The following is a 72,089-nucleotide window of genomic DNA, read 5'->3' on the forward strand; positions in this document are numbered from 1 at the left end:
AATACACATTCATGGCTAAAGAGACCAGAAGGATGAAACATATCCTCCTTTGTAAGGGTAAATTTAGGGGTTGAGACTGAATATAAATTTATTTTGTCACCAGAGATTAATTCAAATCCCAAATAAAATATTCAAGTCAGTTTGGAAATTTTATGGTGGTTTAATTAATATAGAGGGAAGAAATTAAGAAGAGAGAGGGAAAAGGGTACAGGATTTCTCTAGCCTACCCTGTGTCAAGGGAAGTTCAAAGACCTCTGCCAGGAGGCTTCCTCAGAAGTTGTTTCCTAAGAGGATAGTGTTTTGGAAGGCAAAGGAAAAAGGAATCAGCCTAAACTCCAAGAGAGCTCAGAGAAAACGTCTCACCTGACCTACGATATTAAGCTTCTATCAGTTACTGTATCAAGGATGCTCACTGCCAAACCCGGACAATAGTTGAGATTCCAAAACGCTCAGCACACTACCACCAGCCACCTTTCTGCCACAAGAGCCAGAGCCACCTCTCTGCGAAAAAAGCCTGGAGAGAGGAAGTAATGAGAAATATATAGACTGTTTTTTTTTATCACTTCCTGCATTTCACATGTACCAATGGTAGCTTAACTTTGACTTAGGACAGCTCAGGGGGTCTGTCAGTTGTTTCTGATTTGTCATTTATTAGCACATGTCTGTCATAGGCCATCCTTCTCAACACTTAATCCTTAAGTAGGGGTGTAGACATTCTTGTTTTGTTAGACTAAGCAGGGTGGAGTAAATCTAAAATTCACACCTTCTTTATAGAAAGGTGGGGGATTTCAGGAGTGGAATTTTGCTTTTACTTTTAGATATGGAGACTAACTGATGCTACTGATAGGTTTTGTTCACCAATTTTTCTTTATGACAAAAAAGAGTTTGATGGAGTGAAGTCCATCAGAAATGAAGATATGTGTGTTTATATATGTTTAAAGCATAAAACCCTAAAATAATAGGTGTTTAACCAAAAGGGGGATAGCCAGGAGTTTTCTTCATCCTTAAAAGACTCAGCTATATAAACTTTCAGCATTTATTGATAGTGTAAATGAAATCGATTCCATAGTTGATATTTTATTAACCTAACTGTTTATGGTAGCACTGAGGACTCTTGGAAAAGCAAAATAAGCCAAAACATTATGTCCCCAGTGTTATGTGAAGGTATAAACCAAAGAGATTTTGTGATAGAAAGCACTTTATAGTTTTTACTGATTCATGTAAGGAAGTATGCTTCAGCATCTGGGATAATATATATACTATAGTATGGTTTTCCTTCACTGGAAAATAGTCACTTATATTAATAAGAAATTTCAAACTATTACCAAACCTGTACCATAGGGGACCCATTGAGATGGAAAAGATACTAAGAATAATTAAAATGTGAATTATTGATTTGCTAGTTCTCTGAAATAACACTTCCCTTTTTATAATTTTCAGGATCAAATTAGGATACTTTATTTTATAATTATGAGAAATCACATAAATGAATTTCCCAAGAAAGTGTGTTGAACTTTGATATTAGTAATTGGCTAATACCATTCAAAAAGGCTAAGCCATTTTGACAGGCATAGAAATAAATCATTCTGTTCCATTAAAATTTTAGGCTTCAAGTTAAAGAAACCTAAATTATAGAACATCAGATTTAGAAGAAATCTTAGATTCCACCTCTTCCTGTAGACCCCTGAACTGCTCTATTCCTAATCTCCACTTGAAGACCACCCATTACCTCCTAAGAAAACTCATTCTATTTGGACAACTATCTTTGCTCCTTCTACCTGCCTTTCAGCTAATTTGAGCTATTATGACCAAGCAGAGCAAGGTCCCATAAGAATAATTCAACATAAGCTGAAGTTGGTGAGGGAAACTAAGGCTATCATAAAATTATTTCTTAGCCAAATAGGGGAGGAAGAAAGAAAGGTTAGCATTGCTGCTTGGGATGGATTGGACAATGGTGATAACAAAGGAGGGAAGGCAGACCTGGTCAATTCTACTTCTGTTTTCTCTGATAATAATCCATGTAAAAGGAGGGGGAAATTGCAGATAGTATATCTTTGTACTAGGTAGTAAAGAACAAATATAGCTGCTAGGGATGTGATATCCCCCATATAAGTAAGATAATAATTATAGAGCAGCTAGATGTCCTCAATTCCTTCAAATCACCTGAGTTACAACCTAAGATAGGGGAGTAGGGGAGAAGCCTGGCAGATGGGATTGCTGAGACACCACTGTTAGCTTTTATGAATGGAAATAATGAGAGGTTCTACAGGGAAGGAGAAAGGTAAATGTCCTGATAGAACAGAAAGACACTCCTGATTGATGAAAAAAGAAAAACCAACCCTAAAACATTGGGGACTTTTTACCTCTCCTGTGATGAATAGATTTGTTGCAAGAAGTAGAGATCACCAAGATTCAATCTGGTTTCATCAAGAACAGGTCATGCAAAACTAAATTAATTTTGGTGTTTTTTGACAGAATTATGAGTCAGGTAGGTCACAGGAATGATATTGCAAGGTTCTTAATTTTTTTTTATATTATGAACCCCTTTGTTAGTATACAAAGACAATGGATTTCTTCTAAGTATAATTATTTTGAATGTATAAAATGAAATACAAGGAACTAAATAGAAATTATTTATATTGAAATATAATTATCAAAAAAATATTTTAAACTAGCTCATGGATCTGTGGATTAAGAACCTCTAGTAATGATACATTGAAGTTTATATATTAGCAAGGTACTTGTTAGGATCTCTCATTTTTTTTTAAACCCTTACCTTCCATCTTGGAATCAATAATGTGTGTTGTTCCAAGGCAGAAGAGTGGTAAGGACTAGGCAATGGGGGTTAAGTTACTTGCCTAGAGTCACACAGCTAGGAAATATCTTAATCCAGATTTGAACCCAGGACTCCTGTCTCTGGCCCTGACTCTCAATCCACTGAGCTACCTAGCTGCCCCATCTCTCATGTTTTTTTGAGAAAAATATGGAAAGATTTAACAGGTTAAAAATCAAACAATTATATTTGGAACTAGTTGAATGTCAGGACCAATGTCATCTTAGAAGGAGATAGTCAATGGAATGATCATTTTATATTTAGCTCTTTGCTATTTAATATTTGTAGCAATGACTTGAATAAAGCCATAGATGGCATAAATTTGCAGGTGACATTGAGCAGGAAAGGAAAGCTTATATAGTGTATAATAGTCAGTATGGACCCTTTTATCTTCTCTCACCCCTACACCAAAACTTGGCAATCTGGAATGATAGGATAAATGAGTTAAAGTTTAATAGAGATAAATGTGAAGTTATCCATTTGAGTTTCAAAAATCAATTTCAAATTTTCAAGGTGGGGGAGACATGGTTAGATAACAGCTTCTTTGAGATGATTTAGAAATTTTAATTAAATGCAAGTTTAATACAAATTAACAATGTGACATGACAGCTAAAAAAAGGCTAGTGCAATCTTAGACTCTGTCATCATGTGAATAAGGGAGGTAATGATGATAAGTTTTCACTCTGCTTTTTTCAGAACGTATGGAATACAGAGTTCAGTTCTGAGAACCACAGATTAAGGAGAGCACTGGAAACCTGAAATGACTATAGAAGAGAGCAGCTAGGATGGTAAAAGGACTCAAGAGTCAGTCATATAGAACTGAAAAATCTCAGAGCTAAAAAAGACCTGTGAGGCCAGATAACCCATCTCATAACTGAACAGAAATCCTTACCATAATATGCCATAATAATATTGTCCCTCTTCTCAGCTGTGTTCAAGTCCATGATTCCCAAAAGGAATTAAAAACCAGACTATTCAAAACAGCTCATGAGCTCCAACCAAGGCTTCTTTTACAAAATCAAATCAGATGACCAAGAATTCCAAGCAAAGACTTTGAATGAAATAAAATAACTAGACAAAGCAAGAGGCACGAAATAGCTCAGTGGATAGAACAAAGGCCTGGGGTTTGGAAGACCTGAGTTTACATCCAACCTTAGACACTTGATAGTTGTGTAACCCTGAGCAAATCACTTAAACACCTTGGAGACAGAGTCATTGGATTAGAGCACTGGACCTGGAGAAAGTAGGACCTAAGTTCAAATCCAATCTTAGTTGTATGATTCTGGGCAAGTCATTTAAATAACTAATCCCCTGGAGAAGGAAATGGCACATCAATCCAGTATCTTTGACAAGAAAATCCCATAGAAGGTCATGAAGAGTCAAACATGACTAAAAAACAACAAGGCAAAGAACAGAGAATTTAATCAGGTATTAAATACTTGTGCACACATACCCAGATAACTGTTGCCCCTACACATATCTCTAGAGAGCATTTATCTAAGTTTCCAGTTATCAATTCTACCTTCTCAACACAATAGCAAGGGGATAAATCAGTCTCTCAGAGAACTGCTAAAAAAAACTTACTGCACTTCTAAGGAAGGCTGGCCTTCTCTACAAAGAAATGAGTGATCTCTGAAATGTCAGACAGATCTAGAGATAGTTTCTCCTTGGTAATGGTCTCATGAGAAGTGGCACAGTATTGGCCAAAGCTTCCATTTTATTTCCAACTCTCTCCAGATGACACTCATGTTTAGCCAATTCTACTCTTTCCAAATCTTCCTGGACATCCCCTTATTATAGCAATTGATTATTCAGCTTTTTTTCATAATGACTTCTAGTAATGAGGATTCCTTTAAATTATGGGCTTCTCTAGGTGGCCTTCAAATTTTGTTAATCAATGCCTCCTAAGATATCCTAGTCTGCTCTAGTTAGTTCTAATTATTAGGAATTTTCTTTGCATCGAGTATAAATTTGCCTCTTTGTATTCTCCATCCATAAAACCAGGAACAAATATAATCTCTCTTCTCTTTGAATCTTTGAATACGACAGCTATTCAAATGCTTGATGATAATGATTGATTACTCCCATAAGTCTTTTCCTTTCCAAGACAAATGTCCCCAAATGCTTTAACCAATCTTTACCTGGTTTCATCCCAATTCCCTTCACTATCCTGGTTGTCCTCCACTGGATTTACAGTTTACCAACATTATTCATAAGTTGTAGCATGTAGAAATTCAAGAAAGTGATGTCTACCCTGCTTTTAGCAAGGGAGAGAGCATCAGCAGATATCAGGATGATTAAAGTCCCTATTAGATACCTAATGTTTCAGTTTAAAAATAGTATCAGTTTAAAAAATTGAGATTTTCACACATGGAGAAGGGTACACTTTGAGTCAAAGGAAATGAGACATAATTGCTTTCTTCAATTATTTTAAGAATTGTCATGTGAAGTAAGCATTAGATTTGGATCTTCTTTGCTCCAGAGAAGAAAATTGGATGCAAGAGGTGGAATTACAAAGAAATGGATTTATGTTTTATATTTTTTTAAATCCCTAACAATTAGAGCTATGCAAAAGTGGGATGGGTTAAAATATTTCTCTGATCAATAAGCATTTAAGAGTTTGAGCACATATTGGAGAGATACTTTGGTTCCACTCAGAACCTTGGTTTCAACTCATATATGTAGAAGTGTTCTGGTAAATGTTTAACAACTGGATCTCTGGAGAAAATATGCAGGACATACCTTTAATTTTAATCTTCATTATTAACATTTTTGACATTACTTCCTTTCCATATAGCTGAGAAAATAGCAAGTCAAGACCTGTTTTTTAGTACTTGCTGATTTCTGAGTTATGAATGCTCAAAACTCAAAATTTAACCATTGGCTCTCCAAAGTCAGTCTGAGCAGCTTCCAGCACACCTCTGGTTAAAGATGCCATCAAGTGATTGACTAACTGTGCCTCAATAGAAACTGTGGTGTAATGAAAAAAACAACAAAATTGGATTAAGAAGGGTTTTTTCTTTTGTTTAATTTTAAGTAAGTCTGAATACAAAATCTACTACTCATCAATGTCTCTGAGATTACACAATTTACATCAGCTCATTCATCATCTATTTCCTAATCTGTGAAAGAGGAAATTGAATTCGATGATTTCCAAAGTCCTTTCCAGCTCTTTAATATTATTCATGTTTCATATACTCTCAAGTGTATCTCTGAGGTACCTTTTACATCAGCAGTATATAGCATCATTCCATCTGTTCTTAGTTGATCTTAATTTATCACTCAGACTCTGCCCTCTTATATTTAAGTAGCACAGGGTGACAGCATTTTAAAAGCTAACTTGTAAAAGAAATCAAATAATTTTCCTATTTGTTCAAATGTGTAATAAATAAAGCTAAACCATCAGAGAAAAAGCATTATCCACAAATGTTAAAGAGCCAACAAGATGTCTTCACTTCCCTTAATTATGTAGCTCAACTTACAATTTAAGAGGTGGCCTCAATGGTTCACAATGTCAGTTATAAATTTTCATTTTATCCATACAAGTTTGAATACTGTCATTTTCTTTTCAGAGGCGATAAAGAGGTATGGACTTACTTTAAACAAGGTTATTTTGGGGCTCTCCTCCATATTGATAGAATGAGAGAAGTAAAATTCTATCCCCTTGACAAAAAGCAACAGGATGCTTTTTGCAGACAGAGCAAAGTAAAATATTTAAGCTCAATAATTCACTTTGGGGGGACAGATTAAAAGAGATGACTTTGACAAAAATGCATTTAGTCTATCTTTCACTTGGCCACAGAAAAGGATGAAGTGTTTAACCCAATTCAATCTGTTGACACAATGAGATAATGGGTTTAATTAATTTCATTTTATTTCCTGTACCAAGTAAGGCTGTGCCAGGCTGCATTCTGTCTACAAAATGAATTTCTGTTTTCTTATATCCACACTAATTAGCACCAGTGGTCTTTGCTCTAGGGTCAGAAGTTCCATCTAAAAACTAGCCCAGTTGGTTAAATGGGAGGTGGTTCAGATATTTTCTGTTTTCCTCCAACCCTATTGAATCAATTAACACAGGCTGTTTTTTGGCGTAAGCACAGCTGTGTCTATAAACATAAGTTGTAAATAATATCACCAGATGACATGAATGTCTTATATCTCACTGACAGTCACTTTTCTGCTTCCTGATGTAAAAACATAGGTTAGCACATAATTGAAAAGCAAGTTTATCTTTTTGTAATTATATAAACACAGAAGAGGAGGAATGTAGCATCACAGGTAGAGGCACAACCTTGGAGTAAGGGAAGACTATAATTGGATTATGTTACTGCCATACACTAGCCATGAGATCATTGGCAAGTAGTTCAACCAATCTCCCCATCCCCGCAGACAACTCTCTAAAAACAAAATAAGTTGCCAGTCTTCATGCTGGGAGTTCCCTGTACTTAAATTCTGAAATTTCAGACTGAGCACTTCGCCAGGTACCTTCCTATAAATTCCTAAGATAAAAATCCCCTCAATCAGGCATATTTGTATTAGGGACAGCAGTAAACTGATTCATTCAAATGCATATTATAAACCTCTGTTCACAAAGGTAATAACTTACATTAATATTGAATTTTGACAAGGCCCTTTCTTCATAGCTGAATGAGGTATGTATGTATGTATGTATGTATGTATGTATGTATGTATATTATCCTCACTTTAAAAGTGAGGGAGCTAAGACTCTGATTAGCTAATGTATTTAGCCGAGATCCATCCAATGTGATGCAATTCGGTAAGAATTTATTTATGGGATAGAAGTCTGGCTTCAAAGCCAAAAAGACCTAGGTTCAAATCTTATCCATGACATATATTATTGATTGTGTGGCCTTGGACTAGTCACTTAACTTGTTTCAATTCTAGACAGAGATGTCAAAACTCAGGTAGAATATAATTGAGGCAGATTCAAATATAATTAGTAAGCATGTAACAAAATAAATAAAAATTAGTTGCAACATAGATGATGTTCATTTGTGGTTTTGTAAGTCAATGTGTGGCCAGCACCTGGCTACATTTATAGCTTGACTTTTATACCACTGCTTCAGGCAACTCTCTAATACTCTAAGTTTTAGAGGACATGCCAACCTTTAATGATATTTGGGGTTTTCTCATCCACGAGTTCAATATATGAATGAAATCACCAATCCAGCCATTATCTCAATAAGCCAGGGCATGTTTGAAAGAGATAGAAATACAAAAGAGATTTTAGGAAAATACAAAATCAGTTCTAGATCTGGGGAAGCTGAGTTTAAAAAGTCCTCATCCCCTTCCCCTCTGGCTTCATCTAACTTTTTATCCATATTTTCACTTCAGTCCTTGAACTTGACATTGAAGGAAGCTCAATGTTCCAAAAGTGTGTAGTAAAGATCTTAGGTACCATAGAGGTCCTCTAATATGATTTCCTCATTTTAGAGATGAAGAAACTGAGGCTTAAAGGGATTCAATGACTCACTTATATTATGGAAGTAGAGCCAGGATTCAAACATAGATCTTCTATTGCTATATCCAATATTTTTTCCATCAAACTATGATTCGTCTGGTCATTTTTGTTGTTCAGTTGTTTTTCAGGTATGTTTGACTCTTCATAACTATATTTGGGGTTTTCTTAGATGGAGTTCTTTGCCGTTTCCTTCTCCAGCTCATTTTACAGATGAGAAAACTGAGGCAAACAGGGTTAAGTGATTTTCTCAGAGTCACACAGAGTATCTGAGGCTACATTTGAATTCGTAAAGATAAAGTCTTTCTGACTTTAGGACCAGATTCTATCCACTGTCCCTTCTTCTATATGTAGCAGATGAGCAGTGGGAGATATAATATTATGTTCATAGCCATCCTTTCAACAAATATTTCCAGAATCCTATATGCAAAGCCCTGTTATAGATTGCTCTGTGGCAAAGACTGAGATGAATAGGATATAGTTCCTGCCCTTGGAGCTCAGAGTCCAAAAGAGGGATAGATTTATGCAATCATTTTTCCTCAGGCACTCAGTTATATGCATGCAACTCGTGCAATATGCCTGGAGTTATACTGAAGCCATGGAATAGAGGGAAATCAAATGAGTCTCTCAGAATTAAGTCCAAGGCTTTATCCTCCTCAGACTTTCAGGACTATAAAAATGGCAAGATAGCATTCTCACCCAATGTAAGATTAACATACTTTGGCAAGGACAAATTTTGGCTAAAACATTTTGAGGAGGTCTTCTGAATCCAAAATCAGAATTTTTCCCCTTACTCTATAAGAATAGGAGAGAAACTCATTTCTTTAAGCCTGGGGTTATGTTATTGTTCAAAAGTATTACATTCAATCAATACAGGTGGTTTTGATTAGTGGGAAAAACTGCTTTCATGGAGAAATCACAGGCAAGTGAAAAATAAGATCAGACTCTCATTACATGTACCAGGATTATTGTAATAGCCTCTTTATTGATCTCCTCATGTCAGTCTCTCTTCTCACTATTGTTTTTATATCCTCAGTGCCTAGAACAGGCCCTACTATATAGTAGGTGCTTAATGCCTGATTGTTGATTGATTCATTTATACGGAGATCAATAGATCTTTGACCTCATCAATGTTGGCATTCCCCTTCACGAATACAGCTCACACTCCAGCTATGACTTATTATCCTATATGGTTCTTGTCCATGTTTTCCTATAGCTGCTTTGCAGATGTTCCTTCTAAATGTTCAGTGGACCTTACTAAGTCCTTGTTTGTGGGTTCAAGGTTCAGGTGCAGTATATCTTGTATCATTCACTCACATTTTGTGACTTGCCAATTTCCTTTTCCAACTTCCATTTCCTCAATAATATCTAACTATTCCTAGAACAGATGTCATCACTGGAAACATCCTAAGGATAAATTGTGTCTACCACATGTCTTTCTACTGTCCTTTGGCTAATCCACAAATTTTGAGTCTTCTTTGATTGTTCCCTGCCATCATTCACAACTGTAGAGAACTTCAGGGAGAATATTTTCATTAAAAGGTTTGGTTTTCTGCCAAAATCATGGTCCAGAGACCATGCACAATTTCCCAAGTGCAATCCATCTAGATCTTATTTTCCACTCAATTATGGACCTAGTTCCTTGAACTTTTGTACTTTCAATCCCAGATACATAATCTGATCTACTACTAAATCAAAGGGCCTGCCATCTAGCTATATGCCATAGTCTGGATGCGATAGGCTTGTTTCTTTAATTTAATTTTTCCTGCATGGATTATTGGACCTGGTCTCTTTTAAATAATTATAGATTCAATGAGGAAGGCTCTTAAATATTCTGGGACTTGATACAATCCCCACAAAAGCATATGCAAAATAAGGCACCCTGGAGGATCTCATCATCTCCATCTTCCATTTGGATTTTGAAAAGGACAACCTTCAGGACAATGAAAAACATTTTTGATAAGGAATATATCACCTTATTTTCTGTATGACTTAATATCAATAATCAGGGGTTGTGGTATGGAACAGAAATATCTGTCTTTGCATTTACCAAAGAATCAAATATGATATCATCAAATATACACGAGAAGTCCTTGTTGGAAAGATCCTTGGAGGTTACATTTTACTCTATCAGGTCAGGTTTTTTATAATCATTTAAAAAAAGCCCCATTCAGTTAATTACAAGACTATAAAAATATGATCTATTTCAGAGATTTACTAGAAGAAAATGTCTCTTCTCATATTTTTTCAGCAATATACCTGGATTTATATGTAAATTATTTATGATTTAATAAATATGAAAAATAATGCATATGAATCAATTGGTACTAATTTTCCTTTGATTGCCTTTTGGAAATAATGTGATTTGTCATTTTCTCCTCTTCTTTTGATATTTTCCCTTTTCTGTGAATTTTTTGACAGTATGATTCAATACTTTTAAGATCATGTAACTCCAGCTTGAATTGTCTTTGTGTACTTGGTCAGGTCAAGAAGTTTCCCTAACTTTATCTTTTTAAATGCCATTTCTAAATTATCACAGAGCCCAATAGGATCTGGGGTAATAGGGTACAAATTTAATAATTCAACTGTCCGATTTTCCATGTTGTTCTCTTGCTAATTTCATCTTAATATGCTCATGGAATATATTATCTCAAATGGGTCTCATGCTAAACTCTCCATAGGCTTGTTTTTACTTCCACTGTTTTTTTCTTTTCTTTTCTTTATTTATTTAGGTTATAATATGAATCTTTATTTGAGGCATACACATTAAAATTCAAGAAGTTTCACTAAACCATAGTATTAGGATTTCCTGTTTTTCCCTGCAGGAAACACTACCCATACATTTTACATCATAGTATTTTTACCAATATTCCTACTGGTGTTGCCTTGACTAACATAATAACAAGATCAAGTATATGCTAGTTAAGATGGTTCTGAGGTCCATTGTGCCTCTTTATTTTAATGAATTCTCTACATTGACCAAGATATAACAAAAATGGACTAATCAAAGTCAATCTTTGCCTGTTTCCTTCTATTTCCCATTTGGGGGCACATATTGGCACCCCAAAATGAAATTGCTTATATTTTAACATTTTAATATGCTTTAATATAGAGGTTATATAAGAATTAGTTGACTGTGCAATCAGATTTCCTAGTTAGGGAAAAAGTAAGAATTATTATCAAATCAGAAGAAAGGATAAAATTTTAAAAAGAGTTGAAAAACAGTTTCAATCCAAACTATTCAAATGGACCATAAATGGTGAAAAAAAAAATCCCTTCCCATCAGTGCCAAAGAATATCCCTAATTTCCAGATCCTTTACACTAGGCCCCTGTTCAGAATCTTTTACCTGCTCCCCATTTCCTCATAAATCATATCCTTAGTTTGGCATTCTATTATCTCTACAACCTGATAAACCCTACATGTCCAAACTAGTTTCACTTAACTCTCTCCCTTTCACCATATGTTCCAATAAAGCAGCACTACTAATTATTCCTTGAAAACTCTCTTTGCTTTCCAACATCCATGCTTTAGCTCATATCATTGTTGCCAAAATGTGGAAATCTCCATCTCCACTCACCAATATCATTATCTGTTGAAAATTAGTCCACCCTTCAAGACTCATCTCCAATTTTACCTTCTCTTTCCATAATCTGGAAATGCTGTGTCTCTCATTTAATGGCATCATATAGTTTTGAATTTTTCTTGATATTGATTTATGTTGGTAAATGTCTTACCACACCTGATTAAATAATATGCTCCATAGTGAGTACCTGCTACTCAAATAAGGCATCTAGTTTTAATCCAATTCTGACACAAGCAATGTGACCTTGGGCAAATCTCTTAACCTCACTGAGACTCAATTTATTCATTTATAAATTGGAAATCAGAATAATCATGACAAGTGTCAGCTCTAGGAGGAAAGAGGAAAGAGGGGAGGGAAAGAACATGAATCTTGCAACCATGGAAAAATATTCTAAATAATTTTTTTAAAAATCATGACAGTTAAAATGCCTCATGTGGTTATTATATTTTAAGTGGAGGAAATCTTTTTAAAATTATTTTAACATATTTTTTTAATTTTCAGTTTCAAATTATTTCCTTCCCTCTGTCTCTTCCCCCACCCATTGAGAAGGCAAAAAAATATGATACTCGTTATACATGTAAAGTCATAAAAAACTTATTCAATATTAGCCTTGTGGGATAAAAATGAGAATAATAAGGAAAGTGGGAAAAGATACTTCAATCTGCATTCAGAGTTCATTGGTTCTCTATCTAGAAACAGATGGCATTTTTCATCATAGGTCCTTCAGAATTATCTTGGATCATTGATTTGAGAAGCTGTCTTTCACAGATGATCATAATTACAGTATTGCTGTTACTGAATAATGTCCTCCTAGTTCTATTTACTTCCCTTTGCTTCAGTTCACATAATTCTTCCCAGGTTTTTTGGATACCATCCTGCTCATCATATCTTATAACTTACAATATTTCATCACAATCATATACCACAACTTGTTTAGTCATTCCACAATTGATGGGTATCCCCTTAATTTTCAATTCTTTGCAACCACAAAAAGAAATGTTTTAAGTATTTGGGGAGGTATAGATCCTTGGTCTTTTTTCTTTTTCTTTGATCTCTCAGGATACAGACCTAATAGCAATAATATTGACTTGAAAGATAGATACAGTTTTATATAGTTCTTTGTATCTAATTCCAAATTGCTTTCCGGAATGGCTGAACCAGTTACAGATCCACCAACAGTTCATTAGGACCTATTTTTCCACATCCACTCCAGCATTTGTCATTTTCTTTTTCTTTATCACATAGTTAATAATAATAATAGCTATTTATATGTGGATTATGAATGGGTATATTTACATACATATACACACACTCAAAAAATACATATATTGCTTTCAGGCTTGCAAAGCATTTTACATTTATTATCTCATTGGACCCACATAATTACTCTATGAGGTAAGTTTTATTATTATTTTCATTTTACAGATGAGAAAATTGAGGCATGCATGGGGTTATGTGACTCATCCAAGTTCACAGAGTCAGTAAGTGACTGAAGCAGGTTTTGGACTCAGATCTCCCTAATTCCAAATTCCTGTACTCTATCCACTGTTTCACCTGACTTCCATAATCATTATGAACCTTAAATTATATAAGGAAAGTAAAATATTTTGAAAATTTTAAGGAATTTTATAAATGTCTTAATTTTATGAAGTTGTTTCTTCTTCTCCGAACACATCTATAACATGTTTATTTAATAAAGTTTTGTTGGGTTAAATGTATATATTTAATTGAAATTCTATAAATGCTGTCTTCTAGATCCAGTTTTATATGGAGGTCTTTTTTAGTACTTTGGTAATTATGATGATCCCAAATGGACTTTAGTCATGATCAGTTCTGCCATAAAGCAGATATTTCTATAAGAAAGTTCCCAGGTGGATTAACTCATATGCCTGACATATTGAGGTATTTCAAATAAAAGTAAGATTCTGGAAAACTGGGGATGGAGTGAAGAGGAGAAATAATAAGTCACTTAAATGATATTCAGATTCCTGCTACATTATTAGATTAAATGACAGTTTTTGGCAGATTGTCTAATAGGAGAAAACTTTCTATTTAATAGTCACTATACAATAAGAATGGGATCTTAAAAACCTCTCTAACAGTCAATTGGAATGCAGCCTGTGATGAGTTTACAAACATGCATTTTATAGCCTATTTTGCAGATTATTTAAAAAGAAACAAGTCTGGCTTTATCAGGTAATGACTTAATGAGTACAAATAGAGAATCTTAAGAGTGAAGCCTCTTCTACAGATGGTGCCAATGTTTGGGGTTGTTTTTCCACAGACTTCAGGACTTCTCAGAGCAGCTGACAACTTGGTGACTCAGATGAGATCTGATGAATGTCAACTTTGCAGAAATCTAGAATAAGAAGCCAAAGTTTAGCTGCCTGAAGTCTAGACTCCATCTCCCTCATATAGAGCATTCCCTTCAGAAGAGCTTAATACCTCCAAAGCCCCACATTAAATAGCATTTTTATAAATTTATATCCTAAGTTGTTAATTGGTAAAATAAAAATGGCATAGTTATAATGGTTTAATTTATTTTTGCTTTCATTCAGCAAATACTAATTAAGCACCTGCTGTGTCCAGAGCACCATGACAAACACTGAAGAAGGTAAAGAATTTTGATAAGTAACAATTCCTGCCTTTAGGGAGCTTACAGTCTAATTGAGTAGAAGACACAAATACAAATAACTATACTAGGCAATATTGCCTGTTATCCTATTTAGTGGTATAATGCTGTGCTGGTCATCAATGTTGTCAAGCCTTCAACCCTTACCTTTTGGTAAGCCTGGTCTCACTTGGGACACAAGATTTCTCCACCCACTCTCTTGACTCTTCTTTCCCAAATCAATTCCCAGGAAAAAATAATGGAGGCTCTGTCTTAGTACTTGCCCAGTCACTGATGAGTCATTTGTTACCCAAAAGAATTTCAGGATAAATATTCTCTCTCTGCCATGAGATGTTGTAAAAATGAATTAATAATTTTCCTCTTTCGAAGTCTTCAACCAATATATTGCTAATAAAAGTACCACATTTTAAGACTTTAGAAAACTCATAGAAATTTGTTATTAAAATAAGTACATAAATATGCGTATATATTTAAAGTACCACATTTTATGGCAATGAGAGACTCAGTGCATTGAAAGTCAGGTCTGGAGATGGGAGGTTCTGGGTTCAAAATTGGCCTCAGATACTTCCTATTGATGTGACCCTGAGTAAATCATTCTATCCCAGTTTCCTAACCTTTATTGTTCTTCTCCCTTGGAACTAATACTTAATATTGATTCCAAGAAAGAGTTTTAAAAATAAGTAGTACCTCTTCAAAATCCTCCTCTCCCTACCTGGGTGCTTCCCAATTGCCACACTTCACTTATTTCAAGCAATGACACACAAAATAGAAATGCTAAGGCTATCAGAATTTGTCACAATGAGGATAAAGATGTCCCTACAACCCCTCAGAAATTCGCATAGGTCTCATCTTTTCTGAGGAATAAGAAAAGAGGGCAAGAGAGGAAAGGAGAGAGAAGTGATAGCACCAAGAGTCTGGCACTGACACACTTGCGGTGATTGTTTTCCCATTGTTTCCATTCTCCCTCTATATATAATTGTGTTCTTCCCTCCACCTCCAGAAATTATTTTTATATGCTTTCAAATATATAGTCATGGAGGCAGGGGGAAATAACTCAGTATAATTTAATGTCCTCAAAGGCAGGGATAGTTTCATTGTTGCCTTTATATATCCCCAGATCCTTGAACAACATCTGGTACCTAGTGGTTACTCAATAAATGTTTGTTAAAATAAATTAAGATGTAAATGCAGAAGTAAGTGTAAAGAAGAAGTAAAGGTAAAATGCTATGAGATATTTTAGGAGAAAGATTTCATTTTCCTTTGGGATGATCAAGAATGATTTCATGTAAAATGTAGCACCAGAATTTGACCTTAGAGGAAAGGAGAGACTTCAATAAATGGAGACATTTTCTGGAGTCCAAAAAATGAATATATCAGAGATTATACAAGTATGACATATCTCTAAACGACTTCATAGTCAATGACCCTGCATATATTTTAATGAAACTGGAGACTGACCAATGAGACCCCAATCCTGGAGGCATACTAACGGAAATTTTTTCTATTTGTTTCTGAGCATGAATAACAAAGGGTCCCACTCTCTACTTCAGAGCATGTGTTGGTATTCTATGACTGTTTCCAGCCTATTTTCTGTGTCTTTTTGATTTGTGGCTGAGTTGGAACTGGATATGCATACAAAAAACTCCCAGAAGAGCACAGGGATCTATTTTCCTCTCTGGTTGTTTTTGAGAGTGGAATGTAAACTACTGTGGGTTTTGAGGTGGGAGACCTCCTCCATCCCTTGCGCATGGCTCTGATGATGCTTCTGTCCCTATTGTTTCGATTTTTGCATGCCTTAGGTGAAGAAGCCTTAAAGACAGAATAGAGTAGGCTTTGAAACTTCGAAAGATAGTTTTCAGGAATCCAGAAACTGGACCTAGACACCAGAGTTTGTCACCAATGTAGCCTCAAGGAGCACTTTTAAGATCTAGCCCTGCAGTGAATTAAAACCAGAAGATGAAACATCATATCTGAAGCAATTTCATCCATCATTTGATGCCACATTTGAAATTTAGTGCAATAAAGATTTTGTAGTAAACACTTTTAAGTTTTAGCCTAGAGATCCCAGTATGTGCCCATTTAAAGAGGACATTTTTTAATTTCTGTTTTTGCAGTATCTTCTCAACAAATATCCCTTTTAAAGTCACTGATATCCATTGGTCAAATTATATATGTGTGCTAATCAATGGTATCAATGATCTTGAGGAAATATTTAACTGGCATTAGTTAGATAAGTTTGAAGGGATAATTGACCTTTGATATTGGGGAGAAAACAATAGAATGGAAGTCAGAGTTCTATAAAATAAAACAATCCAATCCCTCCATGGAAGCCCTAGTATCCTTCGGTGGGGGATTGTAGTTTTCTCTGGAATCCCAAACTGGCAGTATGAATGTGAGAGTTGGGATAAGGCCCTCTAGAGACCATTATGGGCTATATGAGTGAAGTACTGACCCTTTTGTATGTGAGCCCTTTGATTACTGAAAAGGAAAGAAAATTAACTTTTCTATAAAGAAAAGGGATAAAATCAACTTGCAAGGTAGACAAATTACTGTGTCTATTTTTATGTGAGCTTTTTTGTTGCTGAAAGGGTCAGAAAGAACTTTTATGTATTAAAAACTGGTAAAATACATGAGAGAAACAATAATTTTTAGTTAAATTGGAAGAATGACAGAGAAGGGAACTTGTCCTTCAGATGGTAACTGAGAGAACCTCTCTAAGAGTAGAGAAATGAATGAAACTACCAGGCATTTTGATCCTCAAGCTCATTTGCATGTAACTTTTTAAGTCTAAAACATTATAACTTACAAAGCAGCCAATTAAATAACTATTTGGAGATTATGGGAAGATTAAGTAAGAATTTCTGATTCCATAAAGAATAAAAAGATGAATTTAATAAGTTCTTCTCCTAAGAGAGAACAGTGACTAGAAGACTTCTGCTATTGTCCTTGGAGCCTGTTGATAGGAAGAAAGACATTGTTTTGCAAACTGACTGAAGAAAAGACTGGGAGCCTACAGATTGGAAGAGAGCTAAACCCCATTGCATTCTGACCTCATCCTTCAGCATCATCTTTCACCATTTCAAAGAAATGAAACTTCTCAGATATACCTGGTAGCACACTCATGTCCCATCTGATTTGAAATTAAAAAAAAGAGGGGACAAAGATGACATTGTAGTTGCTTTGCTATAAATATAGGTTTAAACATGTTTGGAAGAAGTGTTGTTGGTTTGCTTGTTTTTTTTTTACAAACCCTTACTTTCTGTCTTAAAATCACTATTAAGTATTGGTTCCAAGGCAGAAGAGTGTTAAGGAAAGGCAATTAGGATTGAGTGACTTACCCAGGGTCACACAAGTAGGAAAAATCTGAAACCAGATTTGAACCAAGAATCCCCTGTCTCTAGGACTGACTCTATCCACTGGACCACCTAGCTGCCTCAACAGTCTTTTTTTAATGAGGAGACACCTAGATTTATCTACTTTACCTAGAGAGTCAGTCTTTGGCATTTTGCAGTTCTCTAAACTCAAGAGCTTATGGGAATAATTTATCATCATGATATTATAATATTTCTTGAGCACTTAAAATAGCTTGATATGCATTCATCTGTTGTAAAGCAGAAGAGGACTGAATTTTTCCATTAGAAGAGCTATTAGAACCCTAAGGTGAGAAGGCAGCAGAAAAATGATTTCATAAGATGCAAGTCATTGCTGAAGGCACCAAGATTTCAAGATTTGAATTTCAGAGCGGTAGGTTACCCCCAAGTACATACATTTTCCTCACACATGTGCCTCCCTGGATTTCATGACTCTTCCTTAATGGACACTGTCCATTGATGGGAGATTGTGAGCCAGGTACATGTATGGATTGGGATGTATTAATTTTTATCAGATTTGCTTTATATTGAATAATTGTGTTGTTGTGACAATTCTTGTTTCTGCCTTATTTTATGTAAATATTTTTGATTTAAAAATTAAAAGTATCTGCTTTGCATCAGTGGTAATCACATGGATAGGAATTTATGAGCTAGAGTAGTGAGTACTAAGAATTACTGAATTATATCCTAGTGGTGGTGCTATAAATGGTGGTCCATCTCTAGGAATTACCAACCTGCTAGTATGAGGGAAGGTTGGTATGAGTGATTCAGGACAGAGAGCAAGAAGAAAAGCTATACTTGTGCATCTCTAGTCATGTTTCTTCCCAGTACAATGTAAGGTTCTTTCAGATATAGACTGCTTCATTTCCATCTTTGTATTACTCCCTGGCCAACAGGAGGCATTTAATAAATACCTGATAACAATGGTTATTATTCATTCACTTTAGTCATCTTTGACTTTTTGTGCTGCTATTTGGGGTTTTCTTGGCAAAAATACTAGAATGGTTAACCTTTTCCTTCTCCAGTTAATTAACAGATGAGAAAACTGAGAATATTTGGGATAAGTGACTTCCTCAGGAAAGTCAGTGCCATCTTTACTGTTTCATGTGGGACTGGACCCCATCAATTCTGCAGAGTATTGTTATGTCATGGGAGAAGACATATGATAAGACTTCATGTCCAGTGGAGAGGCATAACTAGTTTAGAGTGCCTGGGACATTTTCCTGGGTGCCTGTATATGTTCCTGTCTTCTGCAATTCTTATTCTTCCCCACCAGAAAGGGAAGCCACCAATAAATGTCTTATTAGTGCTCCTTTAATATGTTTCGTGTACCTATGTTGTACCTATGTTCCACCACACGAACTGATAAGAAGTTGGGCCATATCTAGCATCATTCAAGAGTTAGTCTGTCACATGTGAAACCCAGTGGAATTGTGCATCGGCTATGCCAGGGGGTGGGGGAGGGAAGGGAAAGAACATAATTCTTGTAACCAAGGAAAAAAACTCTTAAATTAACTAAATAAATAAAATTTTCCCAAAAAAAGAGTTAGTCTATCATAATGCTATACCTTCAGGTCACAAAATCCCTTTCCCCAATTTACTTATATTCTTAGACAGCAATGATCACTAGAATACTGAACCCAAGTCACTAATTTTTTTTTCTAATTTACGATGATTAAATACTATGTTTAGTAGTTATGGTCAAAAAAGACTGATTAAATAATAAAAGGACAACTTGACTTCCACACATGAACAAAGGAAACATTAATGGCCTCCTTATTGTTCTGAGGATAAAGTAAAACTTCTTAATCTGACATTTAAGTTCCTCTACAATCTGGCTCAAATCTATCTTTCCAGTCTTTAAAATGTTTTCTTAATTCTAAACTTGTAAAACCCATGGCTCATTACAAAAGCTCTAAGCTCATCCAGACCAGATTCAATCTTGGAAACTTTGAAATAAATGATCTATGTGGGAAGGTTTTTTTTTTTCTCCTACAGAGTCTGAATTCTAGGAACATCTGAATTTTATTCATTTCTAATTCTAGTCTAGGGTATTCAATTCTCCTACAAGTACTTTCTCTAGTAAAGATTGAAACATAGAATGCTAAAAAGTATATGGAAAGGATTCATAATCAAAGTCATAGATGGTCAAGAAGACTTCCCTCTTTTTTGGTCTTTGCCCAGGGACCCACATACTTATTTCAAACTCATAGCATCACATTTGGGGCTTTACAAAAAAGGGGAAAGATTTCGCTCAGGTTCACTAGAGAATCTACTGTCTATCATTGAGACCATTATAATCACCATGAATCACAATATAAATGAAGAACATGATCTGCATTTTCTCTTCCAAATTATGGTTTTGTGACCCATTGTTCTTTAGTCTTGACCCCCTCCTTGGGTCCTAGGGGTACTGCATTTCAATCTCTCTCTGCTATTCTAGCATTCATACTTCACATTGAAATTTTTTTTTTATCACTCACAAAACATCTCTCCCCGTCTCTCTGTCTGTCTGTGTCTTTCTATATCTCTGTCTCTGTCTGTCTCTCCTATCACATTCTTTTATCATGTCACCTTTGTCTACTACTCCTAGAACTTCTCTTTTTTACTACTGCTGTGACATCTTCATTGCTTCTCTGACACTAACACCTTCCCCTTTCTTCATGGGAAATGTCACCACTCCTAGAATGAGATTCCCAGTGCTTAACCCAATGCCTAGTATTTAGTAGGTTAATAAATGCTCTTTGACTTGACTTCCAAAGCCAATAAATCTTTTTAGTTCAACCCTGCCTAGCTGGCACACTACCGGGTTACTTAGGCTAATACAAAAATCTGATCATCTACTATCTTAACTAAAAGTCCTTAGCCCTTACTCTGACATGAATCCTGGTAACTGGTTCCCATTTGCTTCTTCCCTGTGTCAGGACATAGGCAATGGGATTGCTACATGGTCAGCTCCAACCAGGAAGTTTTTTTGAAATGGGGGAAACCACTTATACTTCTTTTTATTCCAGTTTCCTATTCCTGTTGATCCTTCCAGTCATCACTCGTTTACACCTCCATAGGACAGGACATGGAAATTAACCCAAGTCTTTGGTACATTCAAGATTGTGCTGGTTTTGGAATCAGAGAACCTGAGTTTGAATTTCAGGCTGACATTTATTAACTGTGTGATCTTCACTAAAGTCACTTAATCTTTCTAGGTTCAATTCCTTTGTCTGAACAATGAGGGGTTTGAACTTAAAGGGCCCCAAAGGACCCTTCAATCTCTAAGTATATTGGCCCACAATGCTGGAAACACTGGCAAGAAATAAACAAAGTTTGACCCCATTGAGGATCTCCTTATATTTAGTGAACTATCAACAAAAACAAAAATTCAAAGAAAGAAAAATTAAAAGTGATCATCCATAAGATCACAAGCTACAAAGTATTTATTGTTGATCTGTTAACTTTAACAAAATTGCAAAACCTTCAGCTTGATTCCATTCCTCCTCCTAATTTCTTTTTCTTCTGTGCATTTTCTTTCACATTTTTTTGTTTCCAACTTAATTTCACCTTATTTTACTAGGGAAACAAGTCACTTAATTGTTCTCCAATCTCCCCTTGCCCTCTTCCATGGACCTAAGTATTTTATTCACACAAGCCATTGTCCATGCCTGGAACATAATCACTCCTCATCTCTGCAGGTGGGAATCTTTCTCTTCTTTAAAAAGTCAGTGTAGATGCCATTTCTTTCATGAAGTCTTCCCTAATTCCCTAAGCTAGAAGTTGAGACATCCAAACATTGAGATTTTTTTCCTGGATCACCCCTTAAAAGGATAATAAGGAAACTGATAGTAAATCAGTCAATCAGTGAGCATTTATTAGGTATCTACGTCAATCTTGTTGTTGATGTGTTGATGTTCAATCTTGTCTGATTCTTTGTGACCTCATGGATCTTGTCCCTGGGATTTTCTTGGCAATGGTACTGGAATGGTTTTGTCATTTCCTTCTCCAGTGTCCTTCCTTCTCAATTTTATAGATGAGGAACTGAGGCACATGGGGGGTTGTGACTTGCCTGAGGTCACACAGCTAGTAAATATGTGAGGCCACATTTGAACTCAGATCTTCCTGACTTCAGGCCCAGTATTCTATCCAATAAGCTACCTAGGTGCTTTATTATATACCAGATATTGTATAGCATTTATTGAATATATGCTCCTTGGAAGGATTCAGCATGAGTAGATGGTAAACATATATTTTTTAAAAAGGACAAAAGGTGGGGTTTGTTTAAAGTAAAATAGTAAATCAGCTAGTCACTTCCATAAATTGTTAAAAGATGAAGTTGAAGAATGAGTAGGTTTCCAATTGGCTATAACTATTTTTCTTTTAAAAAATAAAACATTTTTTAAAACCAAAAAAACAAAACAAATTGACTTTTCTCCCAAGGAGCTTATAAAATATAAACTATAATATAAACTATAATATAATAAATCATAATATAGAATATAAATTATGTAAATGCATTAATGTATACAAGATACATGCAGGCTAGACAGAAGGTAATCTTAAAAGGAAAGGCTAAAGTGATTAGGGACACCAAGACAGGCCTCTAGAAGAAGGTGGCTAAGTCTTGAAGGGAGCCCTATTTAGGACAGTTTATTTCAGTTATTTAACCTGGTTTTTCATTTGAGGTGTTTATCATCAGATAACCACAAAATTTTAGCATTTCTGAACTCTAAGAAGCAGTAAAGGTCATTTATTTTAATTTATAGATGATTAACTTGAAACCCAGAAAAGAAAGTGGCTTGTCCAAGGACACACAGTAAAGCAATTCCTCCATTCTGCTTTCAGAACACATTCAAGCTGGTGTTACAAAAAGAACACTGGACTCGGGGTCAGAAGATCTAAATTCTAGTATGAACAAAATGTTAGAAAAATGAGAATGGTTATTATTCTTACTGGATATTTAAACTTGGGCAAATCACAGTATCTCTGAGGCTTTTTTCCAAGTCTGCAAAATGGGGATGCTTTCTTCTCAACCTCTCTAATTTATCGTGAGGATCAAATTCAATAATATATGTTAAATTATTAAATATTAATTATTATAGTTATTATTTCAAACATGCCACATGGTCTTCTTTCATGTAAGGTCAGCTTTTGTGTCCCATGTAAACAGCACAGGTTAATGTTATTATAAATACAGGCTAAGAATCCATGTTTTATATCCTTGTGTGAGCATCAAAAAGAGATCAAAATTTAATTCATTCACAAAAATAGCAAAAAAGAGGACAAAGGAGAATCGAGTGCCCATTGACCAGTGAAGAACTTGTAATAACGAATGCCATAAAGGATCGGTTGAAAATACTATTGCTATTTAGATTGTATTAGATAAGACATAGGGAGAATATGATTACTGTCTTCAAATACTTGAATAGCTATTTTTTTTTAAACTTTACCTTCCATCTTGGAATCAATACTATGTATTGGTTCCAAGGCAGAAGAGTGGTAAGGGCTAGGCAATGGGGGTCAAGTGACTTGCCCAGGGTCACACAGCTGGGAAGTGTCTGAAGCCAGATTTGAACCTAGGACCTCTTGTCTCTGGGTCTGGCTCTCAATCCACTGAGCCACCCAGCTGCCCCCTACTTGAATAGCCATTATGTAGAAGATAGATTCTATTTGGCTCCAGAGAACACTAAGGAGAATAAGATAGTGTTAGAGGGAGACACATTTCAGATCAACTTAAGAATTGTATACTCCCATCTAATAATATCTTTATATCCCAATATAAAGGCAATTTGGACAATCCAACAATAGAATAAACCTCCTCAGAAAGTTGGAAGCTCCCAGTTAGAGAGGCTCTGTGTAAATTAAGAGATCATAGATTTGAAGTTAGGAGGATTTATGTTTGAATCCTGGTTTTTACTCTGTTACTACCTGCGTGATCATAGACAAGCTCCTTCACTTCCCTGTGCCTCAGTTTCTTTTTCTGTAAAATTAAGATGTTAGACTAAGACCCTTCTAACTCAAAATCCAGAGAACCCTGTGATTAGAAGAGTTTAAGCTGAAGCTGAATGACTACTCATCAGAGATGTTGTGGATAATTCAGGTAGGGTTTGGCAGTTCCGACCCACTCTAAGATGCCATGTGGCATATGATTTCTGAGCTCCCAGGATGAATGGAACAGAAAGGAAAAATGGCGTGGGCACATGGGGGCCTGGCATGACTGCCTGGAATGTGATCCCAAAACCAGGAAACCTTCCTCCAGCTGTAGCCGAGCGCCCACACACAGGTGTTTCCCAAAGGGCCAGGTCTCAGAATGTCAGTTGGCAAATTAGGGCAATGTTCAAACTTAATTTGGAAAATTAACCTGCGGTTCCCAACTCCTCTCCTCCAAGCCTCTGAGAATTCTCAGGCAGGATTGGTTCCCATACTGTAGGGTGGTGAGGGGGAGAAAGAAACCAGAGAAAAGGTCAGAAAATTAAATGGAATTGTTTTGATAATACAAAATTCCTTTCAAGTTTTTTAATACTTTATTTGGATTCTTGTGAGTGAGTTTGAAGTAGGAAATCTAAAGGTTAATTCCTCCTATCAGATCTGGCAAAAGATCTCTGAAAATCCGCTTAGGAAAAGGATTAACTTGCTAGCAATGTAGAAGTATTAATTCAGGGGATGCCAAACGAGCTGCAGAACCTCTGTATGATGTGTCAGAATAAGCTGGGAATGTGGGGCAAGGCAAAACCAAAGAATCATAGTTGTAGACCTGGAAGAGACCTCAGAGGCCACCCAATCTGACTCCCCTTTTTAAATAATACCTAGCATTTCTATGGGTAATACCTTAAGGTTTGCAGAGCACTCAGCACTTTTTTCCTCACAGCAACCCTGGGAGGTAGGTACTATCATTATCTTCATTTTTCAGATGGAGAAACTGAGGCATACAGGGGTTAAACGACTTGCCCAGGGTCACTCAACTAGTGAGTGACTGAAGCTGACCCCCAATTCAGTTCTCTATCTTCTCTGCCATCAAACTGCCTTAATTTTTAAATGAGATTAATTTACAGATGAAGAACTGAGGCTGAATGACTTGCCCAGTATCACACAATTGTGTCAGAGACAGGATGTCTTCCTGACTCCAAACCAAAGTATCCACCTACTACACCCTACTCGCCTGCAGCTGAATCCTTGAAGTCGAAATAGCTCTATTCCTAAGCCTAATTCCCTCCCTGCTTCCCCTTTGGTTTGGGGGATAAGGGAAAGAACTTGCCTCTAGGTAGTTCATCTTTAGCATTAGCATTACTGTACTTTTTTTTTTTTGGCTACTGCTATTTTTGGAATGCATTTGCTTCTAGGAGGCTGTCATGCTTTAGCTTCCTCTTTAACAAAGATTACCTGCTAAATTCCAGGATTTCATAGCTTCGGTTTTGTTTGGTCCATCTTCTCTTTTTATCTTCATTTCAGCAAGTATTGATTGAGCAACTACTTTGGTATGTTCAAAGGCTGTTCTGGGGCTAGAATAGATGCAAAAATGAGTAAGAAACAGCCGCTGCCCATAAGGAGATTAACACCTAGAAGCATATAAATTAGAATGTGGAGAGGCTACTTACTATTTTGGATAGTGACTTTGGAGTCAAGAAGATCTTGGTGCAAGTGTGGCCTTTGACACATACATCTGTTCTCCAACACATGCTGAGTGTTTGACCCGAGACACTTAACCCCTCAGCGCCTCCGGAGAATGCTTTAACACTACAGGTTCCTGAGCAGATGCTAACCTACTTCAGTGGAGAGAATTTCCCCACCTAAAATCATAGACCTAATCAGAAAGATTTTTTTAATTGAATGCTCTCACTGCATAGTAGAGGTCCAAACCAAATCCTGAGAAACTTCTGAAAGGGAGATCTCTTCCGACTCAGTGGTGGAGGAAATGAAAGATACTAGGCTACCGGGGATCATACAGCTGTCAATTTGCGGTTGAGTGCAAAGAACCCTAAATTTGGAGTCAGAAGACATGGCTTCATTTTCTAGATCCTATATTTTCTAGCTGTGTGACCCTTGGGCAAATCAGTTAAACTTCTCCAAGACTCAATTTCCTCATCTCCAAGTGGGGATAATAATACTTTTTTACTACTTACCTTACAGAGATCAAAGGAGTTGATTAAGTGTAACCTGGATGCTTCTTATCTCTGGATTCACACAGATGAAGGGTTCAGATATGAGGGTATTTTATGTGACTGTAATTTAACTTCTATGTGAACCTTCCTGGACAAACCACTGAATTTCTCAGGACTCCAAGAAACTGAGCTGCAGAGAAAGTGCCAACAATACTGATAACAAATTTCCTCATCTGGTAGTTCCCTATACCAAAGAAATCATCAGCTCAGTCCTTATTCATATAAACTAACTCAACTGGTTTATTGTAATGCACATACATAGACCCCTTTGGCAGATGGGAACCTTGAAATTTCTTTGGAACTAAATATTCAGGTGCTTGTCATGCTAATAGAACCCAGACAAAGAAAGGATTTAAAACAGTAAAATATTTCATCTGGAACAGAAAAAAAAAAGTCATACTAAGGTAATGGAAACACTCCTCTCTTTTCCTTCGAAATATTTTGGAAACAATCTGCGCTTGAATTCAGGCTGCTGGTGTAGACAGTTTTGAAGTTGTTACTTAAAAATTGCTATCATTAGTATTTGCTGCCCACTCTCTCATTTGTCATCTCCATGAAATTCTTGGCTTTGCTAGTCTTTGGTCTTATTTATTTCAGTCATGATCATCTCCCTATCCTGGCACATCTTCCTTTCTTTGTGGCAAAATCTCCCAGCCATGACAACCAACTTCTTTTCTCCTGAAGAAATCATCATGTGCCAAATGTGCCAAAAAGATAGTGTCATCTGATGGGTTTGTACTTTAAAAAGATAATAAGGAAAAAGACCTGTACAAGAATATTCATAGCTGCGCTCTTTGTAATGGCCAAAAATTGGAAAATGAGGGGATGCCCTTCAATTGGGGAATGGCTGAACAAATTGTGGTATATGTTGGTGATGGAGTACTATTGTGCAAAAAGGAATAATAAAGTGGAGGAATTCCATGGAGGCTGGAATGACCTCCAGGAAGTGACGCAGAGCGAGAGGAGCAGAACCAGGAGAACATTGTACACAGAGACCGATACACTGTGGTATAATCAGATGTAATGGACTTCTCCATTAGTGGCAATGAAGTGATCCTGAACAACTTGGAGGGATCTACGAGAAAAAAGCACTATCCACATTCAGAGGAAAATCTGTGGAAGTAGAAACACAGAAGAAAAACAACTGCTTCAATACATGGGTCAAGGGGATATGGTTGGGGATGTAGACTCTAAATGATCACCCTAATGTAAATATCAATAATATGGAAATAGGTCTTGATCAATGACACATATAAAACCCAGTGGAATGGCACATCAGCTATGGGAGGTGGTGGAGGAAGAGGAGGGAAAGAACATGAATCTTGTAACCATGGAAAAATATTCTAAATTAACTAATTAAATAAAATTTTCAAAAAAAAATAAAGAATAGTGTCATGAGAAATGAAATGCTTTCCTCTATTAGGTATGCCTCTAGTATACATCTAAAGAACTTTATGCTCTCCATGGAACTAAGCCTGAGAGCACTCTGCAACCTTAAAGTTCTATGTAAATATGAGCTATTGTTTCCATCTGCCTTGCAACTTGGTAGGTATTGCCAAGTGTCACTGACTTCTGACACCACTACAACCCAAGAGAACAGGGAAGTGTTCAGAAAGGGTCAAGGACCTAGCCATCACTGACCTTGTGATAAATGAGTCATCCATCAACATCTAAGGCCTAATATTCTCTATGTGCAAAATCTAAGCTGCTTAAAATACAGCTCAACAGATAAGACTTCTCCAGGCTTAGACACCATAAGAAACCATATACATGCAAAAGAAATTCCCCCAGAAACAGTAGCAAAGAGATCCAGCCTAAATCATTACTTATCTTACTCTTTTTCCCCTTACTCTTTCTTAGAGAATCACTTCAGACATAGCAGTAGAATGAAACCACACAAATGTCCGGTTGTTCTTCTTTTTCCTTATTTTTATCCACAGCCTTGTATATAGGACCTCCAACTGAGAAACAGACCAATGCCTTATTTGGCTTATTAAAAAAGTTGCTACCTTTCAAACAAGTTTAGAGAAATATAAGAAAGCATAATCTTTACCTTCAATGAACTGATGTTCTATCTGGGGCCATGAGACTAATACACATGTAAAGGGTAAAAAGATGCTCTATTTGCCAAGATTAGTGGTACAGGATATAAATGATGATAAGGATGAACATTTCCATTTATATGGCATTATCTCATGTGAGTCTGGCAATACCCCAGGAAGAAAGTAGCATGGATAAGTATTATTGTCCCCATTTCACGGATGAGGAAACTATGATTCCAAGAGGTTATATAACTAACTTGTTTACAAAAGTAGGAAGTATTTAGAGCCAAGATTTAAACCTCAGGCTCCTGGTGCTATATCTTTAACCCTTCCCACTGTACCATACTACCCCTCTGAAAATTATCCTTATTTGTCTTTGAAGACTAGAAAGAGGCTAAGGAAATTACCCACACACCATCATGCCTACCTTGGACAGTGGCATCTGCCTTTCAAGGACCAAACTCTCAAAGTTCCTTGACCCTACTGAGGGAAACACAACTCACTCCACACAACCTTTCTTATACCTCAGGTTTGCATTAGACTTCTTCCTTGGAAATTCCAAATTCTGGGAATATACCCCAAGAGCCAGATCCTTTGACTTTAAATGGGAAAGTCATGGGGAGTCCTGAGATTTGTACCTTGCTATCCTGACAGATAAGTTAACCCCAGCTACACATTGTTGGCTAAACATCTTGGACTATTTTGTCTCTGTGTGAGCAAGATATGTATATGTGTGTATGCGTGTGAAAACATTTGGGGTTTGGAAAAACCAAAACGCCCCCTGCCAAGTATTTTTCCCATTAATTTTTAAGCCTGTGTGTGTTTTAAAGGAAATTTAATCCATATGTTTCTGATGTACTTACTCTTAATACATCCAAATGTTTCGTAATGTTTGTTTGCCATCCAAGCTTTGGGAGCCTGGTCTACAGCCTTAAGCTTTTCCCTTGGAAACAGGAAGCCCATATTCTTTTTCCAGAAGTAAACAGATCAGTAAGCCTGCTAAAGGATGATTATAGTTTGGAGAAGAACTCAAGAATCATGAGAAGAGAAGAAACCAAGGGGAGAAAAAACAATTAGAAGCAAAAAGATTTAACACCAAAAGAGACTTAAGAAATCATCCAGTCCAATCCTCTTCTTTTAGAGATGAGCAATTACACTCAGAGTGGGGAAAGCAACTCCCCCTAGGTCGCCTAAGTAGTAAGTAGCAGAGGCACAAAGCATAGCCAGATAGAGCACTGCAAAGAGAAAGAATCAGCATCAACAGATCAAAATCAACCCCCACGTAATTACCATGATCATGCTTGATCCTAAATTAGAGATATGGGAATTCTATCTAATTCTATCTATCTATTCTATCTAAGGTAGGAGATGATAGGTATGGAGCACTGCATATCTGTTGGACTTGAATAATGTACTGGTTAGTTTTAATGAAAAGCTCCCCCTCATCCATTTTCTTTTTTAGTCTTTGTTTTAAGACTGGAGTAGGAGGGAGGGATAATTAAAATGACATAAAAAATCAATAAAATTTAAAAAGATTCAAACCCAGGTTTTCCAACTCTAAATTGAGTGTTATTTTTACTGTTCTATGAACTTTTACCCGTTAAACTCCTTTGTAGTCCAAAGGCAATAAACATCTGCTCCAAGAAGCTTTGCTGGATTCCCCTGGATGATCTCTTTCTTCTTTCTTATGATTCTCTTTGTCTAGACTTTCCCTGTATGCATTAATATTCCAATTTAAGATTATAGACAACTGTGTTTGTTTCTTCTCCCCTCTTAGATTATAAACTCTATAGTTAAAGAGGTTGTATCACATCTTATTGTTGTATCTTCTCCATCCTTGAGGGATATTTATGATGATTCTATACATACTAGAAACCTTAATGAATATATTTAGTTCTACTAGAACATGTTCTTTGGAAATGGAAATGTGTTCTAATGTAGCTGATTTATTTGGGAATATTTTATACATAATTTAAATTTAAGTTTTAAACAAAATTTCAATTTAAATCAAATTACAAGCTTGCCAATATACTATTTCCTCCATGAGAAACAGTGAAAATACAGAAAATCATACCACTTTGCAATAACTTATAAATTATGACCTTTCTAGGCACCCATTTCGCCAAGCAAAATTCTTTCTCAAGATGAACTTCAATAGTTAACATATATTCTCAGATGTGGTAGATGAGCACATCTCCACTCTCATCACCTATAGCCTTCCAACTTCAAACTCAGAGTTAGGGTAGGAGAGGTGAAACTGCTCAACTCACATGTGTATCCTTAGAGCCTATGCCACGCAACAGCAGTAGACCATAGACTTGATCACTATTTATTATATTTATATATTCTTTTTTTTTAATTTTTTTAAACCCTTACCTTCTGTGTTGGAGTCAATGACTCCAAGGCAGAAGAGTGGCAAGGGCTAGGCACTGGGGGTCAAGTGACTTGCCCAGGGTCACACAGCTGGGAAGTGTCTGAGGCCAGATTTGAACCTAGGACCTCCCCTCTCTAGGCCTGGCTCTCAATCCACTGATCCACACAGCTGCCCCATATTTATATATTCTTAACCATTTTGTGTGTATGAAACTTTCAACTTCTTTATTAGGTCTCTGTCTTTCTTATGCATCGTTTATGGGAGTCTTGAGCATTATGTCCCTGGCTCCACTTTCCCTATGAACTCTGTAATTTTTGTTATGTGATTTGGAATAGAATAGTGATTTTGAGATGTGTTAAATTATAGGAGGACCATCGGTACTCACTGAAATTACTGGGATGGAAGAGAGTGAAACGGTACAGGTACATTGTCCACTCTCTGAGCGTCATGAGTATAAGAACTTTTAGACTGATTGCGTTGCTTTTTCCACTTTTGCCCTCTTGGGGTCTTCAAAAGACAGCATTTGCTCTCACCCATTCAAAATCCATTGATAATATTGGAGTTTCTAGTCTCTAACTACAAAGCAACAGAACATTCTCTTACATAAAAGGTTAGGATAAAATTTGGAGCTTTTCACATATTTATGACTTTCTTTATACTTGGAATAGCTTCCTTCTTTCCTAAATACAGACAAATTAGACAGATAACTGAAGTGAGAGAGAGAGAGAGAGAGAGAGAGAGAGAGAGAGAGAGAGAGAGAGAGAGAGAGAGAGAGAGAGGGGGAAGGAGAGAGACAGACAGACAGACAGAAGTAGACAGATAGAAATAGAGATAGATAAATAGATAATATTTATTAAGAACTTACTGTGTTAAATCTTTCCCAATTAGATTTAAATCTGCTTCTGGCAGTACTCCTGAATGTTGATGACTGCAGGTGGAATAAGTATCTAACACCTTGGAGGGAGAAAACTGAGAGTTTAAAATGACTTGACCAAGGTCACACAGTTAGAAGAATCAGAAGCAGGGCTTCAATTCAGGTCTTCGTGATGCAGTAGGCAACTCTCTATCCATGCTACTTCTCCACTCCAAGAAATCTTCCCTGGGGGGCAGTGGATTGAGAACCAGGCCTAGAGACTGGAGGTCCTAGGTTCAAATCTGGCCTCAGACAGCTGTGTGACCCTGGGCAAGTCACTTGACCCCCATTGCCTAGCCCTTATCACTCTTCTGCCTCGGAGCCAATATACAGTATTGACAGTATTGACTACAAGACAGAAGGTAAGGGTTTAAAAAAAAAAGAAAGAAAGAAATCTTCCCTGATAACTTGAGTAGATATTGGGCTTTTCCCCTCAGACCTCTCACTTTGATTTCCCCTTCTCAGATATTGCTTCTGTGATACCTCTGTGTGCCTGAGAGCAAATCACTTTGCTCCTTTATGCCTCAGTTTCCTTGCCTGTAAAATGGGAATAATAATATATGAATAGAGCTATTATATCATAAGCTTCAGGTAAAATGTAAAACCTATGCAAGTGGCTTTTATCAGAGTGATGGGAGCTAACATTTATTTAACAGTGATATTTTCAAGGTGCTTTAGATATTATTTTATCCAGTTGACCATATGGTATAGTAAATGTTGTTTCTTCCATCTTGGCCAGATTTCTAAAGAGTAATGCAGAGGATCTGGGTGCATTCTAAGAATATCAGGAACAATAAAAATCAGGCATGTCCTCATTAAGAAATGGAAATGCCACAGAAACACATAATTATGCTTAATTATGTGTTCTGTGGAGTCCCCATTACTTGTAAATATTTTTACACTGAAAATCCCATCATGTAGATAGAAGTTCACTATCATTGAAGCTACATTACTGAGTCATCTATTTACCATCATCCTATGTAGTCATACCTTATTACTGTCCCATCAAAAATCTATGGGGGAGACTGTCCTGATTCAAGCTAATGTAGAGTCTTGCTACTCTTGATGTTTCTCTCTGAGAATAGGAAAGTCCTAAACTTATCCTCCAAATCCTGAGTTCTTTGCATAGGCAAAAGCATGCATTCACCTAAATTATGTTATTTGAGAGATATTGGAAGGGACCCAATTTTATTTCCAGCCATTATGCCTAAAATTTTACCTATTCAAAGACCATTCATTGGCATTTTAGTTAAGCATTGCCTTTTCCCAGAGTCTTTTAAAAAGCTACTAGATCCTTTTCTTCACAGATATACACATACTCTTTTTATCCCTTTCCTCTTTCCTTTCTTTTTTTAGAGGAATTCACTTTTTACACTTGGAAGAATAAAAGAGATCATCAGATCTATTTTTCCTATGACAGAAGAGAACTCATCTACATGATACCATTGGATACCCAAAGATAGAGAAGTGTTCCAAGAGTTAAGGGTGTACTGGGAGGTTGAAGAAACCCTAATGCAACCATTACTTGCCTCACAATAATAGATGTACATACAGAGTGGGAATGAATATCTGTAAGCCTATAATTGACCCTGCTTATAACATTATAACACTGAGGAAACAGCAATATTTCCATTCTGCATGCCGTTCTTTTAATATACAATAAGCACTAATAATTAATCTCTCGTGCATGACTCCTTCATTTAAGCATGAAATGTTGTAGTAAAGAACTCCCTCATACTAGTGGGCAACCATGATTCCTGTCCAACACAGATTTGTAGCTTCATCTGATCAGTCTCTAACTGGGGCAGATGGGTAGTGGTGGGAAAAATTAGTCAATTCTCAATTATCATTCTAGACTACCTACCTTTTGGATTTAGTAGACATGATTTTGAACACTAAACTGTTTTACTTTCTGCTACCCATTCTTCTTTGGAGCCTCTTTCCACAAACTGTGGGGTGTTTGTGTGTGTGTGTGTTTATGTGTGTGTGTGTGCACATGCATGCATGCATGCAAGAAACAAATTCATGTGTGCATTATCTTACCCCAAAGAAAAATTAGAAAAGAAAATGTCTAATAAAGGAAAAAAATCATCTCATCCAAAATCCATATAGAAAATGCACTTCCATAAAGATTGCTTTGTCTTTGAATTATCCACTTTTTATCTTTTGGAGGTGCTGAAATTAGTTTGCTGCTAAGAGGTTCTTTCCAGCTCTAGCATTCTCTGGGCATGTGTCAGACATTTATTTTGTTGGAAAACAAAGGTCACCGTTATTTAAAGCAAAAAAATGTGAGTGAACTAAACCTAATAGAGACAGGCAGTAATAACATCTCTTATGCCCACTTGACAATTCATCTTCTAGATGATAGGCATCTAAGTGATATAGAGGCTAGTTTGCTGATCTTGGAGAAAGGAAGACCTGAATAGAAGTCTAGACTCAAATATTTACTAACTGTAGGACCCCAGGCAAGTTACACACTTTTTCTCAGCCTCAGGTCCTTATCTACTGTTGGTGTCCACATTTCACCCAACTCTCATTTATGTCTCCAAGAAGTCACAGAATGTGTAGAGGCCACAACTCAGTAAAACCATCTTAGCAAATGGACTAAACCAGGTTGAGGGTAGATAGGGGTAAGTTAGGAGGATGTCTACCCTAAGCATGGAAGACTTCCCCTGGTAGAATGGATGAAAAATATTTCATTCCAACCACTGCTGTGGAGTGCTCCAAAGTCTGGACAGACATAGAAAACCATAAGGTCATCATCCACTGCATTCTAGACCTTTGCCAATTGTCCTAACCTTTATTTTACCACTAGATTTCTGTAACTATGGAAGAGAGTATGAGGATGATGACTTTGTATGACTCTCACATAAATCCGATTCAGGAGCAAGTCAAGACATCTCATGATGTCACTGGTCCTCTTTGAAAATGAAGAACGAAAGACAGCATCTTCAAAAGAAGGATAATAATAGCACCTACTCAGAGGGTGCTGGTAAGTACTTAACAACCAGCTCTCAAAAAAGAAGTACAGATGATACACTTCACATTTAATTTTCATTATTTATATATTTATTTATATTTTATCCATCACTTTTTTAAGTCTGAACAATTGAAAAAACAAATCAAGCCTTGATTAGAGAAGTTATTGATTTCCAGGGGGTAAAGCTCACACTAAAAACTTAACAATCTATGCTCCAGCATGACCCTGTTCCTATCTTAAGGAATGTGAGATAACATATGTAAAGCACTATATAAATGCTAGCTATGATAATAAAAGTGTAGTTAGATGGCTCAGTAGATAGAGTGCTGAGCCTAGCATCAGGAAGTCTCATCTTCCCCAATTTAAAAGTGGCCTCAAACACTGACAAGCTGTGTGATCATAGGCAAGTCATTTATCCCGGTTTGCCTCAGTTTTCTCATCTGTAAAATGAGCTGAAGATGGAAATAGCAAACTATTTCAGTATTTTTCCCCAGGAAAACCCCAAACAGGGACAAAAAGAGTCTAACATGGCTGAAAAGCAACTGAACATAGTAATAATGGTAATTATCATTATTAATTATTATGTCCCACTAAAGTAGACCTACTATTGCTAAGAGATTTGGTTGTAGAGAAATGCTACTTATGACAAAATTTTGGTTCATTTAGTTCAAGAATCATTCATTCATTTTGCATTTATATAGAACTTTATAATGTTCTCTTTTTTAAAACCCTTATTTCTGCTTAATATGAAATCCTAAGTCAGAACAGTGACAAGAACTGAGCAATTTGGGGTTAAGTGACTTGTCCAAGGTTAACACAGCTAGGAAGTGTCTGAGGCCAAATTTAAACTGAGGTCCTCCTGACTTCAGGGCTGGCAGTCTATCCACTATGTTACCTTCCTGTTCCAGAACTTCATAGTTATTAATGGCACATTCATAACTAATAGTTCACCTCTCTTCATAGCATCCCTTAGTGAGTTAGCTTGGTTGATAGATATGCAATAAGAAAAGCCCAGAACTAGAAGTCAGAAGAGCTGAGTTTCTTTTCTAACTCTGCCATTAATTAACTGAGTGACCCTCTATAGTTTGCTTTATTTCTCTGGGCATCAGTTTCCTGCCCTAAAATGCCAACTTTGAGCTGGTTGGTCTCTAAGTTCTTTTTTTAGCTCTAGAAATCAATGAATCACTGGCACTTGGATTCCAAGAGTGACTTTCTTAAGGTCACAGAGCTAATTAGAGGTGAAAGTAGGAGCATAGAATTTGAAACTGACACATCTTAGAGGAAGAAAAATTTATGTAGCATCTACTACGTGCCAGGCATTCTACAAAGCATTTTATAATTATTAACTTACTTAGTCTCCTCAACCATACTGTGAGGGAGGTGCTATTATTATCTTTATTTTCCAATTGAGGAAAAGGAGGCAAATAGAGGATAAATGACTTGCCCAGGTTCATAACACTAGTAAGTATCATAGAAACTTAGAATATTAGAACTGGAATTATCTAATCAAATCTGATTTTGCAGTTGATGAAATTAAAATCCAGAAATGTAACTTGCTTTGAACAAAATTGTCTAGCCAGCTTTTTTACATATATAGATCACAGATACAAGGTCTTAGGGGACAGGGCCGTGGTCTATGAGGGAAGGAAATGGGCATTGAAGGAAGTATTATTATGAAGGAAGGGTTTATTTTTGCAATATGCATTGCAATTTAATTCAATAAAGTTATTGAATGTTTACTCAGTGAAAGGAATTAGAGTTATAAAAATGAATGTCACTGACTCCACCCTCAAGGATGTGACTCTAGCGGGAAATAAGTTGTGTCCTCAGATAACTATAGCATGAGTTGCAATATAGAAAGTACAAAGGACAAGTAGATACAAAACGCCCTGCTAGTGATGAGGAGAGATTCAAGGATCAGGGAAAGATTCAAGGGGAAGTATTGCCTGGGTTGGGTTGAGAAGGAAAGGAAAGATTTCAATAGGCAGAGAAGTGGAGGGAATGCTTTGCAAGCCTAGGAGATAATGATGGCTAAAGTATAAAACCAGAAAATTGAGACAAGATCAACAAATGTTAGCATAGTTTGGCTGAAATATGGAATGAATTTATAATTGAATTGCTGTATCACAAAGACAGCAATAATGTAAATAAAGTCAACATGGAAACCGAGATGCCCATCAGAAAGGAAATAAAACTCTTAAATACAGTGGACAGAGTTAGTTCCTTAGGACCATAGCTGAAGAATACATCCATTGTTTCACTTAAAAATTGATCAACTGATTTAAGGAAATTTACTATATATAAAGAGGTTGTTTATTGGAAAGGATCTATAACACAAAACCAAAATGAATCAATTTATCACCCAAAGACCCATCCCCTAACACATGGGCTCCCACCAAGCCATCATAAGTTCAAGATATTTTGTAGCTCTAAAGTCTCATGAAATCTTATTTCACAAGACCCTTCTGATTTTGACTTGGTCAAGAAGAAGACAAATTAGTTAAGTGTAAAAGAGATTTAATCAAACAAAAATAGCCAAATAACCAACATGGAAGATTCACATATACCCCATCAAGATAAGAGAATATTGTCTAGGAGGTTGCCATAAAAGATGGCGCATGTATGAAAAGGCACTCATATAGCCAGAACCAACTCATGGCTCTTCTGCTGAAGAGCTACTGATGTACTATGGTGATGTGATCAGGGCACACATTATATCGGCTCAATGGAGTCTTCTGCTTCTCTGCCCTCTCCTCCATGATGTTCTCTGCTGGTCATCTCCACTAAGCTCCTCTCTCTAGTTATCTGCTACCATGTGTTGGTCTTCAGTTGCATTTTGCTGCCATCTGCTGGACTTCAACTTCTATGTGGCTTCCTCCCCTTGGGGGGTGGGGTGTTATCAACTCCTTGAGTTTACAGCCCTAGCACTATCTTTAACTTTTTGGATCCTGTGAGATAGAAAGGACAGGTATAATTATTTCCAAGTATAATTATTGGAGCTGAGTAAACTGAGGTTTGGAAGGATTAACTTAATTACCTAAAATAATCTGGCCAGTAAATAATACAACTCATCCTAGGACCCATATCTGATATATAATACAGCACTTGTCCAAGTCTACAGTATCTCTCATGTAGCCTTTGTATACTTTGGATTTAGGGACCCATTTAAGCTTGCCTTTCCTAGGCTCTGAATTTTTCCTGACTCTTCTTCCATTACAACATCCTCCCTTGAAATTCATTCTCCTATTTTCACCTTCCTTTTCTTACCTCATTTAAAGTAATCTCTTAGGGGCAGCTGGTAGCTCAGTGGATTGAAAGTCAAACCTAGAGATGGGAGGTCTTGGGTTCAAATTTGGCCTCAGACACTTCCTAACTGTGGGACCCTGGACAAGTCATTTAATACCCATTGCCTAGCTCTTACTTGTCTTCTGCCTTGTAACCAATGAATGGTATTAATTCTAAGGCAGAAGATAAGGGTTTAAAAAAAAGTAATCTCTCTTCAAATTTCTCCTAATTTTTTTCTGGTTTCCTTCACTGAACTTATCTTGCTTTCCTTAGTATCAGAGTTATTTGTATATTTGTTCTCCCTATTCCAGCAAGATAATAAGCTCCTTGAGATCAGGTCCTATTTTATATCTATCTTCCAAGTTTTCTCTGGAGCTCAGGACTCTACATTTACAGCTTGTCACTGTCAAGATATTGAGTCTGGAATCAGGAAGAATCTTCTTCCTGAGTTCAAATCTAACCTCAAGACACTAGCTAGGTAAACCTGAGCAAGTCATTTAACTCTGTTTGCCTCAGTTTCATCATCTGTAAAATGAGCTGGAAAAGGACATGGAAAACCTCTCCAGAATCTTTGCCAAGAAAACCCCAAATGAGGTCATAATGAGTCAGACACAACTGAAAGAACGACTGATTTCAAGACAGAGAAGTAGTGTGTTATTAGTGACTCCCACTAGGTTAAAATCATAGTCAGCCATTATATAACTAGCTATGTTATCTTGAAAAAGTCATTTAAATTCCCAGAGTGACCACTGCTTTACTTGCAAAATGGAAATAATAGTATTTTCACTATCTGCACCACAGGATTCTTATAAGAATAATAGTCCTTGTAAACTGTATATTGCCATATAAGCATGTGTTGTTATTATAAGGGTAGATAGGTAGTATAGGAAATAGGGTTTTACATCAGGAGTCAGAAAGACCTGAGTTCAAATCCAGCCTCAAATAGATACTAGCTGTGTATCCTAGGTCATGTACCAGTTTGTCTCAGTTTCTTCATCTGCAAAATAAAGATAATAATAGCACATATCAAATGAAATAATATTTGTAAAGTGCTTAATATGATTACTGGTACATTGTAAGTGCTATATAAATGTTAGTCATTAATATTATTATCAAGAAGATGGATCAGGTATTGGGACCCAAAAGTAAGTTAACAAAAGCAAGGTATCAAAAATGAAAAAGAACCTAATAAATCATCTGGTCCAACTCCCTTCATTTTACTTAAAAGGAAATTGAGCTTCCAAAAAGTGAAATTACTTTGTCAGTAGTCCCCCTAGACAAGAGCAATTAGGTCCTGATTCCATTCCTGATATGTAAGGATTTAAAGAGGAGGGAAACAGAAAAGAAAGCTTAAGAGGAGCAGAATTAGGGGGAAGCTGGGTAGCTCAGTGGATTGAGAGCCAGGCTTAGAGACAGAAGGTCCTAGGTTCAAATCTGGCCTCAGACATGTCCCAGCTGTGTGACCCTGGGCAAGTCACTTGACCCCCATTGCCTAGCCCTTATCACTCTTCTGCCTTGGAGCCAATACACAATATTGACTCCAAGACAGAAGGTAAGGGTTTAAAAAAAAAAAAAGAGGAGCAAAATTTAGGAAGTCAGCATTATCCAATATCATGTACAAATTCCCTTCAGTCAGCAAATCCATGAATATATATTAGATGCACAGGGCTTTAGGACCTATGCAGGAAAAACAGAGAAGTTTAAGATATGCCTGACCTTGAGGGATTTAAAGTCTTATTGTAGAGAGAAAATTTGTAGACCGTATAATTATTGACCATTTGAATATAAGAAGTCATTTAACCCAACATTCCCATTTTACAGAGTTGGAAACCGAGGTCCTCAGAGATGGCAGGACTTCTCTGAGGCTTTGGGTAGATCCTGAAATAGACCTCATCTTTCCTACCTACCAGACTGTAGCCCGTCCCACCACCCCATGCCCCTCTAGGACACAAAAGGGTAATTTCATAATAAAAGAGAAGCCAGAGAGCAGTGAAAACAGTTTGGTATAACAGAAAGACAAAACCTTGAACTGGAAACCAGACCCCTAGGGGTGTTATTCCTATTTCTTCCAGCTATATGATTAGCTTAACACCTTGGACTTTGTATTTTAACTCTCAGAGATTCAGTTTGTTCATACATAAAATGGTGAGGTACAGTAGTGTGGAAATGGGTAGGATGGGCTAGATGATTGTCTTAGTCCCTCTGATCTCTGGAATTACATAGTTCTAAATGTTAGGAGACTGGTATGATCTACAAAGACCATAAAGTCAGAAAAAGAAGAGGTCTCAGTTTGCAAGAGTGGTCTCTAAAGACTTGACAAAGGAGCAAAGCATTACCACTTTCCTTGTATAGGCAAGGAACTTGGATACAGTGGATAGAGAGGGCAGAGAGCAATCTCCTTTCTTTTTCAATAAAATAGAGATCACAATATTTGCCACCCACCTTTCTGGGATCTGGTAGGGATTAATGAGACTGGATGTATAGAAATGTCTGTGAATCATTTGAGTTTAAGGGGGTGGGAGGGGGGGATCCTATTGTTGCCAAAGAAACAACTCTGACAATTTGATTAGGTGTGAATATTTTCAGTGTAACAGAGTGTAAACATTGAATTTCTCATCAGAATCATCACTCAGCTTATTAGCATAGCTTTATGCATTTTTATAGCCCATTTCTATGTGGCTGTAAATATTACAAGTTTGCCCTTTTCTGCAACCTCCTAGAATGTGCTGACCCAGAGACCTGGCCAAACTTCTGAAACCATTCCCAAAGCATTGAATTTTACAGAAAGAAATGTTAATAGGAGCATTCACATTTTATGCCAATGTATAGATTTTGCCTTTGGCTTGTCTGAAATGAATCATGTTTGGGAGAGGGTGCTGTTAAAAGGCATCAGAGAAAAGATTGGAGGCTTGTATCCAACATTTAACACTCATTCATTTGCCCTGAAGTCGAAATGGGGCTGAGACTCCAGATTCTCAGCCAACTAACCAAAGATAACACCACACACTATAAAGAGTGCTTTAGAGTTTCAAAGTTCTCTTCCCACAACTCTGCAGGGAGGAATATGTGTTCTTGATCCCCATTTCCCAGATAAGAAAACTAATTACCCAAGAGTATCCACCTTGTTAAAGTGTCAGCACTAAAACTAATACATGGGTCTTCTAGGGCCAGTGTTCTCTTCTCTACAGCAGTACTGATCACTTAGTCATTTCATAAGTACATTCTCAACATTAAGGATGGCTTCTTCCATTGTGTAGAGTAGGAAAAGGTAATTGGAGTTTGGGAAACACTTAATAGCACAGTTTAGATTTAGAGAATAGTATGTGAAAAGGAATGTAAATACTGGAATGGAAAGGAATTTAGTGTTAAACTAAAAAAAGTCCAAGGGAGCCAAAGAAGGTTTCGGAGCAGTAAAGTAGCAGAGTTGGATTGATCATGATATTTTTAGAAACAAATCAACAAATATATATTTTATAGCCATTACCTCCTAGACCCTAGAGATATAAATACAATTAATGAAGCAATCTCTACTAAGAAAGAGCTTATATGCTAGTGGAGAAGAAAACAAATACATCTATAAGTATATGTAGAATAAGTATATCTATATTATATAATAAATGAAAGAAATACAAGAATAATATATAATCATATGTAAATACAAATATAAGATAATACAATATAAATATAAGGCAGTTTGAGAGAGAGGACATAATCAGTTGAGTAGATCAGGAAAGGATTCACTTAGAAAGTAGAGATTGTTACATTTTAAAGGAAAAGGAGAGCATATTTATTTGCATGTTGTCTTCTCCATTAGACTGTAAGCTCCTAGAGGACAAGGACTATATTTTGCCTCTTTCTGTATCCCTAGCACTTAGCATAGTGCCTGACAGGTAGTGGTTGCTTAATAAATATTTATCAATCGATTCTATGAAATACAAGTGAGAAAGGAATAAATTCAAGAAATACAAAATAGTCATTATGAAGGCAAAAACTGAGAAATAGAATATTGATTGAGCAGAGCTGGGGGGGGGGGGGGGGAAGAGACTATTTGGCTGCACCACAAAGTTCAGGGGATGGCCAAACTATGTTGAGTGAGGCTGAAAAGATTAATAGGGCCAGGTTACAAAGGACTTTAAACCCCAAAGAAAATGGAGTTTATATTTCTCCTAGAGGCAATAGGGAGCCAGTGGAGCACTCTCCTATATAGCCTTTGAGACATTGACTAGAACACTGAGTTAAAGGGACTTGCCTAGGGTCACTCAATCAAATTTATCAGAGACAGGGCTTAAAACTAGATCGTCCTGACTCCCAGACTAGCTTTTTCTCCAACGCGTGACTCACATATATTTTGTATATCTTTTTTTTTTCAAAAAAGATTACAAGCAATTCTTTAGCAAAAGACAGCATATGGTGGAAAAAATGAAAAGAGGCTCAGGAATCAATTTGCAGGCTGCTTCAGGAATGAGCTCTTCAAGACCCTGAATAATGTAAGAATGTAAAAGCTCTCGCGAGACTTATAGAAAAGTATATCAAACTAGATTTTATGGACAGAGAAGATCTGATCCTGGAGCTGGCTCTGCCATTTGGATGTAAAACACATTCTAAGGGGCATAGGAAATTGTTTCTGTGTATATGATGTCCAGAGAGCTGTGGATTTATTCTGTATCTGCCCCTGAAGACACATTTACATTGGAAGAGATTGTCACCCCATTGAGGGAGGCAACATAAGTGCTTTGATCCTCATTTTGAACCCAAAGGGACCCAGACAGGGAAAAGTTAAGTTACGTGCTCATGATTACACAGCTAAGATGGTTCTGAGCCAGAATTCAAGCCCAAGTTTACTGAGTACATTTCAGAGCTCTGTGTGTTCCATCACAATTACCATAATAGTTAGAACCCAAATCTAATGCCCTGAAACACTCAGCCAAAGCCAAACATAAAATAATAACGTTAAAATTATTCACATTTACAGGTGTGCCTTAAGGTTTATAAAAGCCACAACCACCTAAAAGAAAAGCAATTCTTGAATTTTGTTTAGGGGCTTCAGAAACTGTGTACTTCAGTCATCAGAAAAGCCAACTGGGAGACTCGCCTTTGGACCAGACCTAATTAGATTTTTCAGTAATTAGAATCAGCAAATGTTGCTTGTGGAATGGATTATTAATTAACTTGCCTGTACTTCTGATTGTCTTGTTTCAATGAACTTTGATATTTAGACTGAGATTAGCCATGTCAAAGGTGTGTCTCTTACACCATAACAATGGCTATTGATCCTTATCCAGAAGCAAATTGAAGGTCTCTGGTGGATTTTTGATTGATAGGGTTGACATTTTCATTCCTTAAGCTCATGCAAAAGAATGTATACTAGCCAGACAGATCCTCAAAGGGTATGAAAACTCTGGAGTCTGCAGCTAAAATTCTGACCTAGCCTCCTGATTGAAGGAAGACAACTGGGAAATAGTCTTTGCAGTATGGAGCAGTATGGAGGACATAGCCAGGGAGACCTGGAAAGACTGAAATTTGGAAAGGTGAGGTCTGTTTCATGGCTGAAATAGTCATGTGCCATCTTGTCAGATCTTATGACCATAGACTCATTTCTTCTGTTTTTGACCCAATTCAAAAATGCCCGTCCCTAATCCTCATTCATTAGCCCCCTCTACTATTCTGCTTGGCTAAGCCTTCAATGCTTGGCCCCAGTTGACCATGCTTAGTGTCTGACCATCTTTGGACCATCTCTGGTGTCGTGACCCTATTGATATGCATCTTTATATTGATGATGCCCTATGGCTTACTGTATTAAAAAGCCCCTGACTATTTTTCCCTTCATTTTTTATTTCAGTGAGGATTGTGGTCTTTGATGGTGCCTTGTTCTAGCTTTCAATCACAATCAGTCATGCAATTCACAACCAGTCTGAAGGGGTGAAAACACTGCTCTAGTCACTGGAGATATAAATACAAATATATATATATATAAATATAAATACAAAAAAATAAAGTCCTGCCCTCCTAGCATTTACACTCTGGAGTGGGGAGGGAAGAGAAAGGAGAAGATATCACAGTATGGAAAAGTCTGTGCCCCTAGGTATCCTGGAATTTAGGAACCCTGGATAGTATGGCATCATCCTATCATCACTTAAAAGGAGTTTTGTTTGCTCAGTCAGTTGATACAAGCAGTACATTTCCTGGATCAACTAATATCTAAGAGTCATTCATGCATTCGTTCTTGAATATTTGTTCTATAGCATAATTTTTTAAAGGGAGCAGTGGAGTGAGTGCCAGGCCTGAAGTCAGGAAGACCTAAGTAAAAATCTGGTTTTAGAAGATAGCTATGTGACCCTGGAAAAGTCATTTAACCCTGTGTGCCTCTGTTTCCTCATCTGTAAAATGAGCTGGAGAGGAAAATGGCAAACCCCTTTGGTATCCTTACTAAGAAAATCCCAAACAGGATCACAAAGGGTCTTCCATGACTAAAACAATTGAACAGATAATTTTTAAAACCCTAGAGAGAGGTAAATCCTACATGAAATATATTGTGATCGATGGCATTCCTGATCAACAATGAGGAAAGGCAGCATTTCCATGAGAAAGTGCACTTCAGGTCTAGTAGGATTGTTTCCAGATGACTCTAGTGGTTCATGGGATAGTTGCTTCAATGACTTTAGATATGATTGTTTTCCAAGTAAAAGACCCAGGCAGGGTTTGGTTTTTTTGTCTAATTTTAATTTTTGTTTTTTGTTGTTTTGTTTTGTCTTTATATCTGTAGAGACTAATGCACAGTGGGTACATATAGTAGGTGTTTAATAAATGATTGCTGGCTGGATAGGGTATTAGCTAAATACAGTGGGTTAGGGGACTAAGCAACAACTCCCTCACTACTCAGGACAACTCACAAGTCAGGGTGCTCCTCCAAAGCTGAGTAAATTAATTCTCTCAGGGAGAATAGGTAAAAGGATTGCCTCTGAACATTCTTTTATTTACATCTACTCCTCCATTCTGCCAAAAAAAAGGAAAAAACAATGGCCTTTGCCCCCAGACCCATACCACAACAGGAGGGCAGAGGAAGACCCCCTTACTACATATACACTAAATTGGAAGGTTACTACAGTACATTTCATGTCCAATTCCCCTCCCTCTGGTGCCCAATCCTTTTATCTCATCACAGTAAGAGTAATAACAGCAGACATTTATATTGTGCTTTAAAGTTCAGAGTAGGTGTAATTCTTCTTCCTATCATCTTTTTACTAGCATCTTTCTTCAACTTCCTTGAGGCCAGTCTGATCTAATTTTAGATAATGTCATCAGTCCCTAAATGTTTCCATATTCATGATACAATGGAAAGAGCACTGGAGGAAGAGGACCTCTTAATTCTAGCGCCTTCCCTTCATTAATTTTTCTCATTTGTCCCACAACATAGCTTATTTGTTCATGTTTGCTTTTTATCTCCTCATTACATAGACAGTCCCTTAAGGGAATGTCTTTTGCCTTTCTTGGTGTGCTCGGTGTTTGGCACAGAATTTGGCCCATGATAGACCCTTAATCAATGCTTATTGACTGATTGATTGAAATATCAATGTGGCTCCTTTATACCTGGGTGCCTTTGGACCAGACACAATACCACTTTGGACCTCAGAAATCCTTCTTCAAAAAATGAAGTCATTGGACCAAATGGCAACTAACTTTCCTTTTAGCTCTAAGTCTATGATCCTATGCTATTCTTAACCTAACAAGAGTTGGGGAAAGAATGGGGAAAGAGTCTTCATAATCTTTCTCAGATTTTTGTCTTTGGAATTGAGCTGGATATCAACCTGATGGATGGGCTCTTGGAGCTTTATCTTTTACATCTCTCAGTGTTGACCCATGAGAATCCCATGTCTACTCATCAAAGAAAGTCATGGAAGGGCCTTTTTTAAAGCAATTATGAATCAATCTTTTCTCCACCCACCCAGGCCCAACAGGTTTTAAACTTATTTGGGAGGAATTTTTAATTGTGAAAAATATCTGTAGACACCCAAATGCCCATTAGATCACCAATTTGGGTTTCAAGGTATTATTGTTTTTAAGCTTTCTATCCATCTAGGACAGCAGCCAGGTCTAGAGTCAGGAAGACTAATGTTCTTCATTTTGATTCTGACCTTAGATCCATACTAGTTGTATAACCCTGGGCAAGTTATTTAACCAGGTTTGTCTCAATTTCCTTATCAATAAAATGAACTAGAGAAGGAAATGGCAAACTACTCTAGCTTCTTTGCAAAGAAAATCCCAAATGGGATCAAGAAGAATCAGACATGACTGAAAATGACTGCTCAACAGCAACAATCCACCGAAGACTTCATAATTTTTAAAATGAAAAGCTAACATTTAAATTGCTTGTTGGTGGCCTCAGAGAATTATTCATAATTTATAGAGCAAGCTATGATTCATCCTCCCCACCCTATCTCAGTATCAATGGTCAATGAAGAACTGCCCAAAGTCTTTTTCTCATTTTTGGTTCTATTCTTTCCCCCTATTTTCTTGCCTCTTAATTATATTTAACTTTCTTTTAATGCTTCCCATTTGCAAGAAATTTATACAGTGTCCTTAGGCAATGGAGTTTAACTACCTTGAGCGGCATTGCATAATTGAAAAGCAAGAGAAATCTTATCTATAGTGACACACAAACAATTGCTTAAATGCAAATGCCCTGGCTTTCAATATTTCAATGTATCTGTGGTTTCATGGATATGGACACTCCCTTTATCATCATGCCATAACATCACTATAGCAGTATTCATTTTCAGATGACTGATGACATCTTAGAAGTGTCACCCACTTGCCTCCCAGAGGGATGTGCTTTTCAACAGGTATGAACCTTTCACTGAAAAAGATGAAGATTGAGGAGTGGAATTTAGGGTATCAGCCATTGGATGAGAGAGGTCTCTGTGGCTTTAAGATCAGTAATCTGTAACCACTCTCCAGAGGAAAGAAAAGGCAGGAAATTACTTTTCTGTGTACAAAACCTTTAAGGAACCATCTTCTCCCTCAAAATATAGATTGGAATAGAAATGTAAAAATGATCATCTCTGGGTTTGCCAGCCCCTCATTGGGAAGATCATTTTACCTGGCCATTTTAGAACTATTCTGATGCAAAAAAAAAGGGGGGGGGGTAAAGAATAAAAGATAAATTAGCAAATTAAATGGAATTCTAATACTGTACATATACCTATCCCCAAGTCCCTGCATACTCTTAATTTTTTTAAATGAGGAAAATCATGTAAGAAATTAGAAGGCAACAAATAGTGCTTGTCTCTCACACATACCTCTAGAGGTTGACAGAATCTCTGAATTAACTCAGATATGCATCTTTGGCTGATTCTGAATCATAGTATCTTTACAGACTCCCTCACATCCCTTTCCAGTGATCTGACATCCTACTAAAATTCATTTTAGGAAGCTTATTGGTAACTTAGAGGGCATCTAACCAGGGGAGAGGAGGGCTCAAGGTCTTGCCACATGAGGATCATTTGAAAGAATAAGAGATAATTAGACCAGTATTATGTTTTAGGAGAATAAATCAGAGGAACAGAGGGAGACATAGTTGTCTTCAAGTATTGGAGAGCTGTCATTTGAAAGAGAGAATAGACATACTGCATGGCCTCAGAGGGCAGAACAAGGAACAATCAGTACAGGTTGTATAGAGGCAGATTTTAGTTTGCTCTAAGAAAAAGCTCCCAAAATTTAGAATAATTTAAAAGGCAAATCAGGAGGGAGTAGATTTATCTTCAGTGGAATTCTTTAAGTGGAGACTAAATAGTAATTCCTAGGACAGATAGGTGGTTCAGTGGATAGGTGCTGGTCCTGGTGTCAGGAAACCTCATCTTCCTGTGTTCAAATGTAGCTTCTAGCTGTGTGACCCTGGGCAAGTCACTTAACCCTGTTTGCCTCAGTTTCCTCATCTGTAAAATGAGTTGGAGAATGAAATGGCAAACTACTCCAGTATCTTTGCCAAGAAAACTCCAATGGGTCATGAACAGTCAGATGTGGCTAGAGAAGGCTGGGAAAAGTGATAATTTGTCTAATCTACTACTGTCTGGATTGTCCTTTTTATTGACTAGTGCTTTATGTGACCCAGCTCACAATTTAAATTTTTTATTGATATGCCAATTACTATCTGCAGAATTAAGAATAAGTGTTAAACCCTGTACATCACTGGTATTAAATATATCTGCTACTTATCTTTTACTGAAACTTATAAGATAGACCCCTATTTAGAATGACTACTTTCCTGAGCAGAAAAAAACCCAAATATAGTTTATTAGAATCTTTTATGTTTGCATATTGATCAGATTGTTTTGTTCAAATATAGGCTTTAGTAATCTCAGAGTCTGGATGCTAGAAATTCAACAGATTTTTTTTCTTCTTTTGTAATTTATGTAAGAATTCTTACTGGGTTTTACCTCACCCCTGTTTTACATTATACAATAATATTGGCTTCTTCCAAAGTTATTCTCTGGATAATTATTAAAGCTACTTTCTAAGCTTACTGAAGGTGTGTCATCCTTAAGCTAATTATGAAAAACTGCCTGGAATAGGTTTTCTGTGAATTTAACAATCACCTGTGCCTAAGGATATCAAACAATTAATAACATGTATCAAAACCAAATTACCCAAAAGAGCAATCTTGAATTCAGATAGGCTGTCCAGAATTCTAAGAATGCAAATAATGGCCAATCAGTACTCCTCATATTTTCAAATCCAGATCTTGAAGCAAGATTTTAATAAAAAATGGGATTATTAACAGTTTTTTCTCTTCATAAATAAGAACAATTGAACCTCAAGTTGCATATCTACCTGTTCTTTCACATGGATTCTGTCATGTTTATCAGCATGATAATTTCAGGGACCAGAAGCCTAGAAGATTGTACCTCTTACCCCTAAGGATGCTGACAACACTCACATTCCCTGAATTCACTAGGTATCTGAGATACAACTGGTTGCACCATATCTTTTAACAAACCTCAAAGGAATTTGTGAGTTCTGTATTGAGTTTTGCTTTCATTCATGATAGTAATGTTTACAAGGTAACCTGCCATTTACGAAGCATTTGTTGCTAAATGTTATAGATGGGAATGAAGACTTAGAACCTCTCTAATCCTTAGAATTAGTCCTTCAAACCCAGTATAATTGCTCAGATGTGGACTGAATTAAATGACCACTGATATCCCTTTTAACTTTGAAATTCTATAATTCTGTGACTGGGAAAAGCAAAAAGACAATTAAAAAATAATCCTTTCCCTCAAGGACATTACAATCTAGAAAAGAAAATTGTTCTTGTTCAGTCCTTTTCAGTTGTAACCAACTCTTAACCCCATTTGGGGTTTTCTTGGTAAAGGTCTTAGAACAGTTTTCCATTTCCTTCTTTAACTCATTTTATGGATGATGAAGCCTAATCAAACAGGGCAAAATGTCTTGTCCAGGGTCACCTCACTAGTAAGTGTCTGAGGCTATATTTGAACTTGGGAAAGATGAATCTTCCTGACTTCAGGCCTGGCTTGCTTTCTTCTATACCACTTAGCTGCCCAGAAAGGAGAACTTAAAAGTCACAAAAAGATTACCAAAAAAATAATAATCATATACTTTTCTATAGAGATTTAAAATTCTCAAAACACTCTTTTTAATCAAAACAACAATGCTATGAAGCAAATTATACAAGTATCACAGGAAGGATGAAAGAATTTCTTCAAGATCACATAGTAAAGGTCCAGGCTAGAATTTAAATACAGATCTCTAGACCTCCAAGTTCAAAGTACTTACTACTTTATCGAGGTGCATTTCTACAGAATAAGGATGCTCCATATGAGAGCAGAGGGTGACAGTGACAGGATTCACCTTCCACTTGGGTCCACAGGACTCATCATCTCTCCAGAAACCAGACTAAAAAGGTTGGGGAAAAAAAGACCAATTAGAAGAGCAGTCTCAATTAGTGATAACCTTACAGTCAATTAAGGATTTCATGAAAGAAAACCATTTAAAGCAATTAACAATATTATTTTTCCTACTGACAGTACAAATCCCTTTCAGGGACACATAGAAGTATTTGACATAGTCCCCTTATATAAAAAGTTCACAGTCTAAATGTAAGCATCAAATAATAATATTTCACATCTAACACATTAATGATAGTAGACTCTAATAATAATACATCCCCAAATTCCTTAACATTTATCAAGGGCTTTGTTCCCAACAATCCTACTTAGCCTATATTATAAAGGTTTTTATTCTCATTTTTATAGACTGAGAGTCAGAAAAGTTGCTTTTTAGGATAGCTAATCTGCCTCAACCCTTTCATCATACAAATTAGGAAACTGAGGCTCAGAAATATTGTATCTTAGAATCATAAAAGGGGAGCAGCAAGGTAGCACAGTGGATAGAGTGCCAGACCTGGAGTCAGGAGACTTTAATTAAAAACTGGCCTCAGACATTTCCTAAGTGGTCTTGGCTAGTAACTTAATTCAAATTCCTTAGCCCTTGTCCTTCTATCTTAGAATTGTTTCTAAGAAAAGAAAGAGTTAAAAGAAGGAAGGAAGGAAGGAAGGAAAGAAGGAAGAAAGGAAGGAAGGAAGGAAGGAAGGAAGGAAGGAAGGAAGGAAGGAAGGAAGGAAGGAAGGAAGGAAGGAAGGAAGGAAGGAAGGAAGGAAGGAAGGAAGGAAGGAAGGAAAGAAGGAAGGAAGGAAGGAAGGAAGGAAGGAAGGAAGGAAGGAAGGAAGGAAGGAAGGAAGGAAGGAAGGAAGGAAGGAAGGAAGGAAAGAAGGAAGGAAGGAAGGAAGGAAGGAAGGAAGGAAGGAAGGAAGGAAGGAAGGAAGGAAGGAAGGAAGGAAGGAAGGAAGGAAGGAAGGAAGGAAGGAAGGAAGGAAGGAAAGAAGGAAGGAAGGAAAGAAGGAAGGAAGGAAGGAAGGAAGGAAGGAAGGAAGGAAGGAAGGAAGGAAGGAAGGAAGGAAGGAAGGAAGGAAGGAAGGAAGGAAGGAAGGAAGGAAGGAAGGAAGGAAGGAAGGAAGGAAGGAAGGAAGGAAGGAAGGAAGGAAGGAAGAGAATCATAGGAGCTTAACCTGGAAGGTATATAAGAGGCCATCTAGTCAAAATCTAATAGCTTACAGAGTAAGAAACTAAATCTGAGGCAAGTTAAATGGCAGTACCAGAATTAGCATCTGAGTAAAATTTAAACCCATATCCTCTGTCATCATTCCTCTTTTCCAATCTGCCATGCTTTCTAGTGCAGACAATGAAATTTGGTGGATTTGAGAAGAGAGATTCTTTCTGTCTTGGTAATAACAATAACAATAACTAGATTCATACTGTGCCTACTATGTGCTAAGCACTATGTTAAGGGATTTACAAATATTTCATTTGATCTTCACGACAACCCTGGAATATGGGTGCTATTATTATCCCCATTTTACAGTTTAAGAAACTATGGCAAACAGAGATTAAATGATTTACTCAAGGTCAAACATAGTTATTAAGTGTCTAAGGCTGGATTTAAATTCAGGTCTTCCTGATTCCCAATTCAATTATACATAACTCCTCTCTTCAAGGGAAAATACTCACAGTAAAACCATATGTGGGCATACCATTGGTAGAGAGGGGAGCCAAAATCATAGTACAAAAACTCAGGCATAAACATCCCTTATTGAGGTCCTGAAGGAAAACCCTCTACAGGAAACAGGATCTTCTGATGACCAAGCCATTGTTTAGTGAGCTAACATTTGCTAGAGAATAGGTTGTTGACATAGAAGGTGCCAAGGTCAGAACAGAATGTTACCCATTTATTGTTATCATGCCTTCTTTTCTCCTGGTAACCAGCAGAGATTGAAAAGAATGAATTAAATGTGTTGTAAGAGGCCAGATTATAATTACTTTAATATGGCTTGATGCTCTGAGATAATCTGTCTTGAGACAACCTGCTTTGACATTAATATGTGATGCTCTGCTTCCAAGATCCCACTTTATAGTCTGGAAAAGCTCACTGTCCAGTTCATGGAAAGTAATAGATCCACAGCCCTTGCCTGGTCAACCACATGTAGAGCACTGTGTTTGATTCTGGGTGCTATAATGTAGAAGGGAATAGACAAACTAAGAACTATTATGGCAAAGTAGATTGAGAGCAGGTCTTAGTGTCAGCAAGGCTAGAGTTTAGTTGAGTCCCAACTCTGATATATACAGATACACACATATATACATACATATATATGTTTGTGTGTGTATTAATATAGATATCGTATGAGCCATGGTTGAAGGAAAGATCGAAATGATAGATGGCTTCAAAAATAGAAAAGGGTATTGCTTGAAAAAAAATAGACTCATTCTGTAGAATAATAGGTAATGCTTATATAATCCTTTAATGTTTGTAAAATACTTTACAAATGTTATCTCATTTGAATCTTACAATAACCCCGGAAGGAAAGAATTATTTTCCCTATTTTACCAATGAGGAAATTGAAGCAAACAAGTAAAGTGTGTGAATCTTGAAACTTCTCAGACTTATGAATGTTAAAAATTTCCACATCAGGGAATTCTCAATTGGAACAAATCCCTACTGGGAACATTCCACATTTGGATGTAAGAACTCTACTTGGATCAGAAATGGGAGGACCTCTACTCCACCTGTACTTAGGACTGCTTTAGGGGAAAAAACTCCTTGCTAAACAATGAGGGTACTTGGGCCCATACTTATAGTTAGGCAAAAAGTTCTTTAAGCCATGCCTATTTTTAGAAGTAATTCAAAGGGATGCTAAGTACCTATTAAAGGTCAGGCAACTTGTAAACTTGCCAGGCGCAAAGTGGTGAAAATTTATTCAGAAGTTTTTTCTGGTTCAAACTTACTAAAGGGATTAGTCGACCCAGCAGTGAATTCAGAATGGGCTATCCCTTGAAAAACATCTACTGTGATTGGTAGATGGAAGAACTTAGGGGAGGTGACATAGGAGAAAAACCCCTATATAAGAAAAAGCAGAATCTCTTATGAAAAAAAATCCTTTTGGAAGGATCTCTTATGAAAAATCCTTTTGGAGGATCACTTGAGGAGAGGCTCTTGAGAAGGAAATCTCTTGAAGGACAATCTCTAAGGAGGTCTTGCTGGAGCTCCTCTGAGGGGACTCTGTCCCTCTGGAGGCTCTTAAGAGAGGCCCTTTGAAACAGTCTCTGGCTGGAAGGCTCTTTGAGGAGGACTCTGTCTGGAACTATCTTTGAGGAGACTCTGTCACTAGAATCCTTGCTTAGACAGACCTTGTGGTGAGTGATAAAAGACTGACTGACTGATCTCTCTCTCTTAAGACTCAGGTCTAGGCCATGTTGGCTTAAGGCCCTTCATACTTATTTCCTTTTTCTCTCTTTCTCTCTTTTCTTTAATTCCTCATTGTATTATTAATTAAAATCTCTATAAAACCCAGTTGACTTGGGTATATTCATAATTGGGAATATTTCCCTGGCGACCACCTTATATTTGATTTAAAAACAAGACACTGTAGTGAAACATATTTTCTGCAGTCAAAATTTACTCACCCTCCCTTATATCTATCACAATTTATATCTTCAACAATTTTAGTCACTACAGTTTAAGACCTCAACCATTTTAACTCTTACAGTTTATGGCAGACACCTATTTTAATTATAACAGTTTATGTCTCTCAACTCTTTTAATATTACAGTTTAAATATTACAAGTGATTTTCTCAGGGTTGAATAGCTAATGAGGGTCTAAAACCAGATTCAATTTCAGGTCTTCCTGGTTCCAAGTCCAGTACTCTGGTCACCTCACAGTCTTTGTAGCCTGAGAAGGCATCTCTTGGGTCAATGATTGGAATTTAAAAGGAAATTTATTTCAGAACAATATAATAAATAATCTCAGAAATGATTACTGAGAGCCATCTCAAGAAGAGGTTCTTCCATGAGTTGGATAATAGGACATCTAAAGTCCTTCCTCATGGTGAGCTTCCATAATTCAGTTAATCTAACAAGAAAACTTTATATGTCAATCAGTTAAGCATGCCTTTTCCATCAGTGTAACTTTACCCATACTATCCCTAATGCCTAGAGTGTGTTCCTCCTCTTCTCCATTAAATTTATCTCTAGCTATTGGTACCATCATCCAAAGCCAAATCACATTTGATATTCTCTGGGAAGCCTTTTGTGATTTCTGAATGTGATATTGGGACCTGAAAGTATATCCTCAAAGAGGAATAATCTTTCCTAGAGAATAAAAAGTGAATGGACAAAGAGGTAGAAAGGTGGGAGTGTGTGTGTGTGTGTGTGTGTGTGTGTGTGTGTGCGTGTGTGTGTGTGCGTGTGCACGCACGCGCACACGTGCAGGGGCTGCTGTCTTGATTAAAGGTGAAGAGACAGTGAAAATAATAGGAGACAATAGAAAACGGAAAGTAATGGTATAATTTGGACTGGAAGGGAACATAAAGGTAAAAGGAGAGAACACTGGCACAAGAAAAACAATGGTGATTCAGGGCATTTTTATTTCCAGGAAGATCCATATAGTATCCTTCAACATAAAGGAGAGCTAGCAAAGGTGAACAATAATAATTTTCATTTATATAGGATTATAACAGTCCCAATGCAATGTTATCCCAACAACCCTATAAAATATATGTGTGTGTGCGTGCATGTGTGTGTAAAACTTGAGCCAAAAAAAGATTAAGTGACACACTCAAGCTCACATAACTTGAATATTATAGGATCATAGACCTTAGAGCAGGAAGGGACCTCAGAAGGTTTTTAACCCCTCATTTTACAGAGGAAAGTTCTGAAAAAGGAAAGCTAAATCCAGGGGTGATTAAGAAATTTGCTCATTAAGTCACACAGGTAATAAACTTCAGAGTTGAAATTTGAACCCAGGTTCTCTCACTACAGAAGCAGTGTTTTTTTTTTTCATCTTTCTCTACTAATTGATACCCATTTTATAGACAAAGAAACTGAGTTTCAGAGAGATGAAGTGAATTTCCCAGGTTAGTATTCAGTGATAATAATTCTAGTGCTAAGAATATTAAAAACTTCTCCCACCAAATGCCAATTCCACCTGGTTTTCCCCATCCTCATTTTAAAACCCATGTGGATTTTCTCTTTTGAGAATATTAAACAGTGGTTTGTTCATTCACATTCTCAGGGAGACTTTAAAATAAGAGTGTAGTTTCTTAAAAAATGTGCTGAATCATGTTTCCAAAGAGAGGAAGAGCCTAGAGAATCTTTGGAGAAGCCCTCTATACACCATAATCACAGGCAGATGCCAGAAGCCCAATACTGGTGTAACTGGCCTATTTGTAAGTATATATTCTCATCATGGCACCACCCAGAGTGAGATCTTAGTTGTTTATCCTTTATGGGTTTTTGGGGGGCAGTAATGGATTTTTTTTTGTTTATTTGTTTTTATTTTGGCTTGATCCTTTGTCACTCAGGAATATTATATGTCATCAATAGATTAAATAAGAGAGAAAAAGGTCTAGGAAACCAATGTGGCATAGTGATATGGACACTACTAGAGTCAGAGGACTTATGGTCAAATACTACCTCTGAAACTTACTACCTGTTTGACGTGGGGGGAAATTATTTACCTTCCCTTGACCTCAGTTTCCTGACCTGTAAAATGAGAATATTGGACCAGATAGTCACTGAGACCCCTTTTAGCTCTTCATTTATAATCCTGTGCAAGGGACTTCTTTGGTCTCCTTTCATTCAATAAACATTTTTTAAACCCCTACTTTCCATCTGAGAATCAATACTGTGTATTGGTTCTAAGGCAGAAGAGCAGTAAGAACTAGGCTCTGAGTGGTTAAATAACTTTCCCAGGGACACACAGCTAGGAAGTATCTGAGCTCAAATTTGAACCCAGGACCTCCCATCTCTAGCTCTAGCTCTCAATCCACCACGTCACTTAACTGCTCCTCATTCAGTAAACATATTGAGATTTATTTGAACATATAAATATGTTCACACAAATTAAAAGTAATCTTTGGGCATCATGGACATATTTATCATCTATACAACCCATTTCTAAGATAACATCTTAGAGACCAAGGAAAAGATCTCTTCTATTTAGAATTTTAGAATTCCAGGCTTAAAAGGCACTCTTCAGATGAGCTAGTAGTATAATCATAGCATTTAGAGTTGGAAAAGGCTTTAGAGATCATTCCACTAACCCCTTGTAATCATAGAGGAAGAAACATCTTCAGAGAAGAAAACTGACTTACTCCAGGTCACACAGCAGGAAAATCTAAAAAAAGAAACATTAGACGTGGAGACAGGAAACTTAGATCCAGCAATGACTAACTCTCTGACCCTGGGCAATTCATTAATTTTTCAGCCTCAGTTTCTCCATCTATAAAAGGAAAATAGTAATACTTGCACTGGCATCTTCACAATTTTATGGGAAAGCCATTTTGCCATACTTAAAGCACTCTGGAAATATTAGTTCTTGTCCTTAGCATTAGTGACAGGAGAGAAACCCAGTTCTTTTGAATCCAAGCCCAGTGCTACAGAGGAAGTATGTCATAGTATTGGGCTTTAAAAATATGCTTTGGCTCTAGAAGTCAGTTCCAAAATAGAAGTCAGAAGAATTCTGCAGCTTTCATGGCCAAACAGTTCTCCTGTGACACCAGTTGCCTATATAAATTAAGTTTAATGAAGAGCCAGATACAACAACAACCATTTGTGTTACATAAAATAACATGTTCTGAAATGAGATAGCATGTGCTTTTGTAGTATTTTTCTTTGAACCTCTTGGGCCCATCCATTTACTTTGTAGTTTTGTTCCTGAAGTACTAGGAATACATACTAATAAAAATTAATACTGCATGACACAATCGTGATCCTTTCCCCACCCAGTTTCCTCAGACCTTATAATCGCTTAAATCCTATATAAGTTCTGCCTTATCCCTATCTCTAATCTATTTTACACTTCTTCTTTGTGCCCATCTCATGCATTTTTAAACTTGTCACCCTCTTTTTACCCTGCCTACCCTGTGTTCCCACATATCCTGACATGCTACTTCCTTCTCAGTTGCCTTCCCATCCCTCCCTCTCTTTTTTTTCTCAGATTCCTTTCAATCTGGACATCTCCATTTCCAGAAAAGTAGGAAAAGACTATCTGTCCCTGAGAAGGGGCCAGACTTAAGGAGCTGTACACTTTTGGACCATTACCTTTAATGTTCCCTTCCTACCTGACTACCTGCTACTTCTGATAAAAGAATCTAAAAATCATTCACTCCCTGATATAAAAGGAACCTTAGAAGCTCTCTAAAATAACCCTACAAAGTGGTTATCCACCCTCTATCTAAGGATGTCCAGGGATAGCAAACCCATGGCTTTTATCAACCAAAAAACATGTCTCTGCAATGAATCAATCAACATTTAATAAGTACCTACTTTGTGCCAGATTCAACCCATTGCTTCTAGTTCTGCCTCTGGGACCAAGCAGGTGAGTCTGATCACTTTTCTACCTGATTTCCTTTCAAGCTTTTTCTTTTATAGCCTAAATGTTATCAGTTCTTCCAAATGATCTTGAGATGGTATGGTTTATACCTTCACCATCCTCATTGCCTTCCCCTGGATGTGTGACTTCCTCAAGTGTGACAAAGTATTTTCCGAAATGTTGCATCCAGAATATAACACATTACTCCTAGTGTGGTCTGATTAAGGAACAAAAGAGCTACATTGTCTCCATCATTCTGGACTCTTTCTTTCTAACAAAGGCTAAAATTGCTTTAGCTCATTTAGTAACAACTGCTGATATACCTTAGTCTTGAAGTTTACTAATAACCTTAATATTTTTACACTTAACTGTTGCTTATCTTCACTTTCCCATTCCTGTACTCACGTAGTGATGTTTTTTAACCAATGTACAAGGGCTTTACATTTACACATCCTTATTTCTTTTCATCTTATTAGATTCAGCTTCTCAGTTTCACCAGCTGTGATCTTTGGAATTCTGATTTCACCATTCAACATGTTAGTTATTCCTCCCATCACTGTGTCATCTGCATACTTGATCCCCTTGTTTTGATCATATCAAGTCATTGACATAAAATATTGAATAGTAGAGGAATAAGGACAGAGTCTCATAGATTTCCAAAAAAGACTGTCACCTAGGTGAGCATTGTGCTATTTGATGAGATAACTATTTTGGGGCTCTAGTCATTTAACTACTTTTGAATTTACCTGCCTAGTGCACTTTTGTTTAACTCACATCTCCTCTGGGATATTATAAGAGACTTTCTCAAGTGCCCTGCTGAAACCCAAGAGCACTTTGTTTAAGCAATCCTCTTATCTACCAGTATAGATATTCTCTTTTAAAAAAAGGAAAATCAGATTAGTTTAGTGAGAAATGACCTGCTTGGTTCACCCATCCTAGATTCTGTAGTTATGTGGGGACCCTGGCCTAGTCAGTCGGCACTTACTCTCCTAAGAGCAGAGAATACAAAGAAAAACAAAAACAATTCTGCCTTCAGGGAGCTTATAATGTAATAAGGGAAACAATATGTAAATAAGTTGGTTTGTTGACTGTTGTCTTTCATAGAGAAGAGGACCAAAATGATAACACTGGTGATATCTTTTGAATCATAAGTAAATTGGATTTAAAGGAGGCAGAGTTGCACAAAGTCCTTAGCCTCTGTCTCTTCCAGAGTCATCAAAGTTCAGTCAAGACAACTGGTGATGGTTTAGGATACAGTGGATAATCTTGACTTCTTTGATTTCTAACCAAGCTCTTAGAGCTCCACAGCTCCAGTTTCCACCATTTTCATGGCCATTGGGACAAATTATTCTCTTCTGCTCCTTCTGCAGGGAGAAGTCACATGTCTAGGGTAAACATCCCCATAACTCTCCAATGGATATAAGTCCTGTCAGTTACCCTCAATTGGTTTAGCCCCGCAAAGTGTGGCCATTATGCATGCTTTTTGGAATCACAGGTGAGAGCTGGATAGCAAGTGGACACTAAAGATGGAAAGCAGCCTTTAAAGAGTTTGGGTAAGCCCTCACAAAAGAGGTACTAGTCTTCCCTGAACATCCCATATTGTCTTTTAAATAAATATGTGTGTGTGTGTGTGTGTATGATGGATAAAGAGATAGGTAGAATGATAGATACATATATATGTATATGTACATATATGCACACATATACATTATACTTTTTATACATGTGTATACATGCACCTCTGAAATTATTTCCCTTTTCTCTCTTTCTCTGAAAAGAGAAAAAGAGAGATCTACACACACACACATTTGCACTTATATATATATATACATATATATATATATATACACACATAGAATAAATGTAAGGTAATCTCAGATATTAAAACACTAGTAGTGGGGTTTAAGTGGGAGTGTGGAGAAGTCTGATGCATAAAACTTCTTGTATGGCATAAGATTTGAGAGAGTCTTATAGAAAGCCAGAGAAATTAGGAGTTAGGCAGGAGGGGAGGGACAGAGTATCCCATGAATGGGGAGATGGCCCAAGCAGAGGCATGCCATCTTTGATGTGGCTTTGCCATGAACTTTTTATGTGACATTGGGCAAATACTTAACCTGTCTAGACCTAAATTTTCTCCTTTGTGAGATGAAGAATGTGTATTCTATTTGGGTACTAGGTCATATACTCATGAAAGGATAAATGACAATGGTCAAAAGAGAGTGATGAGTGCACTACAAATGCTAGATAAGTTACATAGAAAATCAGCTTCCATGTTCTATCGCCCAACTCCATCTACCTCTCAAGCCTTATTTTTAATTTCCCCTATAAGTGACTATACACTCTTAGGCAGGTTGGTTATTTTTTGTGCTGTTGTTATTGTTTTGACATCCATTAAAATTTTACCTTTGCAAATTCATTCCATTGCTCCTGGTTCACTCATTTTCTTCTGGGACCAAGCAGAATTTCCAATGACTCTTCTCTACATGCGGCACAATATTAAGCACTATGGGGAAAAGCAAAGAAGAATGAAACATAATATTTGTTCTAAAGGAGATTTCAATCTAATTGGGGAAAGAAGTCAAGAACTCCTAAAAGAATCAATCAGTAAGAACTGCATCTTAAATGTCTACTCTGTACCAGGCATTGTGAACCCAAAGTCAAAGAGATGATGCAATTTTTATCTTCAAGAAGTTTGCACTTTGTAACAAGACCTCCATATATTGATATATAGAGAACAAAGATAAAATAAGTATAAGAGAGTTACATATAATTTCATTTGGGAGGTAAAAGAGCAACTGTGGGGAGAGGGGGAAAGGTTATCAGGAAAGACTTTGAGTAAAGGTGATATTTAAGGAAGAGAGGAATTCTGAGGGAGACATGAAGAAGAAATTCATTCTGGGAATGGGTGACAACCTTTACAAAGATACAGAGTGAGGAAGAGAGAGTAGATTAATCTGATTGAGAGAGAAAGAAAGGGAAACAGACAGGGATAAAGAGACAGAGATAGAGACAAATGAGAGAGAGAGAGAGAGAGAGAGAGAGAGAGAGAGAGAGAGAGAGAGAGAGAGAGAAGGAGAGAGAGAAAAGGAGAGAATGGAGGGAGGCAGAGAAAGGGAGAAAGAGATACAGATAAAATAAATACGGAAGGTAATCTTGGATGCATTGAGTATAGGAAGAAAAGTAATGTATGCTGTTGTGAACTGGGCATCTTAGTGGTGCAGAAGATGGAGTGTTGGGCCTAGAGTCAGGAAGATCCAAGTTCAAATCTGGCCTCAAACACTTACTAGTTGTGTGACCCTAGGCAAGTTACTTAACCCTCTTTGCCTCAGTTTCCTCATCTGTCAAAAGAGCTGGTAAAGGAAATGGCAAACCACTCTAGTATCTTTGCCAAGAAAACACTAATTGGGGTCATGAAGAGAGGGGAATGACTGAAACAACTCAACAACAATGACAAAATCTCTGAGGCATAGAGCACAGAAAGAGTAATATACAAGGCTAAAAGAGAGCATGGAGCCAGATTGCGAAGAATTTTAAAAGAAAAACAGGGGGTTGTATTTTATCTTAGTTAGAATAGGGAGTCATTGGAATTGATTGAATAGAAGAGTGACATGATCAAATTCGTGGTGAAGAAAAATTACTTTGGCAGTCAGGTGGAGGATGGATTAGAATGGGGAGAGACTTGAGTCAAGAACCCAATTAGGTGCTGCTGAAATAGTCTAGGAAAGAGATAATGAGTATCTGCACTGAGATGGGAACTGTGTAAATTGAGAAAAGGGGTAGAATGTAAGAAACATTGTAGAGATAGAAATAACTCTATTTGGCAACTGTTTGGCCGAAGAACAATGAGATGTCAGGGATAATACTGGCACTAGAAATCTGCAAGACCAGAAGAATGTCAATCTCTTCTATAACAATAGGAAAATTTTATAGAAGAGTGAATTGGGGAGAAAGATAATGAGTTCCATTTTAGATATGTTTAGGTCAAGTTTTCTCTGGGACATCCAGTTTGAAATGTCCAGTTGGCATCTGGTAATGCTGGATTGAAATTCCAGGGAGAAATTGGGAATATTTTTTAAAATGTAATATATTGTAGAATCAGAAGCTGTTAGAGATATGAAGAACTTTAGAAACTAAAACATTTAAGTTCAGAACTAGGAAGGACTTTAGAAAATAGAATATAGAATATTAAAGCTGGAAGAATCCTTAGAAAACATAAAATGTTTGAGTTAAAGGGAGCTATTAGAACATAGAATGTGAAAGTGGAAGGACCCTTAGAGATCATCTAGTCCAAAATTAGTTTGTAGAAGAACTTGAGGCCCTGAAAGATAGTCTTATGCAAATAGCTAGTAAGTTGGCTTTTGACTTGAATTCAGCACTGTTTCCATTCCGTACTGTCTGGCCATTTTTTAATTTTTTATTTCTTTTTTGTTACTCTAAAATTTTGAGCTCTCCCTTTCTCCCAGCTCTGCAAGAAAGAGGGCATCATTTGACATATATATGTATATGTATACATATATATACACATACACATCATGTTGTGCACACTTCTATTCATCAGTTCTTTCTCTAGAGGTGGACATTCACAATTATTCTTCCCGTACAGACAATTAAAGAATAGATTACTATAAAAAATCCTCTGGGCTTCTCAGGAAATCAGTGCCAGAGGAGCTAGAGAAATGACAGCTTGGTGTTTTCTTCTTGTTAGGAAGAGCAGTGTATGGGAGAGATAATTTGAGCTGGGTTTTAAAGGGTTACTAGATGGAGAAGTGAGGAGGACCTTCCAGGTGTAGACAAGAGCCGGAATGAAGGTGCAAAGAGGTGAGTGAGAAGAGTGAACTAAGCACGGACATAGTGAGCTGACTAGCCAGACTAAAGCAAAGAGTTTCTTTGAGGGACCATGGAGATCAAATTGGATGCATTTCAGAGGCTCTCAAAGCCAGACAAAGGAGTTTAGAAATGTGCTCTGCTTCTTGAAATGCCTGAAAACCCTTTCGCTTTCTATTAATTCTTATTCCACTTGAAGAGACACCCACAAGGACAATTTAGGCTTCCTGATTTAAGCAGTAATTTTATGTTTTATAAAGTTTGAGATTTGGGGACATCAACATTAGAGACACTCCAGTGCTGTGTAGAGGAATTCAGAAAACTCCCCAGGGTATAGTCCAGCCAGAAACACACACACACACACACACACACACACACACACACACACACACACATCTTGGCTCTTGGCCCAGTGCCTCTCATTCCTCCTGAATCTCTCAAACACACCACAGTGACTCAGCAAGGAGGCCAGAGGAAAATGCCATGAACCAAGAAGATGTTTTCTTTTATTAGTGCTGGATGGATTTATGGTTGCACATTAAATGTTAACACCTTCACTCCATAGCCTGATCCTTATTTATGGTTGTGAAACACTTCAGCCGTCACCCCTCCTCGCTGGAAAGCTTTGTGAAAGACATAATTATCCAGCTTTGTGAGACAGTTGTCTAATTAGAAACATCATATTCCAGCTCATTTGTGCATTTGGAAGTCGCTGCCACAGAATGTTGACAAGCAAGCTGTCCCCACATCCATCCAGGCATGTGACGCAGCCTCTTCTCCAGTCTCTCATTCTGGGATTTTCCACCAGTCTAACCCAGGATGCTTAAAGGGATCCGTGAGCTCTTCATTTTGGCCATTCGCTCCCCCTACCTAGCTGAGAAGATCTTCTTACTTTTCTCATCCCAAGTAACTATAGCCCTTCCTTCCCTAAGAATCCCTCATAAAGAATCCAGCCCTTCTCTCCACATCTCTCTCTTCTTCCTTTTGGGTCTCATAAACAGCATGGAGCCTTTCACATCTTCCACTTTTTATGGCCTATTGTATAAATTGAGATTTTGAACCTTTGACTTCATTCCCCAGAAGTCCTTAGTATTTCCCAAAATTCCCAATAATCTCTCCTGCATCTCCACATTAGTGGGATCACATTATTGGTATTTAACTGGCATTAACTCTACCCACACTCTCTTTCTTTGGGGTGATGCAGCAAGTATGGTGGTAAGCTAAGTGGGGGGATTTTAAATGGGCTAATGTTTCTGGGCAACAATCAGCAGTGATGGTGGTGAGTGGGGATGGCTGAAAATGGCTAACCAGCCATGGACACATACTTTTTATCTTGTAACCTCTTTATTCCTTGATTTCTAATGATCTTTAATAAACCTCATAAACTATAATATTTTTATTATTTGAGATACAAATTTAATTTTTACACTATTCACACTAAAGTCAATCATTAAGCACACATGAAACACCTGCTATTTGCCAGGAACTCAGATAGTTGAGGAGGATGTAAAGGTACAAAAGAAGCAGTCCCTGGCCTCAAGCATAATTCATTGTAAAGGAAAGTGGATAGAGGGATGGAGCTGGAGCAAGGAAAGTGCTGTTCAGTTGTTTCCGCCATATCTGACCCCATTTGGGTCTTCTTGGGCAAAGATCTTGAAGTAGTCTGCCATTGCCTTCTCCAGCTCCTTTTAAAGAAGGGGACTTGCCCAGGGTCATACTTGGGGTAAGTGTCTGAGGCCAGATTTGAACTCATGAAGATATCTTCCTGAGTCCAGATCTGATGCTCCATCCCTTGTGCCACCTCGCTGTCCCAGAGTCAGGAAGATTTGTTCAAATCCAACTTCCTGGCTGTATGACCTTGGATAATTCATTTAAATTCTATGTGTCACTGAGGCAGGAAATGGCAAACCAATCTGGTCTCTTTGCCAAGAAAACCACATATAGAGGGTCATTTAGAGTCAGACAGTACTGAAATAACTGAACAACAACAAAATACACATAGTAAATTCAGAATATATACAAAAGTCTTTTGTGAGAGACCTATTCCCTGATAGATGAATATGAAAAGACTTTTTATTTTTTTAAACCTTTATCTTCCATCTTAGAATCAATATCATGTATTAGTTCTAAGGCAAAAAAGCAGTAAAGGCTAGGCAAAGAGGGGTAAGTGACTCATCTAGGGTCCTACAGCTAAGTCATATCTGAACCCAAGACCTTCTATCTCTAGGCTTGGCTCTCAATCCACTGAGTCACCCAGCTGCCCCTGAAAAGTCCTTGTTCAGAAAGTGGCATTCAAAGTGAGTGTGAAGGAAGCTAGGGATTCAAGGAGGCAGAGGTGACAAGGGAGTGCCTGTAGATATGACAGGAGTCTGTGCAGAGACATGAAGATAAAGGAAGAAATGAGAAATGTCACCATAAAATTATGAAGGGAAGCCATGCTTGACAAGTCTGCCAAGGAAGCCCACACTTTTTTCCATCATCTGTGTCTTTGGTGATGGATTTTAATGGCAATTTTGTATTTCTGAAGGTGTAAGATAGCCTTCCACTGAAATTTTATTCTAATCCATCCTCATGGCATGCAGGTAAACCTAGACCCTACAAGGCAGTGAATGGCAGATCCTATCCAGGTTGGAAGGACTTCAAGCCTTGAGCCATGTGTCAACCATCTAAGGACCTGCCTAATTAAGTTTGGACCGTCCATCACCAAAACGATAGTACTCAGCAGTGAATTGGGGAGTGCAGTAACTCAGGAAGTCAGACTATGAAGTTGTAGCAGCTCAGGTTACTGCCACCAATGACAGGGCAGCCTTACAGAGGAAACTAGGAAGGCTTAAAGTATAGTGACACTATTTGAGTTTTAAATAAGCATTCCTCTTCCCCTCCCTTTACCAAGAGCACTTAGCCTGAGATCCCCAGACTTCAGAAAACAACACGACAACTGTATTTCAGTATGATATTTTCTTTTGTAATCCTATGGATTTTATTTTATTTTATGCTCTTAAAAACATTATTCTGGGGACAGCTAGGTAGCTCAGTGGATAGAGAGCCAGTCCCAGAGATGGGAGGTCATGTGTTCAAATCTGACCTCAGATACTTCCTAGCTATGGAACCCAGGACAAGTCACTTAACCTCAAAAGCTTAACCATTACAGCTCTTCTGTATTGAAACCACTCCTTAATATCAGTTCTAAGAGAGAAGGTAAGAGTTAAAAAACAACATTATTCTGAGAAGGAAGTCTTGATAAGTTTTGCCAAATTGACATCCTTAACACACAAAACATGTGAAAAACCTTTGATTTGGACATAAGAAACAAGATAACTAAATGACAGTTTATTTCTTATTTTGTTTGAATCAATTTAATTTTTATTGGATCTAATTATCTTGCCCTTCCATTTCCTCATATTCCTCTGCTTTATCTATTTTCCCAAAAACTTTTGTATATGTATTTTGTCTCACTCATTATACACAAATCTATAAAGGGACCTCAGTGTCCCCAAAAAAGAGTTTCCCTACTCTATACCTACTCTTGGGATTATATGGTGCTCCCCAAAGAGCAAAGATGAGCAAGGTAAATACAGTCAGCTGGCACATTTGTGAGTGTACTGACCAACTCCCTTTATTGCTTGAATAGTCAATCACAGGGGAGAAGAATGACCTAGAAGCAAGAGAAGTTGGATTGGATTCTATTCCCAAATCTACTATTTCCTAGAAAGAAAATGACCTTTTGGAATCTCCATTTTCTCATTTGTCAAGTGAGTCTTATGGTGGAAAGAAAAAAGATTAAAACTAGAGAAAAATTAGAACTGGGAAATAACTGAACAAATTATGAGATAATATTATGTAGTATTATTGAGTTTACATTTTTAATAATATTTCATTTTTCCCCAATTACATGTAAAATTTTTTAGCATTCTTTTTTTCATTTTTAATTTTGAGTTCCAAATTCTCTCTCTTTCTCTCTCCCTTCCTTCCCCCCACCTAAGACAGTAAGCAAGCTAATAAAGATTTTACACGTGCAATCATATAAAACATTTTTCTCTATTAATCATTTTGTGGGAGGAAACTTGAATTTCAGAAATAAAGAAAGTGAAATATAGCATGCTTTTGTCTACATTAAGATTCTATAAGTTCTTTCTCTGAAGGTGGGTTCATTTTTCATGATGAGTTCTTTGGGGTTATGTTAGATCATTGTATTGCTGAGAATAGCTGTCATTCATAGTTGTTCACTGTATAATATTGCTGTTACTATATATAGTGTTCTCCTGGTTCTGTTCACTTCACTCAGCATCAGTTCATGCAAATCTTTACGTGTTGTTTTTTTTTCTTCTGAAATCCTCCTGCTCATCCTTTCTTATAGTACAAGAGTATTTCATTACTCTCCTATACCTATAACTTATTCAGCCATTCCCCAACTGATAGGCATCCCCTCAATGTCCCATTCTTTGCCAACACACAAAAATAGCTGTTATTAATATTTTTTGTACAAATAGGTCCTTTCTCCTTTTTGTTTTAGTTCGGTTTGTGATAGTCTTAGTAATGGTGTTGCTAGAGAATCTTCTAGGCATAGTTGAAGGGTTATTATTGTGCCTTTAAAGATGACAAATAGGAGTATTTCAGAAAAACATGGGAGGACAAATGAAATAATGAAGCATGAAATAAACAAGGACCAAAAAATGATAACTAAAATAGAATAAATGAAACAACAGTAAAAGAAAGCCCAACTTAGTTTCCTTAGATTGAATATTTTTGATGTTAAGGAACAGATGAGGAAACTTTCCTCCTCTTAGTAAATTGGTGGGGGAACATAGGAGACAGAAAATTACATACTATATCAGATAAAAAAACATTTTGTCTATTTGCTTTGCTTAACTGTTTTCTTTCTTAATTGGATTGAGTACAGTAGGAAACAGCTGACTCTGGAAAAACAAAATTTAAAAAAAACTTTAAAAATAAATAAGAATAAAATAGATCTAATAGTCCCCATCCTGTCTACCTCACCAAGTTCGTAAGAGATTCAAGGAGATAATTCGTTATCATCACATTAGTACAAGATGTGTATATGTGTGTGTGTGTGTGGGTGGGTGGGTGGGGGTGTGTGTTTTCAACTAGGCTTTGGTGCCTTTTGGCTAGATAGGCCATTAAATTCTGTCTAGAGGGTGACAACCATTCTCCTACCTAGAGAATCAAAACTTCCTTGGATAATAAACTCATGTGTGGCAAACAGAAACAGAGTAGGACAACTGGACATATACTAAAAAGATGGTCAAAAACAAACAAAAGGTTCTATATAAATCAAAATATTAGCATCCTATTTGTGTTAGCAAAGAATGAGAAACCAAGTGAATATCCATTTATTGGAGAGTAACTAAAAAATTGTGATATCTGCAGATAATCAAGTCACATTATTCCATAAGAAAGGAGAAATATCAAAAATTCATCAAAATATTTTTATGAGTTCAAGCAGAAAGAAGTAAGTAGAATCTGGGAAATAATATACACAATGACAGCAATATTAAAATGAGAAAAAACTATCAGAAAGCTTGATGCTTCATAACTTGATTAATCTTAACTCTGTTGAAAAGAAGTCACAATGTCCTCTCCTTTCATATAAGATGTGGTAGCCTCAGGGTGCAGAGTAATACACACACTGTGAGATACAGTCATTGAGGTGTGGAGGTCAGTTTTGCTGTGTTGTTGTTGAGTCATTTAAGGTATTTCTTCTGCCTCAATGATTGTCTTGTTTTTCTTTTCTTTAAAATTTTATCTTATTATTTTTTTAACCCTTACTTTCCATCTTAGAATCATTACTGTGTATTAGTTCCAAGGCAATGGCGATTAAGTGACTTGCCCAGGCTCACATAGCTGGGAAGTGTCTGAGGCTAGATTTGAACCCAGGACCTCCCATCTCTAGACCAGGCTCTCAATCCACTAAGCTACTCAGTTGCCTCCTTTATTTATTATTATTGATTTGTAACACAATTATTTGTGACCCCATGCGCCACAATGTCTGTGGGGTTTTCTTGGCAAAGATATTAGAAATGGTTTTGCTATTTCCTTCTCCAGTGAATTTAAGCAGGGTCACACAACTAATAAATGTTTGAGGACAGATTTGAATTCACATCTTTTCTACTCCAGGTCCAGTACTCTATCCATAGAGTCATATAGTTACTAGTTGGTTTTACCGTACTTTATCACAAAGGGAAGGACCACTGAGGTATATGGTATATCTTGAAAAATGTGAGGAAAACCAAAAGAAAATTCATATTTTTTTAAAAATATGAAAGGGTAGAATATTGCATAAAAATATCATACTGACATAATTTGTGTCACTTTTCCTGAATTTGTATTTTTCTCTTTGATTTGCATTACAAGGAATGGTTTGCTAGATATGGAAGGAACATATTCAGAAAATAATGTGGAATAATAACAAAAATAATCATTAATAATAAAATAAAATTTCAAAGAAAAGAAAGACAGAATCATTAAGACAGGAGAAAAATCTTAAATATAAGCATACCTTGAGCACATCCCAAGTTTAGTTCCAGACTACCATATGTAAGCAAATATCACAATTAAGGGAGTCACAAGAAATTTTTCATTTCCCAATGCATATGAAAGTTATATTTACATTTTATTGAAGTCTAATAAGTATTCAATAGTATTATATCTTTAAAAATTTTATAGACATTAATCAAAAACCTTTATTACTAAAAAATTCTAACCATTAACTGAGCTTTCAACAAGTCATAGTCTGGAGGGTCTTGTTTCAATGTTGATAACTGCCTTCTGATCAGAGTGATGGTGGCTACATCAGATTCTTTATTTTTAATTGAATTTTATTGATTAATTAAGAAAATTTTCCATGGTTACATGATTCATGTTCTTTGCTCCCCTCCTCCCACTCCCCTCCCTTAGCCAACATGCAATTCCTCTGGTTTTTACATGTCACTGTCCATCAGTTTCTTAAAGATAGAAATTAAGATTGTCTCACTGATTGATTCTTCTTTTTAGTTGACAGGCTCCACATAGAACAACCAGTTCTGCGAATAGTGAGTAGGACCAAAAGTGCCAGATTAGTGTTTGTGCAGGGCTCTGGGAAAAAGGGTATTTCGTACTACAGTGACGATCATCTTCAGTGATGCACAACAATGGTAGCTATTGCTAGTGCTTCTCTTCATTTATTTATTTTTGCTGTTTCCCTTCCCTAGACACAAGGAATTATTTTGTCAGGGGGAGCAGAGCTAGCTGTGCTAGAATAGGGGTAAGCTATTTTGTGTGACCTGAGGGAGAATGGGAAAGCTCCCTCCTCACAAGTCACATGTCTGCCCCTATCTTTCTGGGCAAGGAGCCCAGAAAGGCCTGAAATTAATGAGAAATTAACTGGCAGGAGAGACCATGAAGTCAAAGCTTGGGAACCAACTCAGGACTGGCATGGTCCAAGCATATTGACCCATCCCAAAGAACAGCCAGTGACAGAGTCCAAAGCCAGGAATCTCCCAAAGGAGGTGAGGCACAAAAATGGAGTTGAAGTTCAAAAGGAAGAACAACATGTTCAAGGTGGAGTTGGTACATAGATCAAAGTCTTCCTGTGGTGCCCTTTCCCTAAACAGTAGAAGACACAATATAGTTATGATCTCTAGTACCTTCTCTAGAGACTCAACCTGGGGACCTTGAGCGTGTGTGTTTGTATATATGTGTGTGTGTGTGTGTGTGTGTGTGTGTGTGTGTAGATGGATAGAGAGATAGATAGATGAATGGAAAGAAAGAGAAAGGAAGGAAGGAAGGAAGGAAGGAAGGAAGGAAGGAAGGAAGGAAGGAAGGAAGGAAGGAAGGAAGGAAGGAAGGAAGGAAGGAAGGAAGGAAGGAAGGAGGGAAGGAGGGAGGGAGGGAGGAAGAAAGGAAGGAAGGAAGGAAGGAAGGAAGGAAGGAAGGAAGGAAGGAAGGAAGGAAGGAAGGAAGGAAGGAAGGGAGGAAGGAAGGAAGGAAGGAAGGAAGGAAGGAAGGAAGGAAGGAAGGAAGGAAGGAAGGAAGGAGAGAAGGAGGGAGGGAGGGAGGAAGAAAGGAAGGAAGGAAGGAAGGAAGGAAGGAAGGAAGGAAGGAAGGAAGGAAGGAAGGAAGGAAGGAAGGGAGGAAGGAAGGAAGGAAGGAAGGAAGGAAGGAAGGAAGGAAGGAAGGAAGGAAGGAAGGAAGGAAGGAAGGAAGGAAGGAAGGAAGGAAGGAAGAAAGGGAGGGAGGGAGGGAGGGAGGGAGGGAGGGAGGGAGGAAGGAAGGAAGGAAGGAAGGAAGGAAGGAAGGAAGGAAGGAAGGAAGGAAGGAAGGAAGGAAGGAAGGAAGGAAGGAAGGAAGAAAGGGAGGGAGGGAGGGAGGGAGGGAGGAAGGAAGGAAGGAAGGAAGGAAGGAAGGAAGGAAGGAAGGAAGGAAGGAAGGAAGGAAGGAAGGAAGGAAGGAAGGAAGGAAGGAAGGAAGGAAGGAAGGAAGGAAGGAAGGAAGGAAGGAAGGAAGGAAGGAAGGAAGGAAGGAAGGAAGGAAGGAAGGAAGGAAGGAAGGAAGGAAGGAAGGAAGGAAGAATTCTGGGTTGGTAGATAGATCAGCAGGTATTTATGCATATAGACTACATATACATATATATGTTTCCTTGAAATCCTGCATGTTTTATTTAAACATTTCAAAATATTATTCTGATAAAAGGTCTCTAGGTTTCACCATACTACCAGAGTAGTACATGACACCAAAAAGATTAAGGTTCCTTAAAGCTGACCATGAGGGATTTGCCTCTGTTTTTAAAAATCCCTCTCCAAGGAGGGATTATAAAGTGCAAAGAGTTTTAGTGGTTACCCATCATTAGCACATTAAGCCTCTAACACTTCAGTAGAAGTGTATTACACAGTTTTCTTTTCTAGGTGAGGGGTAAAAGTGGAGCTAGTAAGAGCCCTGGGAGTAGAGGAGGACTATGACAGTCCCTGGGTCCAAATTTTGCCTTCAGTTTTTCCTGCTCATGAGATCAGGTTTGGATCAGGGGTTTCATAAGGAAAGAAGTAAGAGGACATTCCAAAGGCTTCAACTAATAGCTCAAAAGGCAGACCTCAATGTATTTTACTTCTTCCCCACAGTTTAGGTTTATAAATTTAGAATTCAAAGGGGCCTTAGAGGTTATCTAATCCAACCCTTTCATCTTACAAATTAAGAAACTTGGACCCACAGAGGTTAAATTATTTGTCCAAAATCATACAAGCAATAAAGTATCTGGTACAGAATTCAAATCCAAGTTCCCTGACTCCAACACTAGCACTCTCTCCACTCCCCCATATAGCTTTTAAAAGATTGATGGTGCAAGTGTGCTATTCTCTCTTCATGAATTATCTCTAACTGTCCTGTTCTAGTCATGAAAAGATTCTCCCTTCTCTTGCCCTTCATATATAGTAGGTTCATCTAATATTAGAGCTGAGAGTAGACCTAAGGAACATCTAGTTGAGGAATTCTAACCTTTTTTTTTGTAATAGACCCCTTTGGCAGTTTGTAGAAGTTTATAGAGTGCTTCTCAGAATAATATTTTAAAATGAATAAAATTAAAAATAGGATTACAAAGGACACTACTTATATTGAAAGAAGTGATCCTTTTTAAAATACTCACAGACTTTAATATTCACAGACTCCCAAGCTAAGGACCTCTGCTCTAATCCAATTTCTTCATTTTACAAAAGAGGAAATTAGGACCTAGAGGAGTAAAAATGACTAATCCATCATCATTTTGTCGGTAAGGAATAGAGCTAGGATTTTAATGCATATTCTCTAACTATTGCCTTGATACCACTTCAAGATTAAACTATAAATGTGACTGAAAAAGACAATATCACCCAAAGAATTGGAAATTAAGAAGATGTCTATGAACTGGAGAATGGCTGAATAAGTCATGGTTTATGATTGCAATGGAGTACTATTGTGCCTTAAGGAATGTTGAAAAGGATGATTTTAGGAAAACCTGGAAAGACTTATATGAACTGATGCAAAGTTAAGTGAGCAGACCCTTGAGAAAATTGAACACAGTAATAGCAATATTGTGCAATGATCATCCATGAATAACTGAGTTATTCTCAGTAAGACAATGATCCAAGCTAACCCCAAGGGATTCATTATGAAAATGCTCTCCACTTCCAGAGGAAAGACTGATGGACTCTGAATGC

The 72,089-nt window shown here is 37.1% G+C and overlaps 1 long non-coding RNA gene across 1 annotated transcript; it reads right to left on the bottom strand.

Moving 5' to 3' along the window:
- Window positions 1-13,238: 13,238 nt before the first annotated feature.
- Window positions 13,239-49,547, bottom strand: LOC100619312 (uncharacterized). The gene is made up of 3 exons (XR_001623047.2): window positions 49,432-49,547; window positions 25,269-25,387; window positions 13,239-14,256 (listed from the first exon to the last, which is right to left on the bottom strand). It is a non-coding gene; the product is annotated as an uncharacterized LOC100619312 (long non-coding RNA).
- Between the last annotated feature and the right edge of the window lie 22,542 nt (window positions 49,548-72,089).

The sequence above is a fragment of the Monodelphis domestica genome, chromosome 6 (assembly GCF_027887165.1).
Source record: "Monodelphis domestica isolate mMonDom1 chromosome 6, mMonDom1.pri, whole genome shotgun sequence".
Taxonomy (NCBI): Eukaryota; Metazoa; Chordata; class Mammalia; order Didelphimorphia; family Didelphidae; genus Monodelphis; species Monodelphis domestica.